At 46.9% G+C, this 72089-nt stretch overlaps 1 protein-coding gene across 1 annotated transcript; it reads right to left on the bottom strand.

Annotated features, from left to right (window-relative positions):
- Window positions 1–27377: 27377 nt before the first annotated feature.
- On the bottom strand, window positions 27378–49778 carry LOC137367034 (sialic acid-binding Ig-like lectin 15). The gene is made up of 4 exons (XM_068028529.1): window positions 49418–49778; window positions 47755–48105; window positions 35490–35589; window positions 27378–32523 (listed from the first exon to the last, which is right to left on the bottom strand). The coding sequence occupies exons 1-4, from the start codon at window positions 49776–49778 to the stop codon at window positions 32508–32510; spliced, it is 828 nt and encodes a 275-aa protein (XP_067884630.1). The 3' UTR covers window positions 27378–32507.
- Window positions 49779–72089: the final 22311 nt, after the last annotated feature.

The following is a 72089-nucleotide window of genomic DNA, read 5'->3' as shown; positions in this document are numbered from 1 at the left end:
TCGGTTCCGGAGGCTGTGGTTTTCACAGCCTCTGGCGGGGAGGGGAGCGTCCGACCGAGCGGAAGGAAGACGCGGGGAAAAAAAGAAACATCGTGAGGCGCGTCCCCTGGCCACTTTGACTCAACCCGAGCCTGAGCTCAGCCCAAAGCCCATTCCCATGGAATCCACCTGTCCCAGGGCTGGGCTCAGGCCCAGGGTGACTAAAAAGGGAAAAAAGGGTGCGGAGGCGGAGGCCTCTGATGACATGGAGGTCTCTGAGTCTCCGCGCCCAAATGCGAAAAAGAGGAGAAGGCACCCCTCCACAGAAATAACACAGGGCCCTGAGGTGCAGGGCCCATCTGTTGGAGGGGAGCTGCCTCCTGTTTCTGGTCCTCAGGTTCCCCCTACCGCCACCACCAAGGCTGCAAAGTCCGGGCAGGTGCTCCCTATTCCTCAGGATGGAGGGGAGGGGATGGCCCCGGTACCTGAGGCCCCTCCTGAAGGAGTAAGTGGGGCCCTGCTTGTGGTGGGGGAGCCTGGGGAAACCGCCCATTCCGCCACTGCTACTGGGTCGGGTGCCCTGAATGAAGGGGAGGGCGAGGCCCCAGAGGGTCGGGCCTCCCAGCCGGAGTCCACCACCAACCAGGAGACACCCGACCCAGTTATAACTGAGAATGCTGCCCCATCTGCTGGGCCTGTGGGTGCTGGCGGAGCGGGAGATGGCCTCCTCTCGCCGCCTCCAGTCTTGGCTCCGGCTGGTTTCCCGGAGTCCGGAACTTCTGTCTCCCCTGGACCACTCATTGGCCTGGGTGATGGAGGTGGAGGGGGGTCCTGAACCGCTGGTGCCTACAGGCTCCAGTTTCACAATAGAACCCAGAGAGGACTCCTCCGCCATTGATCCTGGGGGTGGGATCGTGACGGAGGCGGGACCAGCTGGCGCGGCCGGGACGTCTGCCCCACAGTGTGTGGTGGATGTGTCGGCCGCTGGCGGTGACGACCCGGAGGAGGATGGGGATTCGGTGCGGGGCACGGAGGATGATCTTGATTCCATCGCCAGTGAGGTGGTGGAGTCCCTCGTGCCTCCCACCGAATCTCCTCTCATCCCCACGGCGGAACTCCGGGATTTCCTCGCGGCTTGCAGAGGTTGCCGCAATAAAGTTCAGCTGGCCCTCGACCGTTGGTCGAATCTGGCGCTGATCATCCAGTCCGTCCGTGCCGCCCTTAAGATAGCGGGCAAGCGCGCGGACGTGAAACTGGTTGAGAGGCGCCGTTTTAATGTGTTCCTCAATGGGTTGCTGGGGGAGTGGAGGGCCAGGTGCACTTCCACTCCCTCCTCACAGTGAGGTGTTGGTGACGGGTTTTAAGTACCTTTGACATGAAGATAACCATAGCCAGCCTCAACATCAACGGCAGCAGAGGGGCTCACCGCAGATTTCACAATCTCTCAGTCCTTAGGGAAGGGAGATACGCGGTGAGCTTTCTGCAGGAAACCCACACCGTTCCGGGAGACGAAGCCACCTGGCTCCTGGAGTGGCAGGGTGGGGTCTACATGAGTCACCTCACCCCTATTTCTAGTGGGGTGGCTATCTTGTTGGCCCCGACTTTTCAGCCGGAGATCTTGGGGGTCAAGGAGCTAGTGCCGGGCCACTTGCTCCACCTCGCCGTTCACCTGGGTAGCGTGCCGCTCCACTTTGTGAACGTGTACGCGCCCAGGCCCAGCGCGTTGCAAGCGCGCTTCTTTGAAGAAGTGTCCGCTCTCTTGAGCTCCATCGATAGCGGCGAGTGCATCATCCTCGGGGGGGATTTTAACTGCACCCTCGAGGTGGGGGATCGCTCCGGTCCCCAGCGCGGCCAAGCGTCGGTGGAGAAGTTGAGGGGACTGATCAGCTCCCTTAACTTGGTGGACGTCTGGCGGAATCTCCATCCTGACTCCAGCGCCTTCACGTGGAGGTCTGGAGGAGGGGGGTCGCGAATCGACCACCTCTACATTTCGCAGGCGTACGTCTCCCGCGTTTCGGCGGCCTCCATGCGGCTGGTGCCGTGCTCGGACCACCGCCTGGTGTGGGCGGAGTTCACTCCACTCCACACGCGGGCGGGGTCCGCGTACTGGCACTTTAACAACCGGCTGCTGGAGGACGTGCGATTTCGGGACTCGTTCTGTCGATTCTGGGCCGACTGGAGAAGGAAGCAGGGGGGCTTCCCCTCCTTGAGGCTATGGTGGGATGTGGGCAAGACTCACATCCGCGTCTTCTGTCAGGAGTACGCGAGGGGGTCGACCAAGAGGCGGGAAGCCGAGATCGGGCGCCTTGAGAGGGAGGTGCTCGACTTGGAATCCCGCCTCGGTCATGCCGTCGCGGACCCGGCCCTGTGGCAGGCGTACAAAAAGAAGGGCGCGCTGAGGAACCTGCAGCTCATAGGGTCCCGAGGCGCGTACGTGAGGTCGCGGATCCAGATCCTGGAAGATTTGGACCGCGCCTCACCCTTCTTCTACTCGCTGGAAAAATGGCGGGGGGTCCGTAAGCAGCTCGTCGAGCTGCTGGCCGACGACGGATCCTCCATCACGGATCCGGAGGGAATGGGCCTCCTGGTCCGGACGTATTACAGTGCGTTGTTCTCTCCGGATCCGTCCAGCGAGGATGCGCGCAGAGTTTTGTGGGAGGACCTGCCGCAGGTCAGCCCGGAGCCGCCGAAGGATTGGAGGCTCCGCTCACGTTGGCGGAGCTGACCGGCGCCCTCCACCAGCTCTCGAGGGGCAAATCCCCAGGGCTGGATGGGTTGACCGTGGAGTTCCTCAGGGCGTTCTGGGACGTCCTGGGGGACGATTACGCGCGGGTCCTGGGGGAAAGCCTGGCGACCGGGGAGATGCCCCTCTCGTGGCGCAGGGCGGTCATCGTCCTGCTGCCAAAGAGGGGCGATCTCCGCCTGCTTAAAAACTGGCGTCCGGTCTCCCTCCTCAGCACGGATTATAAGATCTTTGCCCGGGCTATGTCTACCCGCCTGGGCTCCGAGCTGGCCCACATGATCCACCCCGACCAGTCCTACACGGTCCCGGGCCGGTCCATCCAGGACAACATCCACCTGGTCCGGGACCTGATCCATCTTTCCCAGAGGACTGGTCAGTCGGTCGCCTTTCTCTCCCTCGATCAGGAGAAGGCGTTCGACAGGGTGGATCACGATTACCTTTTCGGGACTCTGCGCGCTTTCGGACTCGGGCCGCATTTCGTGGCCCGGGTCCGACTTTTATACGCCGCCGCAGAGTGTCCAGTCAAAGTTAACGGGTCCTTGACGGCGCCCCTTCGATTTGGGAGAGGAGTGCGTCAGGGGTGCCCCATGTCCGGCCAATTGTATACCATCTGCGTGGAGCCCTTCCTGTGCCTGCTTCGCAGGAGGTTGACGGGATTGGCTCTGCGCGAGCCGGCCATGCGGGTCGTCCTCTCGGCTTACGCCGACGACGTGCTCCTCGCAATCACAGATCCCGTTGACTTGCGGAGGATGCGCGACTGCCAGCAGACCTTTTCTGCCGCGTCCTCCGCGAGGATCAATTGGGAGAAATGTTCCGGACTCCTGGTTGGTCAGTGGCGGGTGGACTCCCTGCCGGAGGAGATGACACCTTTTGCGTGGAGCACCACGCACCTCCTCTATCTGGGAGTCCACCTTAGCCCCGCTGAGGAAGCCTGGCCGGCAAACTGGCAGGAGTTGGAGGCGAAAGTCACTGCTCGGCTGGGGCGCTGGACAGGACTGCTCCGAGTGCTTTCCTACAGGGGCCGAGCGTTGGTCATAAACCAACTGATGGCCTCCATGCTGTGGTACCGGTTGGTCACTTTGGCCCCGCCCCCTGTATTTGCCACCAAGATCCAGTAGAAACTCGTCGATTTCTTCTGGGGCAAGAGGAAACACTGGGTCTCTGCCGCGGTCCTGAGTCTCCCGATCGAGGAGGGCGGTCAGTCGCTGGTGTGCGTCCGCACCCAGGCTGCGACTCTCCGCCTTCGGACCCTGCAGAGATACCTGTACGTCGAGCGTCCTCCCAGATGGTGTGCGCTGGCGACGTATTTTTTCCGCCAGTGTCACTGCCTTCAAGACGACACGCAGCTCCCGGTGGAGTCTGTTAGCCGCGCCTCTCTGAGGGAGTTGCCTGTCTTTTACCGGGATCTTTTCCGAGTCTGGAACATGGTCGCCTCCAGTCAGGGCGCTCCCCCGCCGGCGGAGGAGAGCGCCTCGGCTGTCCGGGCGGCCGACTCCGGGGACGGTCCGGCGGGCGGAGGAGTAGCCGAAACCCCCGGGACGCCCCTCACTGCGGATGGCGAGGGGGCTCGGGAGTGCGGAGCGATCCCGGCCGAGCTGACCCCCGCTCGGCCGGAACTGCTCATCGGACCCAGGCCCCGAAACCCTCCTCGGGAGCCGGTCCCGCACAACCCGAGCCGCCTCTAGGAAATGCCCTCCGTGCCATTCCAATCGGCGCGGAGGGGTTTCCTGTACGGGCTGCTCCTGCACACTCTCCACTTCCTCGCCCTCGTCAGCCGGCCGGACACGCCCTGGCGGTCCGCGTTGCCATCTGGCGGCGAGGGGAAACCCCGATGGAGGTCTCTCGACGCGGGAGTCTTCCCCCTTTACATCGGGGACCTGGGGTGGAGGGTGCTGCACAGAGCAGTCCCGTGCAATAGGCTTTTAAGTAGGTTCACGGACTCCCAGGCCAGCTGTACTTTCTGCGGCCTGGACGAGTCCGTGTTCCACATTTATATGGAGTGTGCGAGGTTGCAGCCCCTATTTGAGTATCTGAAGGGGCTGCTCCTCAAATTCTGGCTGCACTTCAGTCCCACGCTCCTGATCTTTGGGCACCCGGTGCGGAGGGGCTTGGGCCGGGAGGAGGATCTCCTCGTCGGTCTGCTCCTGGGCCTGGCCAAGGTGGCAATTCACAGGTCCAGGTTGCGGGCCGTCGGGGGGTCCGTCCTCCCCGTTTGCCTGCCCCTCTTCCACGGTTACGTTCGCGCCTGGGTGTCCCTGGAAAAGGAGCATGCGGTGTCCGCCGGTACGCTTGAGGCCTTCCGCGACCGGTGGGCACCGCAGGGACTGGAGTGCATCGTCGACGCCGAGAATGGCATTTTAATTTGAGTTTTTTTGTTTATTTATCTGGTTTTAATAAAGTTATTTTAAAAATATAAGTGTGTATATAAAGGGGGCCTGAGGAATAAAGGCCCCCTCGACATAAAATATAAAAAAAAAAGAAAAAAAAAAAAAACGGGGGTTAGATACAGAGTCAAGCTCCCTCCACACTGTCCACATCAAACACTCCCCAGGACAGGTACAGCACGGGGGTTAGATACAGAGTAAAGCTCCCTGGATTCTCTATCATACAGCCCGGGACAGCACCAGGTCTGCATTTCCCAGACTGAAGCCGCCCCTCAGCCCAGGCTGTGGGTTTTTAAAAATCCAGGCCTCAAACTGCAGCGCCGCCAGTGGCCGTAAGCTGGAACTGCAGCGTGACCTGTTTACATAGGGAATCCGCATGGAAAAAAAATGGGGGAAAAGGAGGGCGGCAGAAAGAGTTGGGGGGCATTAATCCCCTTCCCCCCGCCCCCTGTGACTCCCTACCCCGGATCCCGGGCCGCCCGACCCATCCCGACCCCTCCGGGCAGCGTCTCTCACCCTCCACCTCCTCCAGCGACTCCTCCGTCTTGCAGCTAAAAAAAAAAGAAAAAAAAAAACGGGGTTAGCTGCTAACCAGTTGGAGGTGCTGAGTGCATCAACGAGGTGCAGCTGATAGTGCTGCAGTCAGTTGCTGGAGGTGCTGTTGTAGAGGGAGAGCTGAGGACTGAACTGCAAAATTTTGAACAACTTTTGCTGCAGAGGAGGAAAGACTTTGGCAATAAGGCTGTATTTCGAGGTGGGTGTCGAGCACCAGGCTTTAATTCATTTGGACTGTTGTGGGAGGTGGAAGAGGCCGGAACAACAAGGGGTGGGGGCTGTACAATTCTGCAGGGATCTGTGCCATTGCACTGAATACACAAGGAAGCTCCCTCCCCACCCTAATTGCCCAGCCTGAGTCAGCTGAAGCTGCCTGGCTATAGAGACAGAAGGATCTAACTAGTGCCTGGGCAGCTTTCGGCTGACCCAGGAAAAGACCCCTCCCACAACCAGAAAACCGGAAGACCAGGAGTGTTTACAGTGCTCTGAGTACCACCCTTCAAGGAGAAAAAAAAAGCAAAGTCATCGCTTGCAACCTGTCTTTCCCCTTTCCTGTATTCCCTCAGCCTCTCCCCAAACCTACTAGTTGGTTTCTTTGTTTTTGCTTGTTTGCCTGCAATTTGGGGATGGGTTTGGCTCTTGAACCATGGCAAGCCCATCATCACTGGTGGCGGGGCCTTCTCATACCTATGCGGCTGTAGCCTCTGTGGCCGCCCGTGTGACCCCGTCACCTTTTAAATTCATTACTTCGAGCCATGGGGTAAAGAGCTATCCCCACCCCAATGTCTATAGAGGCCTGCGTAAAGGCAATGGCCGAGGTTGTCGGCCCCTCAGCCATTGTGGCAGCCTCAAAAATGTACGGGCAGGCTGTGTTCTTCCTGAAGACCGAGCGGGCCGTGCCCCTGGCCCTGAATAAAGGGCTCACTGTGGGTTGGACTTTCCTGCCGGTGAACCCTCTAGGGGCCACTGCGCAGCGGATAATGTTATCAAATGTGCCGCCCTTTATTCCCAGTGAGCTCCTCCTTCCCCACCTGCACCATCTGGGGGAGGTGAGGTCGGGGATCACCCCAGTCCGGCTTAGTCTTCGGGAGCACAGCCTCCGACATGTCTACTCCTTCCGCCGCCAGCTATTTATGCAGCTGGCGTGGGAGGAGGTCTTGGAGGACCACTTCAGTGTGGAGTTCCAGGGACGGTCTACCACGTCTTTTGGACCTTAGACGGGGTGTGGTGCCACGTCTGCAAGGGGGTGGGGCATGTTCATAAGAACTGCCCCAACCTCCCGGCCGCCAGTTCCACTTCGGCGGCCCAGGGTGGCGACACTGCACCTCCTCCCACTCACCCCACACATCCAACAGACACCGCTTAGTCGGTTCCGGAGGCTGTGGTTTTCACAGCCTCCGGCGGGGAGGGGAGTGCCCGTCCGAGTGGAAGGAAGGCGTGGAGGAAAAGTAAACACTGAGAGGCTCATTCCCTGGACGCCGTGACACAATCTGAGTCTGGGCTCAGCCCAAGGCCCGCTCCCAGGGAATCCACCTGTCCCAAGGCTGGGCTCAGGCCCAGAGTAACTAAAAAAAAAAGGGTGCGGAGGCGGAGGCCTCTGATGACATGGAGGTCTCTGAGCCTCTGTGCCCCAGTGGGAAAAAGAGGAGAAGGCACCCCTCCACAGAGGTAACACAGGGCCCTGAGGTGCAGGGCCCATCTGTTGGAGGGGAGCTGTCTCCTGTTTCGGGTCCCCAGGTTCCCCCTACCACCACCAACATCAAGACTGCAAAGTCTGGGTAGGAGCTCCCTATTCTTCAGGATGGAGGGGAGGGGGAGGCCCCGCTACATGCAGCCCCTCCTGTGGGAGCAATTGAAGCCCTACTTGTGGTGGGGGAGTCTGGGGACGCTTCTGGAGAAGCCTCCCGTTCTGCCACTGGGTCCGGTGGCCTGCGTGGAGGGGAGGGCGAGTCCCCAAAGGGTCGGCCCTCCCAGCCAGAATCCACTGACAACCAGGAGACACCAGACCTGGTTATAACTGAAAATGCTGCCCCATCTGCTGGGCCTGTGGGTGCTGGCGGAGCGGGAGATGGCCTCCTCTCTTCACCTCCGGTCTCAGCACCGGCTGGATTTCCGGAGTCGGGAACTTCCGTCTCCCCTGGACTGCTCATTGGCCTGGGGACGGAGGTGGAGCAGGGTCCTGAACCGCTGGTGCCCACAGGCTCCAGTTCCATCTTAGAACCCAGAGGGGACTCCTCCGCCATCGATCCTGTGGGTGGGATCGTGACGGAGGCGGGACCAGCTGGCGCGGCCGGGACGTCCGCCCACAGTGTGTGGTGGGTGTGTCGACCGCTGGCAGTGACAACCAGGAGGAGGATGGGGACTCGGTTTGGGGCATGGAGGACAACCTTGATTCCATTGCCAGTGAGGTGGTAGAGTCCCTCGTGCCTCCCACCGAGTCTCCTCTCATCCCCACGGCGGAACTCCGGGATTTCCTCGCGGCTTGCAGGGGTTGCCGCGATAAAGTTCAGCTGGCCCTCGGCCGTTGGTCGAGTCTGGAGCTGATCATCCAGTCTGTCCATGCCGCCCTCAAGAAAGCGGGCAAGGGTGAGGGCACGAAACTGGTTGAGAGGTGCCGTTTTAATGCATTCCTCGATGGGTTGCTGGGGGAGTGGAGGGCCAGGTGAACTTCCGTTCCCTCCTCACAGTGAGGTGTTGGTGACGGGTTTTAAGTACCTTTGACATGAAGATAACCATAGCCAGCCTCAACATCAAGGGCAGCAGGGGGTCTCACCGCAGATTTCACAATCTCTCAGTCCTCAGGGAAGGGAGATATGCGGTGAATTTTCTGCAGGAAACCCACACGCTTCTTTGAAGAAGTGTCCGCTCTCTTGAGCTCCATCGATAGCGGCAAGTGCATCATCCTTGGGGGGGATTTTAACTGCACCCTCGAGGTGGAGGATCGCTGCGGTCCCCAGCGCGGCGAAGCGTCGGTGGAGAAGTTGAGGGAACTGATCAGCTCCCTTAACTTGGTGGACGTCTGGCGGAATCTCCATCCCAACTCCAGCGCCTTCACCTGGAGGTCTGGAGGAGGAGGGTCCCGAATCGGCTGCCTCTACTTTTTGCAGGCGCTCGTCTCCCGCGTCTCGGCAGCCTCCATGCGGCTGGTGCAGTGCTTGGACCACCACCTGGTGTGGGCAGAGTTCATTCCGCTCCTCACACGGGGTCCGCGTACTGGCACTTTAACAACCGGCTGCTGGAAGATGAGCGATTCCGGGACTCATTCCGTCGATTCTGGGCTGACTGGAGAAGGAAGCAGGGGGGCTTCCCCTCCTTGAGGCTATGGTGGGATGTGGGCAAGACTCACATCCGCGTCTTCAGTCAGGAGTACGCGAAGGGGTCGACCAAGAGGCGGGAAGCCGAGATCAGGCACCTAGAGAGGGAGGTGCTCGACTTGGAGTCCCGCCTCGGTCATGCCGTCGCGGACCTGGCCCTGTGGTAGGCGTACAAAGAGAAGGGCGCGCTGAGGACCTGCAGCACATAGGGTCCCGAGGCGCATACGTGAGGTCGAGGATCCAGATCCTGGAAGATTTGGACAACGCCTCACCCTTCTTCTACTCGCTGGAAAAATGGCGGGATGTCCGTAAGCAGCTCGCTGAGCTGCTGGCTGACAACGGATCCTCCGTCACAGATCCAGAGGGAATGGACCTCCTGGTCCGTACTTATTACAGTGCGTTGTTCTCTCCGGATCCGTCCAGCGAGGACGCGCGCAGAGTTTTGTGGGAGGACCAGCCGCAGGTCAGCCCGGAGGGCGCCAAAGGATTGGAGGCTCCGCTCACGTTGGCGGAGCTGACTGGCGCCCTCCACCAGCTCTCGAGGGGCAAATTCCCAGGGCTGGACGGGCTGACCGTGGAGTTCCTCAGGGCATTCTGGGACGTCCTGAGGGACGATTACGCGCGGGTCCTGGGGGAAAGCCTGGCGACCGGGGAGATGCCCGTCTCGTGGCGCAGGGTGGTCATCGTCCTGCTGCCGAAGAGGGGCGATCTCCGCCTGCTTAAAAACTGGCTGTCTGGTGGGCCGGCCCCAGGGATGGACCGACGGCCGAATAAGTAGCTGAAGCCCCCAGGACGCCCCTCACTGCGGGTGACGAGGGGGCTTGGCCGGAACTGCTCATCGGAAATGCCCTCCGGGTCATTCCAATTGGGGGGGAGGGGTTTCCTGTGCGGGCTGCTCCTGCTCACTCTCCACTTCCTCGCCCTCATCAGCTGGTCAGACACGCCCTGGCAGTCCGTGTTGCCATCTGGCAGCAAGGGGAAACCCCGATGGAGGTCTCTCTATGCGGGAATCCTCCTTTACATTGGGGGCCTCGGGTGGAGGGTGTTGCACAGGGCAGTCCCGTGCTATAGACTTTTAAGTAGGTTCACGGACTCCCAGGCCGCCTGTAAATTCTGCGGTCCGGATGAGTCCGTTTTCCACGTGTATATGGAGTGTGCGAGGTTGCAGCCCCTGTTTGAGTATTTGAAGGGGCTGCTCCTCAGGTTTTGGTTGCACTTCAGCCCCACGCTCCTGATCTTTGGGCACCCGATGCGGAGGGGCGTGGGCCGGGAGGAGGATCTCCTCATTGGTCTGCTCCTGGGCCTGGCCAAGGTGGCAATTCACATTTCCAGGCTGCGGGTCATCGGGGGGTCCGTCCTCCCTGATTGCCTGCCCCTCTTCCGCAGTTACGTTCGTGCCCAGTTGTCCCCGGAGAAGGAGCATGCGGCGTCCGCCGGTACGCTTGAGGCCTTCCACGACCGGTGAGCACTGTCGGGGCTGGAGTGCATAATTGATGCCGAGAATGGCATTTTAATTTGAGTTTTGTTTTATTTATCTTTTTTTAATAAAGTTATTTTTATAAAATGTATATAAAGGGGGCCAGAAAAATAAAGGCCACCTCGACATAAAATATATAAAAGGGTCCTGGGGCATAAAGGCCATATTATAAAAATAGAGATGAAAAAAACGGGCAAGATACAGAGTAATAAGATCATAAGATCATCAGAACTAGGAGCAGGAGTAGGCCGTCCGGCCACTTAAGCCTGCTCTGCGATTCAATAAGATCATGGCTGATCTTTTCGTGGACTCAGATCCACTTACCCGCGCTCCCACCGTATCCCTTAATTCCTTTATTGTTCAAAAAGATATTTACCTTAGCTTTAAAAACGTTTACTGGAGAAGCGTCAACTACTTCACTGGGCAAGGAATTCCACAGATTAGCAACCCTCTGGGTGAAGAAGTTCCTTCTTAATTCAGTCCTAAATCTGCTCCCTCTAATCTTGAGGCTATGCCCTCTTGTCCTAGCTTCACCTGCCAGTGGAAACATCCTCTCTACTTGTATCTTATCTATTCCCTTCATGATTTTATATGTTTCTGTAAGATCCCCCCTCATTCTTCTGAATTCCAATGAATATAATCCCAATCTACTCAGTCTCTCCTCATAAGCCAACCCCCTCAACTCTGGAATCAACCTAGTGAACCTCCTCTGCACCCTCTCCAGTGCCAGTATATCCTTTCTCAAGTAAGGAGACCAAAACTGCACACAGTACTCCAGGTGCGGCCTCACCAGTACCTTATACAGCTGCAACATAACCTCTCTGCTTTTAAACTCAATCCCTTTAGCAATGAAGGACAAAATTCCATTTGCCTTCCTAATTACTTGCTGTACCTGCAGACCAACCTTCTGCGATTCATGCACAAGGACACCCAGGTCCCTCTGCATAGTAGCATGCTGCAACTTTTTACCATTCAAGTAATAATCGTTTTTACTGTTACTCCTACCGAAATGAATGACTTCACATTTATTAACATTGTATTCCGTCTGCCAGACCTTTGCCCACTCACTCAATGTATCTATGTTCCTCTGCAAAGTTTCACAGTCATCTGCATACTTTGCTCTGCCACTCATCTTAGTGTCATCTGCAAACTTTGACACCCTACACGTGGTCCCCAACTCCAAATCATCTATATAAATTGTAAATAATTGCGGTCCCAACACCGATCCCTGAGGCACACCACTAGTGACTGATTGCCAACCAGAATAGCACTCATTTATCCCCACTCTCTGCTTCCTGTTAGTCAACCAATCCTCTATCCATGCTAATACTTTACCCCTGACGCCATGCATCATTATCTTATGCAGCAGCCTCTTGTGCGGCACCTTGTCTAAGGCCTTTTGGAAATCTAGGTACACCACATCCACTGGGTCCCCATTGTCCACCTTGCTCGTAATGTCATCATAGAATTCCAAAAGATTTGTCAAGCATGACCTGCCCTTCATGAACCCATGCTGCGTCTGCCCAACGGGACAATTTCTATCGAGATGCCCTGCTATTTCTTCCTTGATAATAGACTCAAGCATCTTCCCCACTGCAGAGGTTAAGCTAACCGGTCTATAATTCCCCATCTTTTGTCTACCTCCCTTTTTAAACAGTGGCGTCACATCTGCTGTTTTCCAATCAGCTGGGACATTCCATTAGGGCCAGGAGACTTATCAATCCTTAGCTCCATTAGCTGGCCCAACACTACCTCTTCCGTAATAATGATTGTTTCCAGGTCCTCACCTACGTTCGTCTCTTTGTCAATTACTGGCATGTTATTAATGTCCTCCACTGTGAAGACCGATACAAAATACCTGTTTAATGCCTCGGCCATTTCATCATATCCCATAACTAAATTCCCCTTCTCATCCTCTAAAGGACCAACGTTTACTTTAGCCACTCTTTTTCGTTTTATATATTTATAGAAACTTTTGCTATCTGTCTTTATATTCTGTGCTAGTTTTTTCTCATGTTCTATCTTACTTTTCTTTATAGCTCTTTTTGTGGCTTTCTGTTGACCTTTAAAGTTTTCCCAATCTTCTAGTTTCAAGCTGCTTTTGGCCACTTTGTATGCCTTCTCTTTCAATTTGATAGCCTCCCTTATTTCCTTAGACACCCATGGCATATTACCCCTTTTCTTCCAGTCCTTCCTTTTCACTGGAATATACTTTAGCTGAGCACTTTGAAAAATTGCTTTGAAAGTCCTCCACTGCTCGTCAACTGTCCCACCATAAAATCTTTGTTTCCAGTCTACTTTAGCCAAGTCCTCCCTCATTCTATTGTAGTCCCCCTTGTTCAAGCGCAGGACCCTGGTATTGGATTTTATCTTCACACTCTCCATTTGTATTCTAAATTCAACCATACTGTGATCACTCCTTCCAAGAGGATCCCTAACTATGAGGTCATTAATTATTCCTGTCTCATCACACAGGACTAGATCTAGGATAGCTTGCTCCCTCGTCGGTTCCATTACATACTGTTCAAGAAAACTATCACGGATACACTCAACGAATTCCTCCTCAAGGCTACCCTGACTGAGCTGGTTCGACCAATCTACATGTAGATTAAAATCCCCCATGATAATTGCCGTACCATTTTTACAGGCATTAGTTATTTCTTTGTTTATTGCCCGCCCCAATGTGATATTATTTGGTGGCCTATAGACTACGCCTATCAATGACTTTTTCTTCTTAGAGTTTCTAATTTCCACCCAAATTGATTCAACCTCATTCTCCATAGAACCTATATCATCTCTCAGCACTGCCCTGATGTCGTCCTTGAATATCAGAGCTACACCACCTCCCTTACCTTCCTGTCTGTCCTTCCGAATAGTCTGGTACGCCTGGATATTTAACTCCCAGTCGTGACCAACCTGTAACCATGTCTCCGTAATGGCTACCAAATCATATTTATTCGTGATGATTTGTGCCGTTAACTCATCAACCTTGTTACGAATGCTACGAGCATTCAGGTAAAGTGCCTTTATGCTAGCTTTCTTACCCTCATGATTTCCAACATCTCTAATAATAACTCCTGAGTTATCCTTCCTTTCTGCTTCTTTCATAGTCTGCCTTGAACTTAAACCCTCCTGCACACGTTAACCTGCTGCTTACCTTTTTATTTACCATCATACTCCCTGTCGTTTTCCCTTTCCCTGCCCCCTGAGTCACTAGTTTAAAGTCCTAGAGACCACCCTATTTATCCGTTTCACTAGAACACTGGTTCCAGATCAGTTCAAGTGGAGACCGTCCCATCGGTACAGATCCCCCCCGGTTCCAAAACTGATGCCAATGCCCCATGAAATGGAACCCCTCTTTCCCACACCACTCCCTTAGCCACCTGTTTACTTCCCTAGTATTCTTATCCCTAAGCCAATTTGCACGTGGCTCGGGCAGTAATCCGGAAATTATGACCCTCGAGGACCTGTTCCTTAATTTCGCTCCCAGTGCTTTATAATCCCCAAACAGGTCCTCCATCCTAGCCTTGCCTATGTTGTTAGTCCCAATGTGGACCACAACAACTGGATCCTCCCCCTCCCGCTCCAATATCCTTTCAAGCCGGTCAGAGATGTCCTGCACCCTGGCACCGGGCAGGCAACACACCATGCGGGACTCCCGATCCGGCTTGCAAAGGATACTATCTATCCCCCTAATTATAGAATCTCCAAAAACTACCACTTGTCTTTTTGCTCCCCCCTCTTGAATGGCCTTCTGCACCATGGTGCCATGGTCAGTTGGCTCATCCTCCCCGCAGCCCTTTTCCTCATCCAGACAGGGAGCAAGTATCTCGTACCTGTTGGATAAGGTCAAAGGCTGAGGCTCCTCCACTCCTGAACTCAGGATCCCCCTACCTGCCTCACTTGCAATCACACCCTGTTGTCCCTGATCACTAACTGAATTTGAATTACTTAATCTACCAGGTGTGACTGCCTCCTGAAACAAAACGTCCAGGTAACTCTCCCCCTCCCGGATGTGCCGTAGTGTTTGAAGCTCAGATTCCAGATCATCAACTCTGAGCCGGAGTTCTTCCAGCAACCAACACTTGCTGCAGATGTGGTCCCTGCCGTTCACAATGGGGACAGCCAGCTCCCACATCATACAGCTACAGCACATCACCTGCCCAGCCATTTCTACTTAGTTAATTACTTTATTACTTTATATAAATTTATGAGTTAAATACTTTCTGATACTTCTCTGCTATGGTCTTTTTCAAATAACCAATTAATAGATAAATCAAAAAAAGAAAGTAGATTTTTAACCAATCACACAATACAGAAGAAATAAAAAAGCTTACCTTATCAACACACCAGAGTCCTTTTTTTTTGGTTAGAGGAGGAGGGCGGGTGGGAGACACTACATGTGTAGTGTCTCGGGTTCAGCCACTGCCCAAATATATAATGCTCCCACTCTGGGGAGAGTGAGTGTCTGGGAGCGAGTTACAAAAAACCTAAAGCAACATCAGCATAAGAGAATAAGCTGATCAGTGAGTAGCTGGTGACTATTTCTTTTGGTCTTATATTTATTTCTGATAAGTTAGTTAATAGTACAATAAAGAAAGACATGGTAGTGCACCTCAGTCCCATGAAATGCTCATCCTGTTCCATGTGGGAACTGCAGGACTCTTCTCCTGTCCTGGACAATCACATGTGCAGCAAGGGTCATCAGCTGGAGGAGCTCGAGCTCTGAATTTCAGAGCTGGAAAAGCAGCTCCCGTCAGCGTGCTGTTTTGCTAGACTGTGAGTTTTGAGGAAAGCACGTTTCTGGATGCAGTCGCCCCACAGCTTAGGAGAGAGAAGGTAGCAACGATTGGGCAACAGCCAGATGGACAAGGAGGATGCAGCAGGTATTGCACGAATCTGCTGAGAGCATCTTGATCTCCAACCAGTGTCCAGTTCCGAATACTGGTGAGGCCAATGGTCCATCGGGGAAGTACAGCCAGTACCAAGACCATGGCCCAAAGGGTGGCTCATCTGTACAGGGGTGGGGAGGAAGATCAGAAAAGCAATAGCAACTGGGGATTCTATAGTTAGGGGAACAAACAGGCGTTTCTGTAGTCGCAGACGTGATTCCAGGATGGTACGCTGCCCCCTGCACTTGATTCACCAGCAATAGTTTAAAATCAATGTTCATGTGGCAGAATTAATTTTCCTCATTCTTGCAGGTGGGTGGGGAGGATGGGGTGGGGGTGGGGGGGGGGGGGGTGGGGGAGGTGGTGGGTGGGCTTGCCTGACACCTCCACATCCAGGGGAATGAAGTGTGATTTGAACAAAAATGGCAGGGTTTGAGAGAAATATAAGATACAGAAAGAAAAACCATGCATTTCTCTCATTCATATCCCTTCTTAAAGCCTATAGTTAATAGGATAGTCAATTAGGATAGTTAATTAGGCTATTAGGATAGCTAATGTTGTGCCTTTATTTAAGAAGGGCAGCAGGGATAAACCAGGGAACTACAGGCCGGTGAGCCTTACATCAGTGGTGGGAAAGTTATTGGAAGGGATTCTGAGAGACAGGATTTATATGCATCTGGAAAGGCATGGTCTGATTAGGGATAGTCAGCATGGCTTTGTGTGTGGGAAATCATGTCTCACGAATTTGATTGAGTTTTTCAAGGAGGTGACCAAGAGGATTGACGAGGGCAGGGCGATGGACGTTATCCACATGGACTTTAGCAAGGCCTTTGACAAGGTCCCGCATGGGATCCAGGGTGAGCTAGCAAATTGGATACAAAATTGGCTTAGTGATAGGAGGCAGAGGGTGGTAGTGGAGGGTTGTTTTTCAGATTGGAGGCCGATGACCAGTGGTGTGCCGCAAGGATCGGTGCGGGGCCCTCTGTTGTTTGTCATATATATTAATGATTTGGATGTGAATGTAGGGGGCATGATTAGTAAGTTTGCAGATGACACCAAAATTGGTGAGTAGTGGACAGTGAAGAAGGTTGTCTAAGGTTACAACAGGATATAGACCAACTGGGAAAGAGGGCAAGGGAGTGGCAAATGGAATTTAATGCAGACAAGTGTGAAGTGATGTATTTTGGGAAGTTAAACCAGGGCAGGACATATACAGTGAATGGCAGGGCCCTGAGGAGTGTTGTTGAGCAGAGAGACCTTGGGGTGCAAGTACATAGTTCCCTGAAAGTGGCAACACAGGTAGACAGGGTGGTGAAGAAGGCGTATGGCATGCTTGCCTTCATCGGCCGAGGCATTGAGTACAAGAGTTGGGACGTCATGTTACAGTTGTACATAACGTTGGTTAGGCCGCATTTGGAGTACTGTGTGCAGTTCTGGTCGCCGCACTACAGGAAAGATGTGATTCAGCTAGAGAGGGTGCAGAAAAGATTCACAAAGATGTTGCCAAGTTTGGAGGGCTTGAATTATAAAGAGAGATTGGACAGGCTGTGTCTGTTTTCCCTGGAGCGAAGGAGGCTGAGAGGGAACATGATAGAGGTATATAAAATTATGAGAGGCATAGATAGGGTAGATAGCCAGAGTCTGTTTCCCATGGTAGGGGTGACTGACAACTGGAGGGCATAGATTTAAGGTGAGAGGGAGGAGGTTTAAAGGGGATCAAAGGGGTAAATATTTCACACAAAGAATAGTGGGTATCTGGAATGAGCTGCCTGAGGAGGTGGTGGAGGCAGGAACAGTAGCGACATTTAAGAGGCATCTGGACAGGTACTTGAATGAGCGAGGCATAGAGTGATATGGAATTAATGCAGGCAGGTGGGATTAGTATAGATAGGCATTATGGTCGGCATGGACGCGGTGGGCCTAAGAGCCTGTTTCTATGCTGTAAGACTCTATGACTAATAAAAATGGTCTTTACTGGATGCCAGGGCTGTTTTAATTTCCCCCTTTTTTTCTCAGGAGAGTTAGTTGTGGGCGGGTCAATCCTGAATTATCTGAGTCTTGCAAAGACTTTTGACTTCAGGGGATGGGTGGTTCCCTTTTCCTCTGACTGTGGGGGAGGAGCCTTTGTTACTCTCTCCTTTGTTCTCTGGGGACACTCCTACCTGCAGGTATTTCTGCAGACTTAACTGCACTCGCCTGTGTCACTTCGACGAGATGAGGCATCACCCTCACGGTTTCTGTGCCCCCTAGAGGTCTTTTGGTCTCTACAGGTTCCTGTAAATGCTGTTAGCAGTGCTGGTGGGGTGCTTCTGGAATCTACATTTACATAGGAGGTTGTGGGGTCTAGTCATTCACATTTATCGGGGTTGGTTGACCAGACAGCAGAGGTTTTCATCCAGGATTCTTCCTGGACTTCCTTTAACCTGCCCTGTTGGTCACTTTTTCCCTTTCTCTTTCTAAACTTTTGCCAGCCGTGTGCCTTCCTGCCTCCTTTTGTTCTCATTTGGGGTCCCTTACAGTTCACCAGCCCTCTGCTGGTGGGTCCTCCTAACACCAGTACAGGATTTAGGGCTGCAGGTTTCACTGTAGCTTGGGGTTTCCCCTCAACCTGGAACATGTGGCAATTCTTGCAGTACTCCACCACCTCTTTGTGGAGTTTTGGCCAGTCAAACTGCTGTCTTATGCGGGGGTTGGTCTTTCGTAAAAGCCACAGCTTGTTCTGCTGTGCTTTGCATCAGGTCATTGAGTGGATGTGCCCTGATTAACCCTCCCGGTTTCCCCTTTAGTTTCCAGCAGTCAGCGTTTAAATGCCCTGCTTTATTACAATGGAAGCACACAGATCTTCGGGTCTCACTCTTGCTCACTGCACCTTCCTTTTTTGCTGGAGGAGGGCCCCCTGTGTCTCCTGCTTTCCTTTCTCTCCCAGGACTGTCTGGGCTTCTATCACCTTCCCACCCTTTGTCCTTTTCGGATTTGTGGGGGTGATTAAGAAAGGTTCTCCCTGGGAAACCGACTTATAAATTAAAGCAAACTCATCGGTCAGAACGGCCGCTTGCCGGGCTCTCTGAACCCACTGCTCCTCTACATGGGTCTTTATTGAGAATGGGAGAGAGTTTTTAAATTCCTCTAACTGGATTACTTCTCTGAGAGTCTCATAGCTGAGCTGGATTTTTAAAGAACTCAGCCATTGGTCAAAAGCCAGCTGCTTGCTTCTTTCAAACTCCAGATAAGTTTGATTGGCTTGCTTTTTGAGGGTTCTAAACTTTTGGCGAAAGGCTTCGGGTACTAATTCATATGACCAGAGGATAGCATTTTTGGTCACTTCATAATTTAATGAACTCTCATCTGGCAACAAGGAATAAACCTCATGGGCTTTTCCAGTTAGTTTGCTTTGCGATAAGAGAGACCAGGTCTCAGATGGCCATTTTAGTTCACTTGCCAGTTTCTCAAACGACACAAAAAATACTTCCACATCTTCCTCATTGAATTGTGGAATTAACTGAATGCGTTTTAGCAATCCTGTACCCAGCCCTGAAATATGCTCCTCCATATTGGCCATTCTTTCACTGGGGTTACTCCATCACTCAAGCCGCTTCAACTCTCTTTCTTCGGATTCTTTCCGGAATATTCTTTCTCTCTCGCTCTCTCTCTCTCTCTTCCTCATTTCTTCTCCTGTCTTTCTTTCTCTCTTGCCTCTCTCTCTATTTCTTCACATTCCTTCTGAAAGGCTCTCTCTTTCTTTCTCTCCCTTTCCTCAAATTCAAGTCTCCTCTGGTCCAAGGGCGGCACAGTGGCGCAGTGGTTAGTGGTGCAGTGGTTAGCACCGCAGCCTCACAGCTCCAGTGACCCGGGTTCAATTCTGGGTACTGCCTGTGTGGAGTTTGCAAGTTCTCCCTGTGTCTGCGTGGGTTTCCTCCGGGTGCTCCGGTTTCCTCCCACATGCCAAAGACTTGCAGGTTGATAGGTAAATTGGCCATTATAAATTGCTTGCCAGTTTGCTACCCAGTATAGGTAGGTGGTAGGGAAGCATAGGGACAGGTGAGGATGTGGTAGGAATAGGATTAGTTTAAATGGGTCGTTGATGGTCGGCACAGACTCGGTGGGCCGAAGGGCCTGTTTCAGTGCTGTATCTCTAAACTAAACTAAACAATTGTATCTTTGCAAACAATACCCTGTCAGATTCTGTTTCTAACACTGCTTCTGCATCTCCTAATTCGAGAGAAAAATGGTGGGCCACTAGCCTTAGGAGTTCAGGCTTCCTATCCTTGCCACCTACTGTGATTCCACACTGCTCGGCCATTTTCCTCAACTCCTTCATAGACAGTGCTTTTAACCTATCGCAAATTACTTTACCCTGGCTTGGAGAGCTACTCACTTCAGTTGCAGACATGTTAATATTCAATAGCACACAATCACAAGAAAACCTGTATTGATCTTTGCTCGTTTTGATTGGGAAAAATTTGGCTTCTCACTTCCAATTTCACTCGTTCGTCTGTGGGTAAAATTCCTGATGCTAGCACCCAATTTCTGTTACGACCAGGTGAGAAAGATGTCTAGAGGTCTGTTACTATCTTCACCTGGTCTTATTGTAACAGGGTTGAATTTTAAACACACTCTGTTTTGAGCTCCCCTTTTGTGAATCCTTGTTCACAACTTTCCAATTATAAGGCAAAGAAATGAGCACAAACAGGCTTTCTTTGGCTTAAAGAAGAAAAGTGAAATTTATTAAACTTACTTAATCTCTAATAAAGTTCACGCCTATGGATATACGATGCGCCCAGGCTAGCATGCACATGCGACATACACATGCAGATAGGGGCAGAAAAGAGAAGAAAAGTTTGTGGTTCACATGTTTTCACAAGATTCAGTTCCATGGGAAGGAGATGGACAGGCAGACATGTCTTTTTAGTCCAGGAGCTAACAGCCTTCAGAGTTCAAATCCTTTGTTGGAAGTTCAAATTTCAACAGCCAGCTAATCATGTGACTAAAACTGGTCTGACCACTTCTGCATTTGTGGATTCTGCTATCTTAGCACCTGGAATGCGAGCTCCCCTCACCATCAACATCTGGTAATCAAAAGTCCATTGTTGGTTGAATGGGTCAGGGCATGGTCCTTTGTCTCTTGTTCCAACACTATCTGTTATCGTGCAAATGTCTTTCCAGTCAGGAGCTTGCAATTTTAAGTTTTAATGTTCATGTGGCAGAATAATGTGTGCCTCAGTCTTGGCAGGTGAGGGTGGAGGGGCAGGTGGGGTTTGCCTGACAGTATTCTCGTGCATGAATCACAAAACGTTAGTACACAGGTACAGCAAGTAATAAAGAAGGCTAATGAAATGCTATCCTTTATTACGAGAGAAATTGAAAATAAAAGTAAGGATGTTACGCTTCAGTTACACAGGGCATTGGTGAGACCATATCGAGAAAACTGTATGCAGTTTTGGTCTCCTTATTTAAGGAAGGATGTGAATGCGTTGGAGGTGGTTCAGAGGAGATTTACAAAATAGATATCTGGAATGAGTAGGTTGTCTTATGAGGAAAGGTTGGACAGACTGGGCTTGTTTTCAATGGAGTTTAGAAGAGTGAGGGGAGACGTGATTGAAGTATATAAGATCCAGAATGATCTTGACAAGGTGGGTGTAGAAAGGATGTTTCCTCTTGTGTCCAGAACTAGGGGGGAACTGTTTTAAATTTAGGAGTCACCCTTTTAGGACAGAGATGAGGAGAAATATTTTCTCTGAGGGTTGTGCGACTTTGGAACTCTCTGCCTCAGAAGGTGGTAGAGGCAGGGTCATTGAATAAGTTTAAGGCGGGGGTAGATAGATTCTTGTTAGGCAAGGGAATCGAAGATTATCGGGGTTAGATGGTAGGTGTAGTATTCTTGTATTTCCAAAAGGCATTCAATAAGTTGCCACACAAAGAGCTAATACATGAGATAAAGCTGCATGGAGTTGGGGGTAATATTAGCATGGCAGATGATTGGTTAACAGACAGAAAGCAGAGAGCAGGGATCAACAGGGCAGTTTCAAGTTGGCAGACTGTAACTAGTGGAGTGCCAAAAGGATCAGTGCTAGGGCCTCAGCTATTTACAATTTATATTAATGACTTAGATTACGAGACTGAGAGCAATGTATCTAAGTTTGGTGATGGTACAAAGCTAGCTGGCAATGCAAGCTGTGAGGATGAGGCCGCAAAGAGATATGGACAGGTAAAGTGAGTGGGCAACAAGGTGGCAGATGGAGTACAAAGTGGGGAAGGGTGAGGTTATTCACTTTGGTAGTAAGAACTGAAATGCAGAATATTTTGTAAAAGGTGAGAAATTTTGAAATGTTGATGTTCAGAGAGACTTGGATGTACTTGCACAAGGAATGCAGAAAGTTAGCATGCACATATAGCAAGTTCAAAGTAGAGTGGAGAGCCAGGCATACCTCAAAATGAGGTGTCAACCTGGTGAAGCTACAACACAGGACTACAGGACTACGTGTGCCAAACAGTGTAAGCAGCATGTGATAGACAGAGCTAGGCAATCCCACAACCAACAGAACAGATCTAAGCTCTGCAGTCCTGCCACATCAAGTCGTGAATAATGGTGGCAGACAATTAAACAACTAAGTGGAGGAGGTAGCTCCACAAATATCCCATCCTCAATGATGGGGGAGCCCAACACATCAGTGCAAAAGATAAGTCTAAAGACATCTCAGCCTTTTCCTGAGGTCCCCAGCATCATAGGTGCCAGTCTTCAGCCAATTTGATTCACTCCAGGTGATATCAAGTAACAACTGAAGGCACTGGATACTGCAAAGGCTACGGGACCTGACAACATTCTGGCAAAAGTACTGAAGACTTGTTCTCCAGAACTTGCCGTGCCCCGAGCCAAACTGTTCCAGTACAGCTTCAACACTGGCATCGACCCTGCAATGTGGAAAATTTCCCAGATATGTCCTGTACAGGAAAATCAGGACAAATCCAACCCGGCTAATTACCACCCTATCAGTCTACTCTTAATCATCAGTAAAGTAATGGAAGGTGTCGTCGACAGTGTTATCAATTGGCACTTGTTTCGCAATAACCTGCTCACTGATGCTCAGTTTAGGTTCTGCCAGAGTCACTCAGTTCCTGACCTTTTGGTTCAAAAATGGGCAAAAGAGCTGAACTACAGAGGTGAGGTGAGAGTGACTGCTCTTGACATCAAGGCAGCATTTGACCAGGTATGGCATCAAGGAGCCCTAGCAAAACTGAGGTCAACGGGAATCAGAGGGAGAACTCTCCACTAGCTGGAGTCCTACCGAGCACAAAGGAAGATGGTTGCGGTTGTTGGAGGTCAAGCATCTCAGTCCCAGGACAGCACTGCATGTGTTCTGCAGGGTAATGTCCTAGGCCCAACCACCTTCAGCAGCTTCATCAATGACCTTCCTTCAGTCATAAGGTCAGAAGTTGGGATGCTTGCTGATGAATGCACAATGTTCAGCACCATTCGCGATTCCTCGGATACTGAAGCAGTCTGTGTAGAAATGCAGCAAAACCTGGACAATATCCAAGCTTGGGCTGATAAGTGGCAAGTAACATTCCCACCACACAAACGCCAGGCAATTACAATCTCCAAAAACAGAGACCTCCAACATCTCCCGTTGACATTCAATGGCATTACGATTGCTGAATCCCGCACTATCAACAATCTGGGGTTATCATTGACCAGAAACTGAACTGGAGTGGCCATATAACTACCATGGCTAAAAGAGCAGGTCAGAGGCTCGGAATCCTCCTGACTCCCCAAAGCTTGTCCACCAACGACAAGGCACAAGTCAGGAGTGTGATGGAATACTCTCCATTTGCCTGGATGAGTGCAGCTCCAACAACACTCAAGAAGCTTGACACCACATCCAATGAATGAACTAAAAAAAGAGAAGATATGGAAAGATGTCCTTTGTTTTGGAGTCCCAAATGCATCCAGACAGCTGTCACTGGGATCTTCCCAGAACAGTTCTTTCTAGACGATGTTGAAGATCAGTTTGGGTAGGCTTTCCAAGAAACGCAGCAACAGAGGTTCCAGATAGGCCTCACAGCAGAGGTGTGGCATTGATATAACTGTTGGCAAACAAGAGGCGCAAACCACAGCATCACGTGAGAATGAAAGATGCTGCATTAGCTTTCAGTATTGTTATCAGAATGTCCAGCAAACTTTAAATTAATTCATGGGGAGATTGGGTGTGGGGATGACGATTAACCCACATCCGTCGATAGCACTGCACGGAACAGCTAGCTTCCTGTACTCTGTCCCATCAAACATCACAGCAGGTACTGCACGGGTTCGATAGAGAGTAGCGCTCCTTCTACACAGTCCTATCAAATACTGACCTGATGGGATATAAATTTATCTCAATTACATTCGTTAAACATTCACTCCCTCCATCACTGGCAAATTGTAGCTACAACGTGTAATATCGAATGGACAACTCACCAAAGCTTCTTCAGCAGCACCTCCCAAAGCCACGAGCTAGAAGAACAAGGGCAGGAGGTACATGGAAACACCATCACTTCCACGTTCTCCTCTAAGTCACACTCCATCCAAATGTTGTTCCTTCATTGTCTCTGGGTCAAACTCCTCAAACTCCTACCCTGACAGCATTGTGGGAGGACCATCACCACACAGCCTGCAGTGATTCAACAAGAGAACCCACATGACCCACCACCACCTTCTCAAGGGTACAAAGAGCGGCGGCACAGTGGCGCAGTGGTTAGCACCGCAGCCTCACAGCTCCAGCGACCTGGGTTCAATTCTGGGTACTGCCTGTGTGGAGTTTGCAAGTTCTCCCTGTGTCTGCGTGGGTTTTCTCCGGGTGCTCCGGTTTCCTCCCACAGCCAAAAGACTTGCAGGTTGGTAGGTAAATTGGCCATTATAAATTGCCCCTAGTATAGGTAGGTGGTAGGGAAATATAGGGACAGGTGGGGATGTGGTAGGAATATGGGATTAGTGTAGCATTAGTATAAAATGGGTGGTTGATGGTCGGCACAGACTCGGTGGGCCGAAGGGCCTGTTTCAGTGCTGTATCTCTAAAAAAAAAGAACAGTACAGCACAGGAACAGGCCATTCGGCCCTCCAAGCCTGCGCCGATCTTGATGCCTGCCGAAACTAACACCTTCTGCACTTCCGGGGCCCATAAACCTCTATTCCCTTCCTATTCATATTAGAATGGGCAATAAATGCTGGCCTTACCAGGGCTACCACATCCCAAAATTGGTTCTCAAGTGTTCAGTGACCAAAGGACACAGAGCTAAGAAAGAACCAGAAGCAGAAGTGAGATGAGGAGACAGTTATTTTACACAGCGAGTTGTTGTGATCTGGAATGCACTGCCTGAAAGGGCAGTGGAAGCGGATTCAATAGTAATGTTAACTCTGTTTCTCACTCCACAGATGCTGCCTGATCTGTGACAAGAGGAGACATTTTTTACACAGTGAGTTCTGATCTGGAATGTTCTGCCTGATTCAATAGTAACTTTCAAAAGGGAATTGGATAAATATTTGAAAGGGAAGACTTTGCAGGGTTATGGGGAAAGAGCAGTTGAGTCGAACTAATTGGAACTCTCTTTCAAGGAGGTAGTACAGGCACAATTGGCCGAATGGCCTCCTTCTGTGCTGTATGATTCTATGAAATGTAGTAAAAGGCGATGCTAAGGAGGAGCCAAAGTACATACACAAAGAATTATTTATTGCACTGTTCACAATCATTGCAGCTCCATCATGTAACTTTGATCGACTGACAGTAAAAGCACAGATTCACTCTGAGATCAGTTATTGAAAGCTGACTGACCTCCAGCAGAATCTCCCGTCACACCCGTAAACGCTAGTAACGCGAAGGAAAAACATCAAGGCCGGAATTTTATGTTGGACGGGAGGCCCCACCCACCGGCCGAAAAGTTGGGGGTGGCTGCCCGGGGGGAGCAAAGCCAGGATTTTTCACTTCCCAAGCCCTTAATTGGCCCCGGGCAGGACTTCGACCTGCTTTAGGCAGGAAGTCCCGCCTAATGGAGCTGCCAGCCAATCGGCTGTAGTCCCAGCAGCGTCACTGGGAGTGGTGGCCACAGCTGAGACTACACCCAGCCAGCGGAAGCACGAGGAAGTCTGTGCCCGGAATTAAAGTCAGTTTTTGGGGACTCATCAGGGACAATCAGCCAGGCCCCGACGAGGCAGTTGGGTAGGGGGCGGTGAGGGGGAAGTGTTGTGGAGTTGGGTCGTGGGGGGGGCCCTCTGTGGGGCACAAGGTGCCCAATCAGGAGAACTCCCTTTCCAGCCCATAATAACGCAGCCAGCTTTTGGCTGGCAGTGTGCTTGGGGCCTTTGCTGTAAAATAATAGTGGCGGTGGGAGGAGGCCCTTAAGTGGCAGTTAATTGGCCTGGATGGGTGGGCTGTTTCTCACCACCACCCCACATAAAATTGCAGGGGGGCAGGAAGGTGTCAGGAGCGGCCCTGCCACCACCCTGCTCGATGGTGGGGGTGACCTAAAATTACAGCCCAGGAATGTAAGGGGAAAACACCAGGAATGTGAGTTAAATGTCAAGAATGTGAGCGAGAAAAGGATTGAACATGGGTTGGTTCCCTCTGGTACCTCTGGTAGAGAGAAAAGGTTGAGCAGTAACACCTCCCCCCCCCCAAAGAAAACTCAGGAATTGGGTTACCCAGTTAGCGTTTGATTTATAAATTCTGCTTTAATTCTTGGCCCTAAAATTGTTGCATTCTACAAAACAAAAACTGAAATATTGAAATATTTTACTTGGCCTTTCCTAACCAACAACACTTGACTAAAGTGGATGCGCAACTGGCCAAATGTCACAAATCGCCAGTGTTATGATCCTGTAGTTTGTTTTCTTTTCTGGGAAGTTTGCGGTGTGCCTTTAAGGCTGTAAAAGGATCAGGCCAACTTTAAGGCAACAGGTTCCGGGGACTGTGAGTCAAAAGATGCATTTTAGTTGCCGTTGGATACAACCCTACAGAGTGGAACAGCTAGCTTCAAATGTGCATCATGGTTGCCCCAGATACAGCCACTCAGAAACTGAGGCTAAATATACATTGTTGTGATTAACTGTTTGAACTGGCTTTTTATTTTGAAATAGACTGTTCTAAGACAGACAGCTGGACCAGCATGATTGGAACAGAGATCTCTGGTAATTTAAACTGAAGGAAGGTGAATTTTAGACTGATCACTTTTTCACCCCTCAAAATTCTAAAATAAATTGATTAATTGAAGTGCTTGCGAGTTGTTGATTGGCTGAGGCCATCACCGGATGAAAGATGAGTTGATGTTTTGGATGTTGGACATTTTTTCTATCCCCATTGGACGACTGTGAGGACTTCAACCAACCTCGGTCAGTTCCACATTGGAAGATTCCACTTTGGCAGGAGGGTAAATCTGCAAGGAGAATACTTTTTTCTATTTTAAATGTTGTTTATATCTTAGTGTTTTAAGAATTTATTTTTTCTAATGAAACAGTTAATTTGTTGATCTAAAGACACCTGGTTTGGTTAGCCTCATTCGGCAGTTAATAGATGGTCAGTTTGGCTCTGGTTTTCTTTAATTTGGAAAGTTTAAAGTGATATGTTAGGCGATCTGTAGAGGGACGGAAGTATGTTTCTCCCACTGCAATCAGAATCATATATTTTGATTGGGGGCTTTGTCTTGAGCTTGAGGTTGTAACAGCAGGAATAGGTCCAACCAGAGATTATTACTGGGTCACTATTGGATACGTGGGCTGTGGTCACTATTGGATACGTGGGCTGTGGTCACCATTGGATACGTGGACTGAGGTCACTATTGGATACGTGGATTGTGGTCACTATTGGATACATGGCTGTGGTCACCATTGGATACATGGACTGAGGTCACTACTGGATACGCGGGCCGCGGTCACTCCCTCAGGTTCCTCAGTACAGCTGCTGTTTGTACCTCACCTGCTCCATTATAGAGAACCTTAAGGCTGAATATTGGGAGAGTCTCAGGACTCAGCATTAACACAGGGCAGTAGCTTGAGGTCCCCGCTTTCCCGAAATGGCTGCACCAGAATTTATAACCACCTGCATTTATACAGACTTAGGTTGGGAAAGATCATTTTCAGATTCCATTTGAAATGAGTGTGTGATCAGAGACGAGCTGAAGAGTTGTTTAACATGAAGAACTTTGTACTCTGTATCAGGATCACACAGTGAATGCTAAACACCCGAAGAGAAAATATTTACAAAGCTACGGGAACGGGACAAGGGAGTGGGACTAGCTGAGTTGCTCATGCAGCGAGCCAGCACAGACACGGTGGGCTGAACTGCCTCCTTCTGTGCTGTAACCATTCAATGACTTTAACAACAAAATGAATTTGAACAGTTATTATTCGAAAGCACCTTCTGTAACTCCGTACCGAGACCGACAATAAGACAGCGGAAAGCCAAACGTAGAGAGAACCCATCGCCAACTCTTCAGTATTTCGTCCTTCTCACTCTGCTTCTTGTCTCATGAAACTGAAATACAGAAGTTGCTCAAAGCGTTCCTTCACCTCCTGCGAAACCTGCCCACAATCAGTTTATAAATCTTCCTGAATTTACTAGCTAACTGGAAGTCTCTTCATGTTGATTTGAAAAAGAGAGCAAAGTGTTGCTGACTAACAGACTAGGGATATTTATATAACTGTTGGAAAAAAGAGGGACAAACCACAGCATCAAGTGAGAAGGACAGATGCTGCATCAGCTTCCAGTATTGTCAGAATGTCCATCAACCTCTATGGGGGATAAATTGATTAGCGGGGAGGAGGAGGAGTGTTGGGATGGCGTTCGACAAATAACCCACATCCGTAGATTGTGCTGCACAAATACACATTCTTGTGTTCCAGAAAGCTGGGTCCTGAAGGATAGAACTGGAGCCCAAACCTTACGCAATTGTAAGCTTTTATTTACCAAGATACGTTTTACAAGCATGCACCTCCTGATCCCCATTACCACAGTTTCAGTCTGCTCCTATGTAAAGACAAGTGAATCCCCAGTTAATGCCCATCACCTGAACACAATTCAATATTCAATTACTATACCAGTAACCCACACCATTTAAAGATAGTCAGTACCTCTTAAAGAGGAGGTGGATTGGTCTTCTGGATGTGGTGTGAGGAAGTGGAATGAAACCTATCACAAATGTCTGAGCCTGGGAGAGTGCGGACATAAAGTTTCCCTGATGCTGCACTGGAGGCCTTGGTGTCGGAAATGGAGAGGAGGAGGGACATCCTCTATCCCTGAGAGGAAGTGGGTGGTCTGGAGGTGGAGGAGGGACATCCTCTATCCCTGAGAGGAAGTGGGTGGTCTGGAGGTGGAGGAGGGACATCCTCTATCCCTGAGAGGAAGTGGGTGGTCTGGAGGTGGAGGAGGGACATCCTCTATCCCTGAGAGGAAGTGGGTGGTCTGGAGGTGGAGGAAGGACATCCTCTATCCCTGAGAGGAAGTGGGTGGGCTGGAGGTGGAGGTGGAGGAGGGACATTCTCCATCCCTGAGGAGAAATGGGTGGTCTGGAGGTGGAGGAGGGATATCCTCAGGAGAAGGAATGGGGCATCCTCTATCCCTGAGGAGAAGGGAAACTTCATAGCACATGCTGAGGAAGCAAGGGGAGGAGATTACAGAGGAGCTAAACACAAGGAATGTGGAGCCATGTACCTGGATACAGTGTCGATGAAGTTCAATTATCTGACAAGAGTTGTTGAGTTAAGATCAAACTTCAAATGACAGCTGCACTTCTAGCCACATCAGTGGCTGAATTAACATCATCCCTATCCCCCACTTACCCACAATTTCTATTACTCAGTACTGAACACTTCAATGAACAGGCTTGACATCACACTCTCACACTCAGCATTGTAGAAAAGGTTACACCCATAACTCACACCACACACAGACGCATACACAGATATACAAACAGATACACACACATACATACACAGACACACACAGAGATACACACCCACACAGACGCACAAACAGATACACACACACACACAGATATACAAACAGATACACACACACAGATACACACATACACAGATACACACACACACCACACACACAGATATACAAACAGATACACACAAACACGCACAGATACACACACCACACACAGATATACAAACAGATACACACACACCACACACACACCACACACACACATATACAAACACACCACACAGACAGATACACACACACACAACACAGATACACACACACAAACACACACAGACACACAATCTACACACAGACACACAATCTACACACACAGATACACACACACAGACACACACAGATATACAAACAGATACACACACACAGACACACACACAACACAGATACACACACACCACACACACAGATATACAAACAGAGAAACACACACACCACACATACAGATATACAAACAGATACACACACATACATACACAGACACACACAGAGATACACACCCACACAGACGCACAAACAGATACACACACACACACACACAGATATACAAACAGATACACACACACAGATACACACATACACAGATACACACACACACCACACACACAGATATACAAACAGATACACACACACACACACACACACAAACACGCACAGATACACACACCACACACAGATATACAAACAGATACACACACACCACACACACAGATATACAAACAGATACACACACATATACAAACACACCACACAGACAGATACACACAACACAGATACACACACACACACACAAACACACACAGACACACAATCTACACACAGATATACAAACAGATACACACACACAGACACACACACCACACACACAGATATACAGACACAGATACACACAGATACACACACACACAGACACACAATCTACACACACAGATATACAAACAGATACACACACACAGACACACACACAACACAGATACACACACACCACACATACAGATATACAAACAGACACAGATACACACAGATACACACACACACAGACACACAATCTACACACACAGATATACAAACAGATACACACACACAGACACACACACAACACAGATACACACACACCACACACACAGATATACAAACAGAGACACACACACACCACACATACAGATACACACACACAGATACACACACAGATACACACACACAGATACACACACACACACACACACACACACACAGCCACATCACTGAGACATATTGCTGAACACTCATTAACGAACTTTCTCTTCCTTGTGGGAGAAGGTGCGGGATAACAGGAGGCAGCACCAGGAAACTGGAACAGACAATTCTTGCAATACTGGGAATGGGAAGGGGCATCACTAAAGCTGTGGTGATTGGTGAAGCTGGAGAGATCAATGATCAGGGTTTCTGTAAACCTAATCTTCCTTCTCGGTCCTCACTTCTTCCCCATCCCACTCAGACTGAATGAAACATTGCAGCTGGTGTCAGCGCACTCTCACTCCTCTCACCAAATCACAACCTTAACCCTTTCGCCTTTTCATTTCAGCTCCCACAAAGAAGAATCTGTTCAGCCAGTGGAGGAAGAAGAGATGGATGATGATGAAGTACTGTTGCTTGATTTCACTCTCGCAGCTCAGAGACTGACTCTCTGTGGACTTCAGACGCTAGTATAGATGAGGGAACACGGGCACAAGGAGCTGTGGAGTTGGGGGAGCGGTGGGAGGATCCCATATGTGCCAGCTCGCCGGAGGGAAGGTTGCAGACAGTTCTGCTGCACACAACTCAGGTGAGGAGTTTGGATGAGCCAGGCTACAGATGAAGGCTGATGGGCGTGCTCAACAAAGTACTCGGTAAACTGGAAATCCTGCCCAAAAGCCTGGGCACAATATCAAGGAGCGTGGAGGAGTCAGTCCCCAACCTTGGCACAGGGCTTTGCACAGATCTTGGAGCTCATTCATTCCAGGCGGAACCCAACCTGTTGGAGCGTCTGATTACCAATCTGAGCTTCCAACACAGCACAGACTGCTGCCTTGGAGTCTCAGTCTGCTGCCATTATATACCTCTGGGTGCCACTGTTGAAATGGGATTCCAGATCAGTGCAGCAGTTCAGCAACAGTTCTCCAGCAGATGGTGAGGGTTCCTGAGGCACTGGGAGACCGGCAGTGGCTCCATAGAAGAGGAGCCTGCTGTTCCCTGTCATGATGACAGCATTCCTGCATCCAACCCAAACACTCTGCCAGTGCCCTTGCTGCCCAGAATGCTGCAGCCCAGGCCGAATGGTGCAATCTCCAGCCCAGCCCTCGAGGCCCAGAGTGCCATCCGCAGTGTCCGTCTGAATTGAAGCTCAGCAGACTTCCTCCGCCCAAGCTCCCAGCCACTAAGAGCACCTCGTAGAAGCAACAACGATAACTGGCATTTATATAACACCTTTAATGTAGCGAATTGTCCCAAAGGAACTTCACAAGAGCACATGAAAGTTACATGATGGAGCTACCAGGATTGTGTACAGTGTTCACAATCATTGCAGCTCCATCATGTAACTTTGATCGACTGACAGTAAAAGCACAGATTCACTCTGAGATCAGTTATTGAAAGCTGACTGACCTCCAGCAGAATCTCCCGTCACAGCCGAGGAGCTAGAAACAGCAGCCAGTTCCCTGAGCAAAGCAGCTGGAATAATTGGGGTTTCAAACCTGTCCTACTCACAGTCACCTCTGCCCCATGAGCTCTCCCACTGTTTACACCATAAATAAAGCCTGGCCATTTAGACAGACTGATATTGAGAATGTTCACATTCAGATTCCATTCAGAGTAACGGGGTCATCTGGACTTTGTGTGATAGTGTAAAACGGCCAATCAGCAGCCTGTTTTATATCTCTCCCCATTTTTATTTCCATTCCAGCCAATGTCAGGGATTTAAATCGGGCTGTTGATTCGCTATCACCCATGTTACACTGTCCCACTAAGTCTAAATGATCATCACAGTGTGATGCAGAACCTTGCTGAATAGCTGATTAACAGGAAGAATTTTGTACTCAGTACCCAGGATCACACAGTGAATGATGACCAAAGCAAGTCCAGTTTAAATTGCTGGATGAGATTCAGTGCAGGGCGAGTGGAACAGGTTTATATTGCGGTTTGAACATTCAGTTTCTCAGCCTCCTGCGATGGATCAGTCCTGCTCCTTTCTGGGGACAAAACAAGATTAAATAAAATGAGCCATATTAACAGTAAAATAAGAGCATTTTCAGAACCGCCATATACAACCTGCAGCTGTTTACATAGGATTCCCCATGTATTTAAAAACAGATTAGATTATCAGTGTTAAACACTGACACAATGGGTCTGATTGTTGTTCCTGTTTTCAGCAAGAACAACAACTTGCATTTATAAAGGGCGGCGTTTGCTGACAACGCAACCATCAGGTGGCGCAGTACTAGCACATGCGAAAATGCAGCCTGTTCCACTGTAACATCAGTGTCTGCGACGTTCAGGCAGCTGCCAGGATTAATGATGGTTTATCTGTTTATCACAGATAAACAACTTCAACCCAAAGATCCACTCAAATATTGTCATGCTGCCACCGCCATCCCACCCCCAACAGTCTCCCCTCCCTCCTGCGCATGCGCCAGTTATTTAGTAGCTAGTCATCTTAATTCACCTAAAGTGAATTACTTTAGGAGCAGTGACTGTCATTTCATAAGCAAACATGACAGCAGACAATGGACATGTTTTGGTTGATACTCGGAGAACGTTGCACTGTTTAAACTTTCTCAGAAGGACAGCACCTCTGACAGTGCTGCACACCCTCCGTAATTCAGTGAGGTTTCAGTGCCATCCCGCTGTCCGCTCACTCACTTCCCGCTTCACCCCCCATCCTGCTCTCCGGCCGCTCACTCCCCGCTCCCCCCCCCCCATCCCACTCTCCGGCTGCACACTCCCCACTTCCCCGCCCCCCCCCCCATCCTGCTCTCCGGCTGCTCACTCCCTGCTTCCCCCCCACACCGGATCAAGCTCTCCGGCCGCTCAATCCCTGCTTCGCCCCCACACCCGATCAAGCTCTCCGGCTGCTCACTCCCCGCTTCCCCCAAATCCTACTCTCCGGCCCCTCACTCCCCGCTTCCCCCCCATCCCACTCTCCAGCCGCTCACTTCCCGTTTCTACCCCCATCCCACTCTCCGGCCGCTCACTCCCCCTTCCCCCCCCCATTCCACTCTCCGGCCGCTGACTCCCCGCTTTCCCGCCCATCTCACTCTCTGGCCGCTCACTCCCCCTTTCCCCCCCCCCCCATCTCACTCTCTGGCCGCTCACTCCCCGTATCCCCCCCGCCATCTTACTCTCCGGCCGCTCACTCCCCGCTTCCCCCCCCATCCCACTCTCCGGCCGCTCACTCCCCACTTTCCCCCCCCCCATCCCACTCTCCGGCCGCTCACTCCCCGCTTCCACCCCCATCCCACTTTCCAGCCGCTCACTCCCCACTTCCCCCCCATCCCACTCTCCGTCTGCTCACTCCCCGCTTCCCCCGGTTCCTACTCTCCGGTTGCTCACTTCCCGCTTACCCCACCATCCCTCCAGACACTAGCTCCAGGCCGCGCCGCTTCCATCCTCTCGGCCACTCACTCCAATATCGTTCCATCACCCCTCCAGGCCCACCTGGCTTCTCTGGGCAGTGCGGTGAGGAACGATCGAATGTGGGATCGAGTAGCCGAGAGGAAGGAAGCAGCGGGCCTTGGAGCTAGCATCTGGAGGGATGGGGGGGGTGGGGAAAGTGGGGGGGTGAGTGGCCAGAGAGCGGGATGGTGAGGGGAAAGCGGGGAGTGAGCGGCGGAGAGCGGGATGGGCCGGGGAAAGCGGGGAGTGAGCGGCCGGAGAGTGGGATGGTGGGCGGAAGAGGGGAATGAGCAGCTGGAGAGCAGGATGGTGGGCGGAAGAGGGGAGTGAGCAGCTGGAGAGCAGGATGGTGGGCGGAAGAGGGGAGTGAGCAGCTGGAGAGCAGGATGGTGGGCGGAAGAGGGGAGTGAGCAGCTGGAGAGCAGGATGGTGGGCGGAAGAGGGGAGTGAGCAGCTGGAGAGCAGGATGGTGGGCGGAAGAGGGGAGTGAGCAGCTGGAGAGCAGGATGGTGGGCGGAAGAGGGGAGTGAGCAGCTGGAGAGCAGGATGGTGGGCGGAAGAGGGGAGTGAGCAGCTGGAGAGCAGGGTGGCTGGAAGCGAGGAGTGGGGAGTGAGTGGGCGAGGGGGGAGAATGTTTTCCTTCGCATGCACCAGTTAGTCCTGGCAAGACGTAGGCTGAGTATGTGCAGCATCTCAGCGCAGGCGACCGTTTGCACATGTTCACAGCTTGGAGCGCTCTGATTATGTCAGCAGACCGCTGCGATGTCAGGAGTCACTTTGTTTATATAGCAAGAACAAAAACTTGCATTTATATAGCACTTTTAACATGTGCTTCACAGGAACACAATCAGGCAAAATGGAACACCGAGTCACATGAGGAGATATGAGGACAGGTGACCAAAAACTGAGTCAAAGGGAACTGCGAATCATTTTCAACACTGTGATAACCATCATTCTCATCATCTGAACAGCAGCCAATCCCCAGAGTGTTTTATTCTTTTTCCGGGTCTTGAGGTGAGTGGTTGGTGTTTTCCAGAAAGCCTTGGGGAAAGACTGAGGTTGGAAAGTGAACAGGAATCTGACTGTCAATAACCCAGCACTGCAATCAAATTCAACTCAATCAGTTTTGAACCATAATATGCCCTGAGGGCTTAACCTTGCAGATTAAAATAGACAATAGTGAATACAGGTGGTCTGGGAGATTTAATCAGGTCCCCGATAGCTCAGCAAGTTCCTGCTGTGAGGAGCTGAATCATACAGACCAGGAAGGGGCCAGTTTCCATCCCATGTCTGGGCTGAGTTAGCCAATCCCAGCTGGGCTGCAGTCGGGGCTCTCCAATTGGTCCAAGAGCTACTGGGATAGGGAAAGGAAACATTGCCCAGAGTTCCTGATCCTGCTGGGATCCAGCGACCTCTGCTGGACATGCACTGTGTGGTTGTTCATCGACCAGAATGGCTCAAGTGTTTGAATCACCACCAAAGCTCACCCATGAATCAAGCTTCAGGCATTTAAAGACAAGAGTCTCCCAGCAATATTACATACCTGGATTTATCCCTCAACAAAATAATCCACATCACTATAAGGGCGAGGAGTTTCACTCCAAGTGGAATGCACAATATCGCAATGGGGAAAGTCTCTGCAGCTGAACAGAAAGAGAAAGAAATCAAATTAGAGACAAGCAAAGGTGAGAGACCAACAATGCAGAGACAATTAATCAAAGTCTGTGGATAATTGTGAATCTCGATTGCAGGACAGAAATATCGTGATGGACCTCAATTAAGCGAAGAGTATGGACTGTGAATGAAAATGGCAATTGGAGTGTATGAATAATATAGTTCCTTACACTGACAGGGATTAATCCTGTAGAAATTCAATTCTGGGTACTGCCTGTGCGGAGTTTGCAAGTTCTCCCTGTGACCGTGTGGGCTTCCTCCGGGTGCTCCGGTTTCCTCCCACAGCCAAAGACTTGAGGGTTGATAGGTAAATTGGCCATTGTAAAATTGCCTCCAGTGTAGGTAGATGTTAGGAGAATTGAGGGAAGGTAGGGATGTGAGAGGGAATATGGGGTTAATGTAGGATAAGTATAAATGGGTGGTTGATGGTCGGTGCTGACTCGGTGGGCCGAAGGGCCTGTTTCGGTGCTGTATCTTTCTATGACTCTAATAAAAAAACTTACAGTGACAGGGATTAATACAGTAGTATTTACAGTGACAAGTTAATACTGTTGTATTTACAATGAAAAGGTTTAATACTGTCACCCTTCGAGCATAAAAAGATAGCATGCAGGTACAGCAAGCAGTTAGGAAGGCAAATGGCATGTTGGCCTTTATTGCAAGGGGATTGGAGTACAGGAATAAAGAAGTCTTGCTATAATTGTACAGGGATTTGGTGAGACCACATCTGGAACACTGTGTGCATTTTTGGTCTCCACATTTAAAAAAGGATATACTTGCATTGGAGAGGTTGCAGCGAAGGTTCACTAAATTGGTCCCTGGGATGAGGGGGTTGTCCTATGATGAAAGGCTGTGTAAATTGGGACTACATTCTCTGGAATTTCGAAAAATGTGAGGCATCTCATTGAAATGTACATGATTCTGAAAGTTCTGGATCGGGTAGACACTGAGAGATTGTTTCCGCCATGCGGGGAATCTAAAACAAGATGTTATAACCGAGGCAGGAGGAGTGCACTGTTAATTCAGTCCCACTTCTCCACAGGTCACAACATGTATTTAAATTTTCCCACTTACTGAAACAGCCAATCTATTTTACTCCAGAATAAAGCACACCAACCAGATATTTTTTAATAAACAACAAAATTATCCATTTATTATAAACTAAGTCTTAACCAATAATGAAGTAAACATATGCACGAATTGAAATATTAAAACCCTTTATTTTTATCCTCGCCCTCACACACTCACATAAACAACCGGTTAACCGGGAGAAAAAATGATTTTTGTTTACAACTGTTACAGTTGGAAGGAATAAAAAACTGAGACTGAAGAGAAGGTATGGAAGTCCTCTGTGTTGGCGAGGTGTCCCAAAGGCGAATAGGTGGCTGCCACTGGGAATCGTCCTAGAACAGTTCTTTCCAACAATGTTGATGAACAGTCTAGGTAGGTTTTCAAGAGATGCAGCTACGGAAGGCATTGCATAAGTCTTACATCAGATGTGCAGTAACAAAGGTTTCAATTCTTGCACATTCTATGCAAAGTTCTTTCAAAGATGCAAGGTTTCTGAAAATATTCAGGATTTCTTCAAATACAGGGAGGCAACAATACAACTTGATGCAGGAATTCTTTAAAGAGAGAGCTGTTTTCTTCTGGCAGGTCAGGAAGCAAATTTCTTTCTGTTCTTGGCCAAACAACCACTGGCCTTTCTTAAGAGTTCAAAATGAAACAAAAGCTTTTCCAGAGGCAGGCTGTATGACAACCTGAAATCTTGGTTTGTCATTTCCTTGTAAACATCCTTTTCAGAGTCACAGCACAAACACCCTGCTGGGTTATTTGCAAACCGATGTTTTTCAGTAAAATTTGTTTAATGGTCAACCTTCTGTTGACCTTCCCATAAAAAAACATCCAAAGTTCAGCTTCTTGAAGATTCCAGCATCCATGGAATCCTTTTCAGTTTTTAAAATATAGATTCTCAAGTTATAACAAAAAATGGAAACCCTCGTAACAACAGGGGCACAGTCTCAGGATAAGGACTGTGTTACGATCAGGTGAGAAAGAGGTCTAGGATTCCCTTTCGGCCTTCACCTGGTATTACTGTAACAGGGTTTTATTTCAAATACACTGTGTTTTTAGCTCTCCCTTGGTGAACTCTTGTTCACAGCTTTCCAATTATAAGGCAATGAAACCAGCACAAACAGATTTTCTTAGGTTTAAAGAAGAAAAGTGAAATTTTATTAAACTTAAACTCTAATTCAGTTAATGCCTATGGATGCACGACGCGCTCATGCTAGCATGCATACGTGGTATACACATGCAGATAGGGACAGAAAAGAGCAGAAGAAATAAAGCGTAAAAGCTTACAGCAATATCTGAAGAGTTTTTGTTACAGGTCTTCGAACTCACTGCAGAGTCCTTGCTTGTAAGCAGATCTTGCTTTTCATTGGGGCCCAGTATTCTTCTTAAACCTTGTTCACTGTAGGAGACTTTTCTCTCTTGGGGTTCATGTGTCTTCAATGGATTCAGAAGCTGGTGAGAAAGCGATGGGAGCAGGCAGACAGACAGACAGGAGGTCTTCTTCAGTCTGGGAGTAAACAGTTTTCTGCAGATTCTCAGTTCAAAACTGTACAAATCAGAAATAAATCGAGATGCCAACCAAGCAGGTTAGTCATGTGACTAACTGGTCTGACCACATCTGTTTGTGGATTGTATTGGAGCAGGGGATAGCTCCTTTGTTCCAAAAATATCTTTCCAGCCAGGGGCCTGGTAACCCATTGTCACAGGCCTTCTCTTCTTCCCAACAACAATTTGAAATTTAATGTCCGTGTGGTGAAATTAATGTGCCTCATTCTTGGCAGGTGGGGGGCCCAGTATGACAACTGAGATGAGAAATTACTTCACTCAAGGGGTTGTGAATCTTTGGAATTCTCTACCCCAGAGGGTTGCGGATGCTCCATCACTGAATATATTTAAGGCTGAGACTGAGGCTGGGCGGGAAAGTGGAATTGAAGCCCAAGATCAGCCATGATCATATTGAATGGCGGAGCAGGCTTGACGGGTCACATGGTCTATTCCTGCTGCTATTTCTTTTGTTCTTGTGAGCCTGCTCCGCCTTTCGATAAGATTATTCCTGATCTGGTTGTGATCCTAACTCCACTTTCCTGTCTGCCCCCCCCCATAACCCTTGACTCCCTTGTCTATCAAAAATCCATCTAACTCAGCTTTGAATAAACTCATTGACCCTGCCTCCACTGCTTTCTGGGGAACAGAATTCCACAGACTAATGACCGTTCGAGAAAAAGAAATTCTCCTCATCGCCATCTTAAAAGGGAGAGCTCTTATTCTTAAACTGTGTCCCCTAGTTCTCGTCTCCCCCACAAGAGAAAACACCCTCCCAGTATACACTCTATCACGTCCCCTCAGGAACCTATATGTTTCAGTAAGATCACCTCTCATTGTTCTAACCTCCAACAAGTCTCGGCCCAACCTGTTCAACCTTTCTTCATAAGATAAGCTCTCCATCCCCAGAATTAGTCGAGTGATCCGTCTCTGAACTGCTTCTAACACAATTATATCCTTTTCAAATAAGGAGACCAAAACTGCACACAGTTCTCCAGATGTGGTCTCACAAGGCCCTGTCCAGCTGCAGTAAAACTTACCCACTTTGACACACAATTTCCCTTGCAATAAACATCAATGTTCCATTTACCTTCCTAATCACTTGCTGTACCTGCATATTAACCTTTTGTGACTCATGTACCAGGACACCCAGATCCCTCTGTACCACCGGGTTCTGCAATCTCTCTCCATTTAAATAGTATACCGCTTTTCTAAGCTTCCTGTCAAAGTGGACAAGTTCACATTTTCCCACATTATACTCCATCTGCTAAATTTTTACCCACTCACTTAATCTATTTATATCCTTTTGTAAACTCTTTATGTCCTCTTGACAGCTTACTTCCTATCTTGGTGTCCTGGGCAAATTTAGCAACCATACATTTGGTCTCTTTTTATTTATATTTTATTTAGCGATACAGCACTGAAACAGGCCCTTTGGCCCACTGAGTCTGTCCCGACTAACCCTACAGTAATCCCATATTCCCTACCACCTGCCTACACTAGGAGCAATTTACAATGGCCAATTTACCTATCACCTGTGGGAGGAAACCGGAGCACCCGGCGAAAACCCACGCGGTCACAGGGAGAACTTGCAAACTCCACACAGGCAGTACCCAGAATCGAACCCGGGTCCCTGGAGCTGTGAAGTTGCGGTGCTAACCACTGTGCCGCCCCAATTCATTGACATAAATTTAAAATAGTTGAGGCACCCGCACTGAACCCTGTGGCACTCCACTTGTTACATCTTGTCAACCTGAAAAAGACCCATTTATCCCTACTCTCTGCTTCATGTTAACTAACTAGTCTTTTATTCATGCTAATATGTTACTTCCTACACCATGTGCTCTTATCTTGTGTAGTAACCTTTTATGTGACACCTTATCAAATACCTTTTGGAAGTCCAAGTACACCACAACTACAGATTCCCCTTTATCCACCTTGCTTGTGAATTCCTCAAAGAACTTTAATAAATTAGTTAAACATGATTTCCCTTTTACAAAACCATGTTGAGTCTGTCAGATCCCATTATGATTTTCGAAGTATCCTTCTATAAACTCCTTAATAATGGATTCTAGCAATTTCCCTATGATATATGTTAGACGAACTGGCCTATAGTTTCCTGCTTCCTGTCTCCCTCCTTTCTTGAATGAAGATTTTACATTTGCTATTTTGCAATCCGCTCAGACCCTTCCAGAATCTATGAATTTTGGAAGATTATAAACAAAGCCTCTACTCTGTCTGCAGCCACTTCTTTTAAGACCCTAGGATGCAGACCATCTGATCCTGGGGAGTTGTCAACCTTTGGGCCTAATAGTTTTCCCAGCAGCTTTTCCCTGGTGATGGTGATTGTTTTAAATTTCTCCCTCCCTTTCACCTCCTGATTTTCAAGTATCTTTGGCAGGTTTTCTCAGTCTTCTGCAGTGAAAACAGATACAAAATACCTGTTCAACACCTCCGCTATTTCCTTGTTTACCATGATCAATTACCCAGACTCACACTCTAGAGAACCAATTCTAGCTTTAGTTACTCTTTTCTTATTTAAATACATGTAGAAACCCTTACAATCTGTTTTTATATCACCAGCTAGTTCTCTCTCAGACTGTCCAAGCTTCTGACACAGCACTAACCTTTGCAGATTTATACAGTGTTTCTTTCATTTGATACTATCCTCAACTTGCTTATTTAACCACGGATGATGCATGTTTCTCAAAGAATCATTCTTTCCACTCAAATAAATCTTTGCTGAGAGTTATTAAATATCTCCCTAAAAGTCTGCCACTGCATCTCTACTGTCCTACCTTTTAACCTAGTTTCCCAGTTCACTTTAGATAACTCTGCCTTCATAGGAACATAGGAGCAGGAGTAGGCCATTCAGCCCATCCAGCCTGCCCTGCCATTCAAGATGATCATGGCTGATCATCCACTTCAATGCATTTTTCCCACATTATCCCCATATCCCCTTATGTCATTGGTATTTAGAAATCTGTCAATCTCTGCTTTAAACACACTCAATGACTGAGCTTCCACAGCCCTCTGGGGTAGAGAATTCCAACGATTCACAACCCTCTGAGTAAAGAAATCTCTCCTCATTTCTGTCCTAAGTGGCTTCCCGCTTATTTTGAAATTGTGTCCCCTGGTTCGAGACTCCTCACCCAGGGGAAACATCATGGCTGCATCTACTCTGTCTATCCCTTTAAGTATTTTGTAGGTTTCAATTAGTTTTTTTCACACTTTTTGGGATTTTCTTCTCCCTGCTGCTTTCACATGCGTTCAAATCCTCTGAAGAAGGAATTTTCCTCCACACAAGATCAGGGGGCAGGTTGTTCAACCTTGCCCGTCTAAGAGCCAAGTCCAAAGTACGGAAAGTCCTCATCAGAGAACTCCTCTTTGCTGACGATGCTGCTTTAACATCTCACACTGAAGAATGCCTGCAGAGTCTCATCGACAGGTTTGCGTCTGCCTGCAATGAATTTGGCCTAACCATCAGCCTCAAGAAAACGAACATCATGGGGCAGGATGTCAGAAATGCTCCATCCATCAATATTGGCGACCACGCTCTGGAAGTGGTTCAAGAGTTCACCTACCTAGGCTCAACTATCACCAGTAACCTGTCTCTAGATGCAGAAATCAACAAGCGCATGGGTAAGGCTTCCACTGCTATGTCCAGACTGGCCAAGAGAGTGTGGGAAAATGGCGCACTGACACGGAACACAAAAGTCCGAGTGTATCAGGCCTGTGTCCTCAGTACCTTGCTCTACGGCAGCGAGGCCTGGACAACGTATGCCAGACAAGAGCGACGTCTCAATTCATTCCATCTTCGCTGCCTTCGGAGAATACTTGGCATCAGGTGGCAGGACTATATCTCCAACACAGAAGTCCTTGAAGCGGCCAACACCCCCAGCTTATACACACTACTGAGTCAGCGGCGCTTGAGATGGCTTGGCCATGTGAGCCGCATGGAAGATGGCAGGATCCCCAAAGACACATTGTACAGCGAGCTCGCCACTGGTATCAGACCCACCGGCCGTCCATGTCTCCGTTATAAAGACGTCTGCAAACGCGACATGAAATCGTGTGACATTGATCACAAGTCGTGGGAGTCAGTTGCCAGCATTCGCCAGAGCTGGCGGGCAGCCATAAAGACAGGGCTAAATTGTGGCGAGTCGAAGAGACTTAGTAGTTGGCAGGAAAAAAGACAGAGGCGCAAGGGGAGAGCCAACTGTGCAACAGCCCCAACAAACAAATTTCTCTGCAGCACCTGTGGAAGAGCCTGTCACTCCAGAATTGGCCTTTATAGCCACTCCAGGCGCTGCTTCACAAACCACTGACCACCTCCAGGCGCGTATCCATTGTCTCTCGAGATAAGGAGGCCCAAAAGAAAAAGAAAAAGAAAGAAATCCATGCCAGTAGATTACCTCCTATCCCATGTGCTTTAATTTTGCTAAACAACCTCCTGTGGGGGACTTTATCAAAAGCCTTCTGAAAATCCAGGTATACCACTCTGCTTTATCAATTCTGTTAGTAACATCCTCAAAAAACTTCAACAGGTTCATCAAACATGATTTCCCATTCATAAATCCATGTTGACTATGCCCAATCAGATCATTATTATCCAAGTGTCCATTTATCACATCCTTTAGAATAGATTCTAGCATTTTCCCAATGACCGATGTAAGGCTAACAGGTCTGTAATTCCCTGTTTTCTCTCCCTCCCTTCTTAAATAGTGGGATGACATTTGCAACCTTCCAATCTGCAGGAATTGCTCCAGAATCTATAGAATTTTGGAAGATGATCACCAATGCATCCACTATCTCCATAGCTACCTTTTTAAACACTCTGGGATGTAGAATATCAGGTCCCGGGGACTTATCAACCTTCAGCCCCATTAATTTCTCCAATACAATCTTCTTACTAATACTAATTTCCTTCAATTCCTCATTCCCCCTAACCCCTTGGATCTCTAATTCTGGGAAATTTCTTATATCTTCCTCAGGGAAGACAGACACAAAATAATTATTTAGCTTCTCTGCCATTTCTCTATTCCCATTATAAATTGTCCTTACTCTGCCTGTAATGGACCCACATTTGTCTTTTTCCTTTTTACGTACCTGTAGAAGCTTTTACAGTCTGATTTTATATTTTTTGCTGGCATACTCTTGTATTTACCTTTATTTAGGTTTAAACACTCGTCTTAGGCCCACACATCTCCCCTTCAAACTGAATGTGAAATTCTCTCATGTTATAATCACTGTCACCTAGAGGCTCCTTTACCATGAGGTTAATGACCAATCCTGTCTCATTGCACATTACCAGGTCTAGAATAGCATGCTCCCTAGTTGGTTCCAGAACGTACTGCTCTGTGAAATTGTCCGAAATACACTCTGTGAACTCATTTTTCAAGCAACATTTGCCAATCTGATTCGTCCAATCTATATAGATTAAAATCACCCATGTGATTGCAGTACCTTTCTTACAGGCCCCATTTATTTCTTCCTGTATACTCTGTCATACAGTGTAGCAACTGTTCATTACGAATGCTGTGTGCATTCAGATACAGCGCCTTTAACTCTCTCTTTATACCATTTCTGCCATCTCTGGTCTTCTCTGCTGGTACACTCTTAAGCTTGCCGCACTCTGGTTATCACTACTTAATTCGCCACTCTGCTCGATTACCTTATCGTTTTCATTTGATTTACCACATCTCCTCTCACATGATCTCTTCCCCCCACTCTTTGGCCTACTTGTCTCGAGAGACAATGGGTAAGCGCCTGGAGGTGGTCAGTGGTTTGTGGAGCAGCGCCTGGAGTGGCTGTAAAGGCCAATTCTAGAGTGACAGACTCTTCCACAGGCGCTGCAGATAAAATTGGTTGTCAGGGCTGTTACACAGTTGGCTCTCCCCTTGCGCTTCTGTTCTTTTTCCGGCCAACTGCTCAGTATCTTCGACTCGCCACGCTTTACCCCGCCTTTATGGCTGCCCGCCAGCTCTGGCGATCACTGGCAACTGACTCCCACGACTTGTGAATAATGTCACAGGACGTCATGTCGCGTTTGCAGACGTCTTTAAAGCGGAGACATGGACAGCTGGTGGGTCTGATACCAGTGACGAGCTCGCTGTACAATGTGTCCTTTGGGATCCTGCCATCTTCCATGCGGCTCACATGGCCAAGCCATCTCAAGTACCGCTGACTCAGTAGTGTGTACAAGCTGGGGATGTTGGCCGCCTCGAACACTTCTGTGTTGGAGATACGGTCCTGCCACCTGATGCCAAGGATTCTCCGGAGGCAGTGAAGATGGAATGAATTGAGACGTCGCTCTTGGCTGACATACTTTGTCCAGGCCTCGCTGCTGTAGAGCAAGGTACTGAGGATACAGGCTTGATACACTCGGACTTTTGTGTTCCGTGTCAGTGCGCCATTTTCCCACACTCTCTTGGCCAGTCTGGACATAGCAGTGGAAGCCTTTCCCATGCGCTTGTTGATTTCTGCATCCAGAGACAGGTTACTGGTGATAGTTGAGCCCAGCTAGGTGAACTCTTGAACCACTTCCAGAGCATGGTCACTGATATTGATGGATGGAGCATTTCTGACGTCCTGTCCCATGATGTTCGTTTTCTTGAGGCTGATGGTTAGGCCAAATTCATTGCAGGCAGCCGCAAACCTGTCAATGAAACTCTGCAGGCACTCTTCCGTGTGAGATGTTAAAGCAGCATCGTCAGCAAAGAGGAGTTCCCTGATGAGGACTTTCTGTACTTTGGTCTTCGCTCTTAGACGGGCAAGGTTGAACAACCTGCCATCTGATCTTGCGTGGAGGAAAATTCCTTCTTCTGAAGACTTGAACACATGAGAGAGCAGCAGGGAGAAGAAGATCTCAAACAGTGTGGGTGCGAGAACACAGCCCTGTTTCACGCCACTCAGGATAGGAAAGGGGTCTGATGAGGCGCCGCTATGCTGAATTGTGCCTTTCATATTGTCATGGAATGAGGTGATGATATTTAGTAGCTTTGGTGGACATCCGATCTTTTCTAGTAGTCTGAAGAGACCACGTCTGCTGATGAGGTCAAAGGCTTTGGTGAGATCAATGACAGCAACGTAGAGGGGCATCTGTTGTTCACGGCATTTCTCCTGTATCTGACGAAGGGAGAACAGCATGTCAGTGGTGGATCTCTCTGCTCGAAAACCACACTGTGCCTCAGGGTAGACACGCTCAGCCAGCTTCTGGAGCCTGTTTAAAGCAACTCGAGCGAAGACTTTACCCACTATGCTGAGCAGGGAGATTTCACAGTAGTTGTTGCATTCACCGCGGTCACCTTTGTTCTTACAGAGGTTGATGATATTGGCATCGCGCATGTCATGTGGTACTGCTCCCTCATCCCAGCACAGGCAAAGCAGTTTGTACAGTGCTGAAAGTATAGCAGTCTTGGCACTCTTGATTATTTCAGGGGTAATGCCGTCCTTCCCAGGGGCTTTTCCGTTGGCTAAAGGATCAATGGCATCACTGAGTTCCGATTTTGATGGCTGTACATCCAGCTCATCCATGACTGGCAGAGACTGGGCTGCATTGAGGATGGTCTCAGTGACAACATTTTCCCTGGAGTACAGCTCTCGGTAGTGCTCAACCCAGCGGTCGATTTGCTTGCCTTGGTCAGTGATTGTGTCCCCTGATTTAGATTTGAGGGGGGGCGATCTTCTTGATGGTTGGCCCAAAAGCTCTCTTAATGCCATCAAACATTCCTCTGATGTTTCCGGTGTCAGAGGCCAGCTGAATATGACTGCATAGGTGTTGCCAGTAGTCATTTGTGCAGCGCCTGACTGTTCTTTGTGCAGTGCTTCTGGCTGCTTTAAGTGCTACGGATGTTAACTCGCTGGGGGCTTTCTTGTCGTTCAGCAGTGCAATGCACTTAGCGGCTATGACAGGTTCCAGCTCTTCAAAGTGAGATTGAAACCAGTCTGCATTCTGCTTCACACGTTTGCCATAGGTGGTCATTGCTGAGTCATAGATGGTGTCTCTGATGTGGGCCCACTTGGTCTCTGCATCCCCTGAGGGAGTGTTTTGAAGGGCTTTTTCAAGTGAATTTAGAAACTTATGTAACAGCTGTGGATAAGAAATTCTGCTCGTGTTGATGCGCGGGCGGCCCTACTGCTTGGAGTGATGCAGCTTTTTTGGTTTGAGTCTAACTTTGCTGCACACCAGGGAGTGGTCGGTGTCGCAGTCCGCACTGTGGAAGCTGCGTGTGATTTGAACGCTGTTTAGAGAGGCTCGCCTTGTGACGATGAGGTCCAGCTGGTGCCAACGACGTGATCTTGGGTGCCTCCAAGAAACCTGGTGACAGGGTTTAGTGTGAAAGAACAAGTTGGTGATGCAGAGGTTATGATAGGTACACAACTCAAGCAGTCTCTGTCCATTCTCATTCATCCTTCCTTTTAGTGTAAAAGCCCTCTCTACTGCCCTAGTTATATGACTCAACAGAACACTGGTCCCAACATGGTTCAGATGAAGACCGTGCCAACGGTACAGCTCCCACATTCCCCAGTACAGGTGCCAGTGCCCCATAAATCAAAACCCAGTTCTCCCTCATCACTCTTTGAGCGATGCATTTAACTATCTAATCTTATTTACCCTCCGCCAATATGCTCGTGGCTCAGGTAATACCCCAGAGGTTATTTCCTTTGTGGTCCTGCTTTTTAATTTAGCTTCTAGCTGCTCATACTCGCTTTGCAGAACCTTTTTCCTGGTTCTATAAATACGTTGTTGGTACCCATGGGGATGATGACAACTGGATCCTCCCCCTCCCACTGCAAGTTCCTCTCCAGCCCTGAGCCGATGTCCCGATCCCTGGCACCGGACAGATAGAGAGAAACTATTTCCTCTGGTGGGAGAGTCCAGAACAAGGGGCCATAACCTTCAAATTAGAGCTGGGCTGTTTGGGGTGATGTCAGGAAGGACTTCTTCACACAAAGGATAATGGAAATCTGAAACTCTCCCTGGAAAAGCTATTGATGCTGGGAATGTATTGAAAATTTCAACACTGAGATTGATAGATTTTGTTAGACAAGGGTAGGAAGGGTTCCAGAAACAAGTTCATTAAATGGAGTTAAGATGCAGGTCAGCCAGGAAGTCAGTGAATGACAGAACTTTGTTTTTGAAGTGTAGTCACTGTTTTAATGCAGGATACACAGCAGATAATTTGCACACAGCAAGATCCCATAAACAGCAATGAGATAATTATCAGACTATGGTTTGATGATGTTGGTTCAGAGATAAGTATTGACCAGGACATTAGGTCAACTCCCATACTCTTCCAGATAAGGCCTTACTTTAATATCTCTTCTCATACACAGTACCTTAAACAGTGTCACATTCCATCAGTATTGCATTGGAGTGTCTTGAACCCACAACCGACTGACTCAGAGGTGAGAGTGATAACCACTGAGCCACAGCTGATGAGTGTTTTATATTACACTGCTCACCCTCACTGTACAACCTCGATACACTGGAGAATGTGGGAATGGTTTCTTACCATGTACAACCTGCAGCTGTGTCTCAGTCTGGATCAGATGTTGATAATTGTCCAATGATGTGTATTCCACCAGACACAGGTAAGTGTGATTGTTATTCACACTCAGCTGGTTTATCCTGGTTGAGGCGTTTCCCTCCTTTGGATTCCCGATGAGCTCGTACCGATTTCCACCATTTGCAGTTGTCCAAGATCCATTTGATTGGGCTCTAAATGTGACTATGTGTTGGTAGGGCTCCTTCCTCATCCATGTAACAGTGGACAGGGTGCGGTAACTCCTGGGTGTGAACATACAGGGCAATGTAACTGAAGCTCCCTCGGTCCCAGTCACCACTGAGACATTTCCACTAGCAGCTGAGGAAAGGACAGACATTAGAATGGATCAGTGTCTTCACAGATCACAGAATTGTTACACTGCAGAAGGAGACCATTCAGCCCAACATGTCTGCACCGGCTCACCGAAAGAGCAATTCACTTCCTGCTATTCCCCCCGCCTTCTCCCCAAAACCCTGCACATTCTTCCTTTATTTCAATCTAATTCCCTTTTAAATGTTTCAATTGAACCTCCCTCCACCACACAGTGAGGCAGCAAAATCCAGGTCTTGATGAGAACTTTAATTTATTTCAGTTCTGAGCTCTCCCTGTGGTCCAGTAGGTAGAGGCATTGCCCAGTGTAGTACTCAGCCAGTGGAGATCCCAGGGATTGTGGGCTCAGGAGGCCGGGTAGCAGAACAGATTGAAAGATGGTGACAAAACAGGAAACAGAGGGTAAGAGGTCAGGGACGTTTCTCAGACTAGCAGAAAGTGGGAAGTGGTTTGACTTGTACTGAATGGTTTTGTTAATACAACCCAATGCCCTGTTTGTTTTGTCAATGGCTTCACTGCATTGGTTGTGAATTTTGAGTGATGTGTGTACATTAACAGTCTCGATCCTTTTCTCTCTCAGCCACTTTCTGTATTATTCCCTGTAAATGTTCAGTGAATTCCGTGTTGATCCTACCTACCCGCATCACACTGCATTTGTCTCGGTTAAATATCATTTCCCATTGGTCCCAGAAATGCCCAGAAGATTCAATCGACGTGCGGGGCAACATCGGAGGAAGGTTAAAGTGCAGCTAATGGCACCTCAGCCAGTGCAGCACTCCCTCGGTACTGCCCTGAAGTGTGAGCTGAGCAGCAATGACCCAATTGACATCGTCTCCCTGTGATCCACCCGCCAATTCTCCACTGAGAATATATGAAGTGGTGGAACAGGTCCAATCAGCTTTGAGCTGGACACTGCAGGCCTACAGCACTGAGACTGAGATGGACATGCTGCACTTACCCAATGTCCAAACTGAAATAGCTCATTATCCTAAAATATTATTACTGATCTCACCCAGATGGCCTTCCTTACAGCACAAGCCTGGTCAATGAGTGGCAATGGACTATTTGACTGTGGAGAGCATCACATGCTGGCCCATTGTCTTATTCAATGTCCAATAAGACACCTTCCAGCAGGAGTGTCTGGAGAGTGATCAGGAGCAGGAATCCCGGGCAATATTCCCCTTTCAAATCCCGGGATTGCTGAGAGTTTATTTACCCATGTGGTTCAGGACCAGACCAGGTGGAGTCTTTAGCCATTGAGCTATCGGGGCAGCTGCAGCCCCTGAACATTGTTCCTCACCTTCCACTCTCAGACTCGTTAGTTTCAGTACATTAATATTTCCAATATTGAGCTCCACACGACACTGATAAGGACCGCTGTCCGCCCGGATCAGCCGCTCCATCATTATTGAGACATCTTTGTTACTGAAGTTCCCCACGAATCTGAATCGATTCCCGCCGTCCTGCTGTATCACATTCTCACACAGCTCACTCTGTGAATGGCCCGGACCAGAATATGTACACTTAAAAATAACATTGTAACGGCCTTTGTACCATATCACAGAGCCGGTGACCGTCTGATCAGGGTGTGGGTGAGTGAAAGTACACGGCAAGACAGCGGACCCTCCTTCCTCAACACTCACATCATCCGCAGTGCTCATTGTCCAACCATTAGCAGAAACCTCTGTGGAGAGAGAGAGAGAGCGAGAATATTAAAACAGCACAGGGACAGAGAATACTGTTTCAAAATCAAACTGTGAGATAATATACTGATTGTGATCTAGTGACAGCAGATATAACATCATATGGTCAGATTGGGATGGTTTATACACAGACATCAGACACGAGTGAGTTACAGGCTAGAATATAACAGAGGGGTTTGGGTAGTTTATACATAGAATAATGGATAAATAACAGTGAGTTACAGGCTGGAATATAACAGAGGGGTTTGGGTAATTTATAGAATAATGGATAAATAACGGTGAGTTACAGGCTGGAATATAACAGAGGGATTTGGGTAATTTATAGAATAATGGATAAATAACGGTGAGTTACAGGCCGGAATATAACAGAGGGATTTGGGTAATTTATAGAATAATGGATAAATAACGGTGAGTTACAGGCTGGAATATAACAGAGGGATTTGGGTAATTTATAGAATAATGGATAAATAACGGTGAGTTACAGGCTGGAATATAACAGAGGGATTTGGGTAATTTATAGAATAATGGATAAATAACAGTGAGTTACAGGCCGGAATATAACAGAGGGATTTGGGTAATTTATAGAATAATGGATAAATAACGGTGAGTTACAGGCTGGAATATAACAGAGGGATTTGGGTAATTTATAGAATAATGGATAAATAACAGTGAGTTACAGGCCGGAATATAACAGAGGGATTTGGGTAATTTATAGAATAATGGATAAATAACGGTGAGTTACAGGCTGGAATATAACAGAGGGATTTGGGTAATTTATAGAATAATGGATAAATAACAGTGAGTTACAGGCCGGAATATAACAGAGGGATTTGGGTAATTTATAGAATAATGGATAAATAACGGTGAGTTACAGGCTGGAATATAACAGAGGGGTTTGGGTAATTTATAGAATAATGGATAAATAACAGTGAGTTACAGGCTGGAATATAACAGAGGGGTTTGGGTAGTTTATACATAGAATAATGGATAAATAACAGTGAGTTACAGGCTGGAATATAACAGAGGGGTTTGGGTAGTTTATACATAGAATAATGGATAAATAACAGTGAGTTACAGGCTGGAATATAACAGAGGGGTTTGGGTAGTTTATACATAGAATAATGGATAAATAACAGTGAGTTACAGGCTGGAATATAACAGAGGGATTTGGGTAGTTTATACATAGAATAATGGATAAATAACGGTGAGTTACAGGCTGGAATATAACAGAGGGATTTGGGTAGTTTATACATAGAATAATGGATAAATAACAGTGAGTTACAGGCTGGAATATAACAGAGGGGTTTGGGTAGTTTATACATAGAATAATGGATAAATAATGGTGAGTTACAGGCTGGAATATAACAGAGGGGTTTGGGTAGTTTATACATAGAATAATGGATAAATAACAGTGAGTTACAGGCTGGAATATAACAGAGGGGTTTGGGTAGTTTATACATAGAATAATGGATAAATAACAGTGAGTTACAGGCCGGAATATAACAGAGGGATTTGGGTAATTTATAGAATAATGGATAAATAACGGTGAGTTACAGGCTGGAATATAACAGAGGGATTTGGGTAGTTTATACATAGAATAATGGATAAATAACAGTGAGTTACAGGCTGGAATATAACAGAGGGATTTGGGTAATTTATAGAATAATGGATAAATAACGGTGAGTTACAGGCCGGAATATAACAGAGGGATTTGGGTAATTTATAGAATAATGGATAAATAACGGTGAGTTACAGGCTGGAATATAACAGAGGGGTTTGGGTAGTTTATACATTAAATAATGGATAAATAACAGTGAGTTACAGGCTGGAATATAACAGAGGGGTTTGGGTAGTTTATACATAGAATAATGGATAAATAACAGTGAGTTACAGGCTGGAATATAACAGAGGGGTTTGGGTAGTTTATACATAGAATAATGGATAAATACCAGTGAGTTACAGGCCGGAATATAACAGAGGGATTTGGGTAATTTATAGAATAATGGATAAATAACGGTGAGTTACAGGCCGGAATATAACAGAGGGATTTGGGTAGTTTATACATAGAATAATGGATAAATAACAGTGAGTTACAGGCTGGAATATAACAGAGGGGTTTGGGTAGTTTATACATAGAATAATGGATAAATAACAGTGAGTTACAAGCTGGAATATAACAGAGGGATTTGGGTAGTTTATACATTAAATAATGGATAAATAACAGTGAGTTACAGGCTGGAATATAACAGAGGGGTTTGGGTAGTTTATACATTAAATAATGGATAAATAACAGTGAGTTACAGGCTGGAATATAACAGAGGGGTTTGGGTAGTTTATACATAGAATAATGGATAAATAACAGTGAGTTACAGGCTGGAATATAACAGAGGGGTTTGGGTAGTTTATACATAGAATAATGGATAAATAACAGTGAGTTACAAGCTGGAATATAACAGAGGGATTTGGGTAGTTTATACATAGAATAATGGATAAATAACAGTGAGTTACAGGCTGGAATATAACAGAGGGGTTTGGGTAGTTTATACATAGAATAATGGATAAATAACAGTGAGTTACAGGCTGGAATATAACAGAGGGATTTGGGTAGTTTATACATTAAATAATGGATAAATAACAGTGAGTTACAGGCTGGAATATAACAGAGGGGTTTGGGTAGTTTATACATTAAATAATGGATAAATAACAGTGAGTTACAGGCTGGAATATAACAGAGGGATTTGGGTAGTTTATACATAGAATAATGGATAAATAACAGTGAGTTACAGGCTGGAATATAACAGAGGGGTTTGGGTAGTTTATACATAGAATAATGGATAAATAACAGTGAGTTACAGGCTGGAATATAACAGAGGGATTTGGGTAATTTATAGAATAATGGATAAATAACAGTGAGTTACAGGCTGGAATATAACAGAGGGATTTGGGTAGTTTATACATAGAATAATGGATAAATAACAGTGAGTTACAGGCTGGAATATAACAGAGGGGTTTGGGTAGTTTATACATTAAATAATGGATAAATAACAGTGAGTTACAGGCTGGAATATAACAGAGGGATTTGGGTAGTTTATACATAGAATAATGGATAAATAACAGTGAGTTACAGGCTGGAATATAACAGAGGGGTTTGGGTAGTTTATACATTAAATAATGGATAAATAACAGTGAGTTACAGGCTGGAATATAACAGAGGGATTTGGGTAGTTTATACATAGAATAATGGATAAATAACAGTGAGTTACAGGCTGGAATATAACAGAGGGGTTTGGGTAGTTTATACATTAAATAATGGATAAATAACAGTGAGTTACAGGCTGGAATATGACAGAGGGGTTTGGGTAGTTTATACATAGAATAATGGATAAATAACAGTGAGTTACAGGCTGGAATATAACAGAGGGATTTGGGTAGTTTATACATAGAATAATGGATAAATAACAGTGAGTTACAGGCTGGAATATAACAGAGGGGTTTGGGTAGTTTATACATAGAATAATGGATAAATAACAGTGAGTTACAGGCTGGAATATAACAGAGGGATTTGGGTAGTTTATACATAGAATAATGGATAAATAACAGTGAGTTACAGGCCGGAATATAACAGAGGGATTTGGGTAATTTATAGAATAATGGATAAATAACGGTGAGTTACAGGCTGGAATATAACAGAGGGGTTTGGGTAGTTTATACATAGAATAATGGATAAATAACAGTGAGTTACAGGCTGGAATATAACAGAGGGATTTGGGTAGTTTATACATAGAATAATGGATAAATAACAGTGAGTTACAGGCCGGAATATAACAGAGGGATTTGGGTAATTTATAGAATAATGGATAAATAACGGTGAGTTACAGGCTGGAATATAACAGAGGGGTTTGGGTAGTTTATACATTAAATAATGGATAAATAACAGTGAGTTACAGGCTGGAATATAACAGAGGGATTTGGGTAGTTTATACATAGAATAATGGATAAATAACAGTGAGTTACAGGCTGGAATATAACAGAGGGGTTTGGGTAGTTTATACATTAAATAATGGATAAATAACAGTGAGTTACAGGCTGGAATATAACAGAGGGATTTGGGTAGTTTATACATAGAATAATGGATAAATAACAGTGAGTTACAGGCTGGAATATAACAGAGGGGTTTGGGTAGTTTATACATTAAATAATGGATAAATAACAGTGAGTTACAGGCTGGAATATAACAGAGGGGTTTGGGTAGTTTATACATTAAATAATGGATAAATAACAGTGAGTTACAGGCTGGAATATAACAGAGGGGTTTGGGTAGTTTATACATAGAATAATGGATAAATAACAGTGAGTTACAGGCTGGAATATAACAGAGGGGTTTGGGTAGTTTATACATAGAATAATGGATAAATAACAGTGAGTTACAAGCTGGAATATAACAGAGGGGTTTGGGTAGTTTATACATAGAATAATGGATAAATAACAGTGAGTTACAGGCTGGAATATAACAGAGGGGTTTGGGTAGTTTATACATAGAATAATGGATAAATAACAGTGAGTTACAAGCTGGAATATAACAGAGGGGTTTGGGTAGTTTATACATAGAATAATGGATAAATAACAGTGAGTTACAGGCTGGAATATAACAGAGGGGTTTGGGTAGTTTATACATAGAATAATGGATAAATAACAGTGAGTTACAAGCTGGAATATAACAGAGGGGTTTGGGTAGTTTATACATTAAATAATGGATAAATAACAGTGAGTTACAGGCTGGAATATAACAGAGGGGTTTGGGTAGTTTATACATAGAATAATGGATAAATAACAGTGAGTTACAGGCTGGAATATAACAGAGGGGTTTGGGTAGTTTATACATAGAATAATGGATAAATAACAGTGAGTTACAAGCTGGAATATAACAGAGGGGTTTGGGTAGTTTATACATTAAATAATGGATAAATAACAGTGAGTTACAGGCTGGAATATAACAGACGGGTTCAGATGGTTTATAGTTGATGGGTTCAAAACCAAGATAGACAGGTGAAACAGAATGTGAGCAATGGGGGCCTTTAATGAGGAGATATTTCAGGTACAGGCTAAAAACATTCCTAGGATGGCGAAAGGAAGAAGAACATCCAATACTACAGCTTCTTGGATGAATAAAGATATTGAGTTTAAAATGGGACAGGAAAAGAAGGTTTATGATCAATGTCTGATTCATTATACATAGAGAGTCAGTACTGAAAGTGTTTGGGAGACCTGAAAAAGGAAAGAAGACAAAGAGAATGTATGAGAAAATATAAGTGGGTAACATAAAGTTTTTTTTAAATTCCTGTGGGCATCACTGGCAAGGCCAGCATTTGTTCCCCATCCCTAATTGCCCCAGACAATTGAGTGACTTGCTGGGCTATTTCAGAGGGCAGTTCAGAGTCAACCACATTGCTGTGGGTTTGCAGTCACCTATAGGCCAGACAAGGACATTAGTGAACCAAATGTTTTTGTTAATGGCAAGTGATAATAGTTTTATGGCACCATTCTTGAAAGTGGCAATTATTTTGAGATTCTTTTCAATTATTTGAAATTAAATTCCACCAGCTGCTATGGTGGGATTTGAACACATGCCCCAGGGGAATTAGCCTGGGCTTCTAGATTATTACATCAGTGACAGCACCACTGAACCACTGTCACCCTCAATCTCTGATCTATTCTTGTAGCCATAGTATTTATATGGCTGGTCCAGTTAAGTTTCTTCTGAATCCCTCCAGGATGTTGATGGTGGAGTATTCAACGATGGTAATGCTGTAGAATGTCAAGGGCTGATGGTTAGATTCTCTCTTGTTGGAGATGGTCATTGCCTGGCAATTCTGTGGTGCGAATGTTACTTTCCACTTATCAGCCCAAGCCTGAATGTTGTCCATGTCTTGCTACATGCAGGCTTGAACTGCTTCAGATTCTGAGGAGTCACAAAAGGTGCTGAACATTGCACAATCATCAGGGATCATCCCCACTTCAGAGCTTATGATGGAGAGAAGGTCATTGATGAAGCAGCTGAAGATGGTTGGACCTGGTACACTACTCTGAGGATCTCCTGCATCTGGGCCTGAGATGATTGGCCTCCAACAAGCATAAACATCTGGAACACTAAAGTCCTTTCTAAACATAGTAGATGGATAGTCAGCGGAAAGGTTCTGGTGATTAGGGACCAGAAAATAAATGGTGTGGAGGCAGAGGGCATGGCTGAGGTACTGAATGAACATTTCTCCCCAAAATAGGAGGAAGCTGCCGGTGTCACAGTAATGGAGGAGGTAGTAGAGAAATTGACTCGGAGAAACGAGATAAAGAGGAAGTACTTGAAAGGTTAGCAGTGTCCAAAGTAGGAAAGTCACCCAGACCAGATGTGGGAAGCATCCTAGATTCCTGAGGGATAAGGATGGAAATAGCAGAAGCTGTGGCTACAATCGTCCAATCCTCTTTCAATATGGGAGTGATGCCAGAGGGCTGGCAGGTTGTAAATGTTACACCCCTGTTCAAAAAGGAGGAGAGGGATAAACCTAATAACTACAGGCCAGTCAGCCTAATGTCAGTGGGTAGATTGGGGGCTGTGGGGTGGGGGAGAAACTATTCCAGACAATAATCTAAGACAAAACTAGTTGTCACTTAGAAAAATATGGGTTAACAAATGTCAGCCAGCACAGATCTGTTAAAGGCAAATAATTTCTGACAACTTGATTGAGTTCTTTGATGAAGTAATAACCTGGACTTTGGTATACAAGGCATAATTTCAAAGTTTGCAGATGACACGAAACAAAGAAATGAGGGGAATGGTAAAGAATTCAGGAGGACATAAACAGACTGGTAAAATGGGTAGACACATGGCAGATGAAATTTAATTCCGAGAAGTGTGCAATAATGCATTTTGGAAGGAAGAATGAGGAGAGGCAATATAACAAAAAATACAATTTTAAAGAGGCTGTAGAGAGCGCTGTGTCTGAACAGCAATGTCCCACTGTCAGTGCAACAGGACAGGATTTTCAGTCCCCAAAACTCTCGATTAGATTCTAGGCTGTAATTCACTTCCAGCTCGGACAAGAGACTTGGGCATTTCTATATAAAAATCTGTCTTAGTGGCAGGAGAAGTGGATAATGGTCTTTAAAAATTATATGGGATCCTGGGCTTTATAAATAGTGACATAGATTACAAAAGCAGGGAAGTTATGCTAACCCTTTATAGTGAGAGCTGTGGCTTAGTGTGTAGCACTCTCACTTTGCAATCAGAAAGCTGTCTGTTCAATGCCCATTCCAGAGGCTTCAGCACAAAATCACTCCAGTCCAGTACTCAGGCAGTGCTACACTGTTGGAGGTCCTGTCTTTCGGGTGAGACGTTAACTCGAGGCCCTGTCTGCTCTCAGGTGGATGTAAAAGATCCCACTGCACTACTTGAAGCAGAGCAGGGGAGCTGCTGTAGAGTCCATCTTGCTTCTTTGCTCAGGAGTGGACAATTCAGCGTTACCAGGATCTGGGCTGTTCAAATTTGGAATCCTGACGTTACATCAGCCAGTTGTCTTCAGGATGGTGCCAATTCAACGTGTTCAGGCCCTGGCAGGGGATGCTGCTGCTTGCGCACATATCAATGAAGAACGGGGCATGGGGTCACACAGGTAGTGACCTGTGGGACTGCCTGTCTCCGGGAAGCAAGGGCAGCCTGCAGAGCACCACAAGAGGCAACACTACATGAATAAATTTCATGGCACAGACTTCAAACAGGCAGGTCTTATTAACAAATGTCTCAGCAAGTGTCGCAGGAAATGTCTCGTCACCCTTTGTGTGAAGTTCTTACTGACATAACCCTTGAACAGCCTAACTATAAATCTAAGGTTATGCTCCCTTGTTCTGTAATTCCCCCACCAGAGGAAATTGTTAAATACTTCCATCATCTAAAACACCTCCATTATATTATTTGTTGTTCCGTATGTAAATGAGCTGATCCTGTATTAAATCCTGAGGTCATCAGAGAGCGCTGTGTCTGATGAGCAATATCCCACTGTCAGTGTAACAGGACAGGATTTTCAATCCCCAGAACTCTCGATTAGATTCTAGGCTGTAATTCACTTCCAGCTATCCATTATTTTATAAATAAAATCAAACAGCACAGGAGGCCATTCCCCCATCATGCCTGTGCTGGTTCTTTGAGAGAGATATCTAATTCGTCCCACACCTTTACTCTTTCTCCATGGTTCTGCAATATTTACCCTTCAAGTATTTATCCAATTCCCTTTTGATGGTTGGTATTGAATCTGTTTCCACCAGCCTTTCAGTCACTGCATTCCAGATCATCTGAACTCACTCTGTAAGAAAATATCACCCTCCTGCCAATGGAAACAGTTTCTCATGATTTACGCTATCAAAACTCCTCAATGTTTTTAAACCCCTCGACTAAATCTCCCTCAACCTTCTCTGCTCTAAGGGGACAATGCCAGCTTCTTCAGTCTCTCCTCACATGCTTGGAAGGAGCTGTGTTGAAATAAACAATGAATTGGAGGAATTATGAAAATAAAAAGTCAACTTTTACACTGAACCACAAGAACAAGGACAATTATTGCACAGACAATATGGAGTAGTGATCACGTGAACCCCCTCTTGTGTTGACAATACACAGTTCCGTCTGTGGAGGGTTAAACTTGTTAACTTCATCTGAAATAGCTCTGGGAGAACCCATTGCATATTGATGACTCCTATCTACCTGCATGAACTAACAAAAGGTTCAGAAGACAGACTGACTCACAGCCCAAACCAAAATGAATGAGTTAAGTAGCATCATTATAACAGAATGATTCCCATTCAGACGTCAATAGATAGCCATGGTTTCTACATCCTGGTCCATTGTGTGCTCACACCAGGGAACAGGGCCATGCACCACCTAACAGAAAGTCAAATGTGATGGATTTTGACCTTAATTGGTAGCCCTCTGGAGAGAGAGGAAGATCCAGACAAGACCACCGAAAGCCAGTTTCCAGCCAGAGGCTGAGAGAGAGATCCAGCTAAGCAGAACCCTGCTGAGCAAGAACTGAACAACCATTACAGCAGAGAAATTACAAAGTGACTTTAAGACTCTCCATCTGTGAAGGTAAACCAAATTCACACCACCAACCTTGGGCTGAGTTTTAACCAATAGAACTGTACAACACCTCAGCAAGATGGAGAGAAAAAATGGAGAGATGGTGGCGTAGTGGTAATGTCACTGGACTAGCAATCCAGAGGTCCAGGCTAATGTCCTGGGGACATGGGTTCAAATCCCAACATGGCAGCTGGTGGAATTTAAATTCAATTAATTAATTAATTGAATTAAGTTCATTTAGGGTGGTGCAGTGGTTAGCACCGCAGCCTCACAGCTCCAGCGACCCAGGTTCAGTTCTGGGTACTGCCTGTGCGGAGTTTGCAAGTTCTCCCTGTGGGTTTCCGCCGGGTGCTCCGGTTTCCTCTCGCAGCCAAAGACTTGCAGGTTGATAGGTAAATTGCCCCTAGTGTAGGTAGGTGGTAGGAGAATGGTGGGGATGTGGTAGGGAATATGGGGATAATGTAGGATTAGTATAAAATGGGTGGTTGTCGGTCAGCACAGACTCGGTGGGTCGAAGGGCCTGTTTCAGTGCTGTATCTCTAAATAAATAAATAAAGAGCAAGCAGACAACCAGGCCTGTACCTTTAAAAGAAGACTTTTCTCCCCAGATGATTCAACAGCATTCTGTAATCCACAAAGTTTTATATTACCTTGGACTTTAAATGCATCCGACCTTTTTCTCTCTATCTATTCTTGTGTATGTGTGAATGTGCGAGTGGGTGAAGGTTGCGACCATTTCAGGAATTGTTCCAAAGAAAATAGGTGTTTTTTTAACCTACAAGAAAACTATCGTTTGTCAGTTTATTTGGCCCTAAAAATGCACCATTTTTAACAAAACACAATCGCAATCAGTTGGGAGGTGAAAATTGGAAGCCACCCACACAAGTTACCACCTGTCCATACCAAAATGGGGGCTCAAAGCTGGGATTCTGAACTGCTTAAATAAAATATTTGGAAATGGGAGGAAAATGGATCTCTAAAACTGTGAAAATTGAACAAACAGGTTTTCTCATATCATTCATTTCTTTTCTCGGGTGCGAGAAACAAAAGGACGCATTTCATGCAGAAGAGCAGGAGACATGTCACATGATAAGTTAAATTGATTAAGTATTGAAGATTTGAAAACCCTGTGATGGAAATCCCACATGCCAAATGGAAATATTAGTTTTATCGCATGGAACTTGGCCTGAGACTTGTACTGGACATTGTTACAAATAACTTTTAAAAACTGAACAGCTAGCAGCCCAGATGGCCAAGCACAATTTGCATATGAAATACCAAAGAATCAGTCTGGAGACAGATATGATTACTCAGCTAGTCAGAACAATGGGGTGCTCTCTGATTCACTTATCTGGGATGACCTTATCAATGAGGGGTCATCAAAAGCCATCGACACCCATTGACATTGAAAGAGTCAAATCTCCCCTGCCAAGTATGTCTGAACAGCTAGGAGGAGAGCCCTGAATTTCAAAGATCATTCCGGAAGATGCTGATTCAGACATAAAGTGGTGGTCACATCACATGACTGCTTGGCCCACTCAAGAGATTTGTGATTGGTGACTCAGAAGTCAGACAGTCACTGGGATCCAGCAAGGGAACAGCATCTCTGTCTCTGTCTCTCTCTCTCTCTCTCTCTAGTAGAGATCCTGAGAAGCCTCAATCTGCGTCTGGTGGAAGACAAGTCTACAGATCCTTACAGTCAGCAACCGGGGGACAAGGATAAAGTCTCTCTCCTGCCTTCCAGAACCTGAGTAACCAGCCTGACCCGTGCACATGGCCCAGCGAGATCTTCAGGACTGCAATTTCAACTAAAAACTCTGGGACTGAGACTCAGTATTTACATTCCATTTATAAAGGACTCGATTCCAACCTCCCAACTCTGCTTTTCCCTCTGTAATCTATGTGTGTGTGTGTGTGTGTGTGTGTGTGTGTGTGTGTATATGTATGTGTGTGTGTATGTGTATGTGTGTGTGTGTATGTGTATGTGTGTGTATGTGTGTGTGTGTGTGTTTGCGTGCGTGCGTGTGGCTCTTGTGTGAATGTGGGTATGGATGCATAGCGTATTTTAGTAATTTTAACCGGTTTAGAGTGATAAGGTTAATAAACTTACATCTTTCTTGTTTAAACTCAAGAAAGAAAACCTGTCTGATTGGTTCATTTGCAAATATATTAGAGGAACAGGAGTAAGCGCTCACTGAGGTGGTAAGTTAAATCTCTGTTAAAAAAGATAAACCCTGCTGTGGTCAACCCAGAGAAGGGGCAAAAGGGGAGTCTGAGACCCCTTCCTCACCTGGTCGTAACAGAAATTTGGGGGCTCTAGTCTGGCATTGTACACAGACAAACGAGAAATTGGAAGTGAGAAACCAAATTGATCCCAACAAAAAAAAAATCAATACAGGTTTTCTTGTGGTTTGTGTTGCTAGAATACTAACATCTCCGCATCCGAGGCCAGTACTTTCCCAAGCCAGGATGAAGTAACTTGGGATAAGATAAAGGCCCTATAAGTGGAAAAGTTGAAAAATGTGGCTGGGCAGTTTGGGATTACTTTCCGTGCAAGAGGTAAGAAATCCGACATCCTAAGACTTGTGGCCAACCATTTTTCACTCGAACCTGAAGATTCGGAGACAGGGTTGGAGTCAGACTCAGACAAGGTAATGTTAGCTAGGACACAATTCGAACAAAGGAAACATGAATTGGAAGACAGGAAGAAAGAGAGAGAATTTTCCAGAAGGAGCAGCAAGATAGGGAGTTACGGCGGCTTGAATTAGCTGGGGGTGGGGTGGGGTGGGGCAGTGTGGGGCCAGTGAAAGCATGGCCAATATGGAGACTGCACTTAACTCAGGACCATGTGCTGAGCTCATAAAGTTCTCCCAATTGATCCCAAGTTTCAATGAGGGGGATGTGGAAGCATTTTTGTAACTTTTGAAAAGCTTGCGAGACAGTTGAAATGGCCGGCAAAGAGCTGGATCCTCCAGCGACAAAGCAAGCTAACAGGAAAAGGTTTATTCACTGTTGCTGGTTCATTAAATTATGAATTGACTAAAAATGCTATCATTGGGGCATATGAGCTAGTACCAGAAGCGTACTGCCAGAAATTCCGAACCCTCCGGTAACAAGCTGATCAAACTTACCTCGAGTTTGAAAGCAGTAAGGAGCTGTTTTTTGGCCAGTGGTTAAGGGCCCTTAAAGTGCAGCCCACGTATGAAAACCTCAGAGAGTTGATTCTACTTGAGGAATTGAAAAACTCTCTCCCTCTTTCTATAAAGACCCATGTGGAGGAACAAAAAGTGCACAGAGCGAGTCCAGTTGCAGCTTAGGGGAAAGCCTATAAGGTTAATCAGGGCACACCTGCCCAGTGCTGGAAAAGGGACCCTGATGGAAAGCACAGCAGAGCAGGCTGTGGCTTTAATTGCAACAGCAGTAAGTCCCAGGAAACAGTCTGCTCTGGGTACAGGAAAATGTAACGAGATCCCTGAATGTTATCAGGATATTGTGTCCAAAGGGAGAGTAACCCCATACCCCAAAGAATGAGTGACCGCCAGGCAATCTAAGAGAACCAGGCAGGTAGTGCAGGAGTCCCCTGATATGATCTCACTCGCTAATCGGTTTTCCATTTTGGATACTAGTGAGGGTGATGATTCCTCAGAGGAGTGGCAGTCAGATCCAAGTTTGTGGCATCACAGGTGGCTCAGCTGCATAGAATGGGGGGACGAAGAGTGGAAGAGCAGTAGTGATAGGGGATTCATTAGTTAGGGGAACAGAGAGGCGTTTCTATGGCAGTAAACATGACTCCAGGGTGGTGTGTTGCCTCCCCTGGTGTTAGGGTCAAGGATGTCACGGAGCGGCTGCAGGACATTCTTCTGGGGGAGGGTGAACAGCCAGAGGCCGTGGTCCACATTGGTACCAATGACATAGTTAAGAAGGGGGATGAGGTCCTGAAAGCAGATTTTAGGGAGCTAGGAAGGAGACTAAAAAGCAGGACCTCAAAAGCAGTAATCTCAGGATTACTCCCAGTCCCATATGCAAGTGAGCAGAGGAATAGTAGAATTGAGCAATTGAACATGTGGCTGAAGAACTGGTGTAGAAGGGAACGCATCAGATTTCTGAGGCATTGGGACCTGTTCTGGGGCAGGTGGGACCTGTACAAGATGGACGGGTTGCATCTGAGCAAGACGGACGAATATCCTTGCAGGGAGATTTGCCAGTGCTGTTGGGGGAAGGTTTAAACTAAATTGTCAGGGGGTGGGAACCTGAGAGGGAGCTCAGATTGCAGGGAAGCAAAACTGGTAACTTGTCAGGGGTGTGTGAACCAGGAGCAAGTATCAGAGAGGAAAACCAAGGAGCACAGAATACTGGGGGAGATAGATAGAACAAGAGTGCAAAAAACAAAGAACAGTACAGCACAGGAACAGGCCATTCGGCCCTCCAAGCCTGCGCTGATCTTGATGCCTGCCTAAACTAAAACCTTCTGCTCTTCCGGGGACCGTATCCCTCTATTCCTATCCTATTTATGCATTTGTCAAGACGCCTCTTAAACGTCGCTATCGTATCTGCTTCCACCACCTCCCCTGGCAGCAAGTTCCAGGCACTCACCACCCTCTGTGTAAAGAACTTGCCTCGCACATTCCCTCTAAACTTTGCACCTCGCACCTTAAACCTATGTCCCCTAGTAACTGACTCTTCCACCCTGGGAAAATGCTTCTGACTATCCACTCTGTCCATGCCACTCATAACTTTGTAAACCTCTATCATGTCGCCCCTCCACCTCCGTCATTCCAGTGAAAACAATCCGTGTTTATCCAGCCTCTCCTCATAGCTAATGCCCTCCAGACCAGGCAACATCCTGGTAAACCTCTTCTGTACCATCTCCAAAGCCTCCACTTCCTTCTGGTAGTGTGGTGACCAGAATTGTACGCAATATTCCTAGTGTGGCCTAACTAAGGTTCTGTACAGCTGCAGCATGACTTGCCAATTTTTATACTCTATGCCCCGACCGATGAAAGCAAGCATGCCGTATGCCTTCTTGATTACCTTATCCACCTGCGTTGCTACTTTCAGTGATCTGTGGACCTGTACGCCCAGATCTCTCTGCCTGTCAATACTCCTGAGGGTTCTGCCATTTACTGTATACTTCCCACCTGTATCAGATCTTCCAAAATGCATTACCTCACATTTGTCCGGATTAAACTCCATCTGCCATTTCTCCGCCCAAGTCTCCAACCGATCTCTATCCTGCTGTATCCTCTGACAATCCTCATCACTATCCACGACTCGGAGTCGGGAATAGTAAATTATTAGGTGGGGTCAGCGTAAGGGAGAAAGTAATAAAGTCTGAATCAGGGTTAATGTGCATGTATGTGAATGCATGGACTGTGGGTAATAAGACCAGTGAGGTACAGGTGCAGATTGCCTTGTGGAAATGTGATGTTGAGGCTTGAACAGAGACCAGGCTCAAAGAAGGGCTGGACTGGGTGTTGAATATTCCTGGATACAAGGTGTTCAGGAAAGGTAAGAAAGGGAAAAAGGGGGAGGAGTGGCGGTATTGTTGAAGGAAACTGTTGCAGTGCTGGAGAAAAAGGATGTCCCAGAGGGGTCGAGGACAAAATCAATTTGGCTAGAGCTAAGGAAGAAAAAAGATACAGTTACATTGCTCAGTGTTATCTACAGGCCACCAGCTAGTGGGAAGGACGTGGAGGAACAAATTTGCAAGAAAATTCCAGTGAGCTGCAAAAATTATCGGGTAGTTATAATGGGGGTCTTTAATTATCCAAACATAGACTGGGATAATAGGAGTGTAAAGGTCAGTGACGGGCAAGAGTTCCTAGAGTGTGTTCACGAAAATGTTTTACAACAGTATGTTGCTAGTCCAACAAGAAAGGAGGCACTGCTAGACCTGGTTCTTGGGAATGAGGTGGGCCGATTGGATCAAGTATCAGTAGGAGAGCATTTAGGGGATAGTGATCATTGTATCATAAGGTTTAGGCTGACTATGGAAAAGGACAAAGAGCAATCCAGAGTAAGAATAATCAACTTCAATGGGAGAAGAATGGAGTTGGGCGAATAAATTAGAGTTAAAAGCTGGCAGGAAAACCGGTCGATGACAATGGGGAAAAGTAGGGCAAACAAATCCAGAGCTCCCTGGATGACAAAAGAGGTAAAGATTAATATAAAGAAGAAAAAGTGTGCTTGTGACAGATGCCAGGTAGAAAATACTATTGAGAACCAGGCTAAATATAAAATGTCCAGAGGGGAAGTGAAAAATCAAATAAGAGAAGCAAAGAGAGAGCATGAAAAGAGACTGGCAACTAGCATTAAAGGGAATCCCAAAGTTTTCTATAGGAATATAAATAGTAAAAGGGTGGTAAAAGGAGGAGTGGGGACTATTAGGGACCAGAAAGGGGATTTACACATGGAGTTAAAGGGCATAGCTGAGGTATTAAATTTGCATCTGTCATTACCAAGGACGAAGATGCAACCTAAGCATTGTTGAAAGAGGAGGCAAGTCAGACATTAGAGGGTTTAAAATTGACAATGAGGAAGTATTAGATAGGCTGTCTGTACTTAAAGAGGATAAAGCACCAGGACCAGATGAGATGCATCCAAGGATATTGAGGGAAGTGACAGTGGAAATCGCAGAGGCACTGGCCATAATTTTTCAGTCTTCCTTATACTCGAGGGTGGTGCCAGAGGTCTGGAGAATTGCAAACATTACTCCCTTGTTCAAAAAAGGGTGTAAAGATAAGCCCAGCAACTACAGGCCAGCCAGTTTGACTTCAGCGGTGGGAAAACTTCTAGGAAAAATAATTTGGGACAAAATCAATAGTCACATGGACAAATACGAGTTAATTAAGGAAAACCAGCATGGATTTCTTAATGGAAAATCATGTTTAACTAATTTGCTAGAGTTTTTTGAGGAGGTAACAGAGAGGGTTGATGAGGGCAATGCTGTTGATGTAGTGTACATGGACTTTCAAAATGCGTTTGATACAGTGCCACATAACAGACTTGTGAACAAACCTGTAGCTCATGGAATAAGCAGGACAGTAACAACATGGATACGGAATTGGCTGAGTGACAGGAAACAAAGAGCAGTGGTTAATGGATGTTTTTCGGACTGCAGGAATGTTTGTAGTGGAGTTCCCCAGGGATCAGTGTTGGGACCCTTGCTTTTCCTGATATATATTAATGACCTAGACCTTGGTGTACAGGGCACAATTTCAAAGTTTGCAGATGATACAAAACATTGTGAACTGTGAGGAGGATAGTGTAGAACTACAAAAGGACATAGACAAGTTGGTGGAAGGGGAAGACAGGTGGCAGATGAAGTTCAATGCTGAGAAATGTGAAGTGATTCATTTTGGTAGGAAGAACATGGAGAGGCAATATAGAATAAAGAGTACAATTCTAAAGGGGGTGCAAGAGCAGAGGGACCTAGGTATATACGTGCATAAGTCATTGAGAGTCTGGGGCTTTATTAATAAGGGCATAGAGTACAAGAGCAAGAAAGTTTTGTTGAACTTGTATAAGACACTAGATTGTCCTCAGCTGGAGTATTGCGTTGAATTCTGGGCACCGCACTTGAGGAAAGATGTGAGGGCATTGGAGAGAGTACAGAAAAGATTCACCAGAATGGTTCCAGGGATGAGGAATTTCAGTTATGAAGATAGATTGGAGAAGTTAGGACTGTTTTCCTTGGAGAAGAGAAGGCTGAGAGGTGATTTGATAGAGGTATTCATAATCATGAAGGGTCTGGAAAGAGTAGCTAGAGAAAAACTGTTCCCACTCATGAAAGGATTGAGAATGAGAAGGCACAGATTTAAAGTATTTGGTAAGAGAAGCAAAAGTGACATGAGGAAAAACTTTTTCCTGCAGCAAGTGGTTAAGGTCTGGAATGCACTGCCTGAGAATGTGGTGGAGGCAGGTTCAATTGAAGCATTCAAAAGGGAATTAGACAGTTATATGAAAAGGAAGAATGTGCAAGGTTATGGAGAGAAGGCAGGGGAATGGAACTGAGGAAATTGCTCTTTCAGAGAGCCAGTGCGGAGACAATGGCCTCCTTCTGCACTGTAACGATTCTGTGATTCTGTGAAATCAACACTGCTGCTTCAGAGGGAAAAAGGACAAGCTGCAACAATATTAAGATTTCTGAGTGGATGACAGAGTGGATGAGAGTGAATGAAAAAATGCATGTGTGTTTTCCAGTGTTTTCTCTTTTTTTTAACTCCTATAATGAAATGCATCCATTGTCACATTTCATTTGGCGTGGTCCAGAGGTGTGACGGAAGCCCCACATGCCAAATGGAAATATTAATTTCATCATATGGAACTTTGCCTGAGACTTGTACTGGACATTGTTACAAATAACTTTTGAAAACGCAACAGCTGGCAGCCAAGCTGGCCACGCACAATTTGCATATGAAAACACCAAAGAATCGGGCCGGAGACAGATGTGATTACTCAGTCGAGCCAGGTCAATGGGATGCTCTCCGATTCATTTATCTGGGATAACCTTATCAATGGGGGTCGTCAAAAGCCATCGACATCCATTGACATTGAAAGAGCCAAACCTCCCACTATCAAGTATGTCTGAACAGCTCGGGGGAAAATTTCAAAGATCATTCCGGAAGATGCTGATTCAAACACAAAGAGGTGGTCACATCACATGACTGCTTGGCCCACTCAGGAGATTTGTGAGTGGTGACTCAGAAGCCAGACAGTAACTGGGATCTAGCTAGGGAACAGCATCTCTCTCTCTCTCTCTCCAGTACAGATCCTGAGAAGCCTCAAGCTGACGCTGGTGGAAGACAAGTTTACAGATCCTTACAGTCAGCAACCAGGGGACAAGGATAAAGTCCCTCTCCTGCCTTCCAGAACCTGAGAAGCCAGCCCGACCCGTGCATATGGCCCAGCGAAGACTTCAGGACTACAATTTCAACTAAAGACTCTGGGACTGAGATTCAGTATTTAAACTGCATTTATTAAGGATTCTACTCCAACCTCCCAAAATTTGCTTTTCCCTCTGTAATTTATTTGTGTGTGTGTGTGTGTGTGTGTGTGGCTCTTGTGTGAATATGGGCATGGAGGCGCAGTGTATTTTAGTAATATTAACCGGTTTAGAGTGATAAGGTTAATAAACTTACATCTTTCTTGTTTACACTCAAAAATACCTGTCTTGTTGGTTCATTTGCAATTATATTAGGAAAACTGGAGCAATTGTTCACTGAGGTGGTCAGTTAAATCACTGTGTTAAAAAAAGATAAACCCTGTTGTGGTCAACCCAGAGAAGAGGCGAAAGAGGAGCCTGAGATCCCTTCCTCGCCTGGTCGTAACAACCTGAGCTGCCCAGGTGGGAGTCACTTTCAAACAAAAAACAAAGAAACCTAAAATGTTGAAGAATCTAGTGAGCCATTTTAATTTTAACCCAGAACCAGGAGAAGCAACCATGGGATCTGATACTGAAAACAGGGCCCTAGCTAGAATTCAGAAAGAGAGGGAGGAGTTGCACTTGAGAAAAGAGGAAAGGGTTTCAACTTCAAAAGGAAAAAGAGGAAGAAGAGTTTCAACTTCAAAAGGAAAGGCAGGAAGCGGTGAGAAAGTTTGAGTTAGAAAGGCTGCAAGTACAAGGTGAGAATGCAACCAGCCACTCAAACTAGATCCACAATTCGCAAAGTAACTTTGCTGTTTTAAGATACTCACAATTTGTGCCAAAATGTAATAAGGAAGAGGTCGAGCTCCATTTTATCTCCTTTGAAAAAATAGATACAGACTAGGATGGCCAAAAGAATATTGGACCCTCCTCGTACAAGATGAATTGGTGGGTAGAGCTTGTGAAGTTCATTCCATGTTATCAGAAGAAAGCTCCTCTGATTAAGAACAGACTAAAACTGCGATCTTAAATGCATACGTGCCTATCAGCCGCAGGTTTGAAATGCTAGGAAAAAACCTGCCCAAACCTTTATTGAATTTGAAAGAATTAAACTCATGGCTTTCGTTCACAGGATCCGATCTCTCAAGTTAGAATCTCAAATGGAAATTTGAGAGAAATAATTGTACGAGAAGGATTTAAAAATAGCATCCCCCTCAACATAAAGACTCATATGGAGGAGCAAAGAATTACAAGGGTAAGAGAAGCTGCTGAAATGGCAGATGATTATGTGCTTACTCAAAAATCCTTTTTCATGGAAAACCCATCTATAATAATCGCAAGAGTTCTGGGAAGGACAGAAAGTGGATTAATAATAATAAAAGATGGGGTGCTGGTGAAAAGGGAACCAAAAGTGAGAATGCAAGAAGACCTGCACCAGTAAGGAAATAAAGTGCAAAGGGCAGGAATGTTTTCCACAGACCTGTGTGTTTCCATTGCAGTAAAACGTGGCATGTGAAAGCTGGAATTTAAAGGGGAGACAGTAAATTTTGTAGGAGTTCACAGAGCTGAGTTGGAAAAGGAGCCCAAGTAGGCAACAAGGCAGACAAGCCTGTGACCCGAACCACTGTAATACACTCCTCAAAGAATACTGTCCCAGATGTAGCAGAAGTAGAAAAGATTCCTGAAGGTTATCAGGATTTTGTTTGAAAGGGAAAGGTGTCCCATATCCCTCTAATGAGACAGGAAAATCCATTGTTCTGCTCTGAGATTCATTGGCCACTCACTCCTTAATGCTGGGTAAAAGGATGACCGTTCCACCAGACAGCTCAATCAAGGCAAAGGTTCTGGTAAGAGGCACTGAAGATGGATACATGTCAGTGCTCTTGTATTGGATCCACCTACACTAGTATCTGGACCAGTTACAATAGGGATTATTCATTGTCTGCCTGTGGCCGGAATAGATTTGCAGCTCGGCGATGATTTGGCTGGAGGTAAAGTGATAGCAGCCCCAGTGGTCTTAAACCAGCCAAATGAGGCCAAAGAGAAAGAACAAATACAGAAAGAACATAGGAACTTGGAAACATAGGATCATAAGAACTAGGAGCAGGAGTCGGCCATTCAGCCCCTTGAGCCTGTTCCACTAATCAACTTGATCATGGCTGATCTTCCACTTCAACACCATTTTCCTGCACTATCCCCATATCCCTTGACATCTTTAATGTCTAGAAATCTATCAGTCTTTTCCTTGGACATACTCAATGACTGAGCCTCAATAGCCCTCTGTGGTAGAGAATTCAACAGATACACCAGACTCTGCATGAAGAAATTCCTTCTCATCTCAGTCCTAAATGGCCTATCTCTTATTCTGAGTCTGTGTCCCCTGGTTCTAGACGCCTCAAGCCAGGGGAAACATCTTACCTGCAAGAACCCTGTCGAGCCCTGTAAGAATTTTGTATGCTTCAGTGAGATCACCACTCATTCTTCTAAATTCTAGAGAATATAGGCCCAGTCTCCTCAATCTCTCCTCGTAGTACAATCCGACCATCCCAAGGATCAGTCTGGCAAACCGCTATTACACTCCCTGTATGGAAAGTATATCCTTCCTTAGGTAAGGAGACCAAAACTATACACAATACTCCAGGTGCAGTCTCACCAAGGCTCTATACAATTGCAGCAAGACTCCTTTACTCCTCTACTCACATCCTCTTACAATAAAGTCCAACATAGCATTTGCCTTCCTAATTGCTTGCTGCACCTGCAGGTTAGCTTTCAGTGACTTATGAACAAGGACACCCAGGTCCCTTTGGACATCAACACTTCCCAATCTCTCACCATTTAAGAAATACTCTGCATTTCTGTTCTTCCCAGCAAAGTGAATAACTTCACAGCTGGAATTTTACACCTCCTACAGGAGTGGGCTAGTGGCATGGGTGGGGGGGAGTTGTAAAATTGAGTGGGAGGCACGCTGTGCCATTCCCGACGCCTTGCCGACTCCACTACAAATTTACCAGGGGCAGTGGCGGCGTGAAACGGCCAAGACAATTGTCCCTGGTGAAGCCTCACAAACCTTTATCCGGGACCCGCGTCCCTCTTGCTGCCGAATCTTGGTGGAGTTCCAGCAGTAGCGCTGCTGGTACTGAGAGCTGCTGGCCCACTGATTGGCAGAAGTCCCACCTAAGGCCAACTTAGGGCCTGGGGGACATATGATCTTGGTGTTGCTCCCAGGCCTGGCGAAGGCGGGCTTGCCCCTGACGTTATGGATGGTGGGTGGAGCCTCCCACCCAACCTCAAATTCCGGCCCACATTTTTCCACGTTATATTCCATCTGCCATGTTCCTGCCAACTCACTTGGCCTGTCTTTTCTTTAATTCATTCATGGGATGTGGGCGTCACTGGCCAGGCCAGCATTTATTGCCCATCCCTAATTGCCCTTGAGAAGGTGGTGGTGAGCTGCCTTCTTGAACCGCTGCAGTCCATGTGGGCTAGGTACACCCACAGTGCTGTTAGGAAGGGAGTTCCAGGATTTTGACCCAACGACAGTGAAGGAACGGCGACATAGTTCCAAGTCAGGATGGTGTGTGACTTGGAAACGAACTTGCAGGTGGTGGTGTTCCCATGCATTTGCTGCCCTTGTCCTTCTAGTTGGTAGAACTCATGGGTTTGGAAGGTGCTGTCTAAGGAGCCTTGGTGCGTTGCTGCAGTGCATCTTGTAGATGGTACACACAGCTGCCACTGTGCGTCGGTGGTGGAGGGAGTGAATGTTTGTAGATGGGGTGCCAATCAAGTGGGCTGCTTTGTCCTGTTGTCGAACTTCTTGAGTGTTGTTGGAGCTGCACCCATCCAGACAAGTGGAGAGTATCCCATCACACTCCTGACTTGTGCCTTGTAGATTGTGGACAGGCTTTGGGGAGTCAGGAGGTGAGTTACTCGCCTCAGAATTCCCTACCTCTGACCTGCTCTTGTAGCCACAGTATTTATATGGCTACTCCAGTTCAGTTTCTGGTCAATGGTAGCCCTAGGATGTTGATAGTGGGGGATTCAACGATGGTAATGCCATTGAATGTCAAGGGGAGATGGTTAGATTCTCTCTTGTTGGAGATGGTCGTTGCCTGGCACTTGTGTGGCGCAAATGTTACTTGCCACTTATCAGCCCAAGCCTGGATATTGTCCAGGTCTTGCTGCATTTCCACACAGACTGCTTCAGTATCTGATGAGTCACAAATGCTACTGAACATTGTGCAATCATCAGCGAACATCCCCAATTCTGACCTTATGATTGAAG

The sequence above is a fragment of the Heterodontus francisci genome, unplaced genomic scaffold (assembly GCF_036365525.1).
Source record: "Heterodontus francisci isolate sHetFra1 unplaced genomic scaffold, sHetFra1.hap1 HAP1_SCAFFOLD_736, whole genome shotgun sequence".
Lineage (NCBI taxonomy): Eukaryota > Metazoa > Chordata > Chondrichthyes > Heterodontiformes > Heterodontidae > Heterodontus > Heterodontus francisci.
Note: the sequence above shows the minus strand (reverse complement) of the source record. Positions and strands in the feature narration are given on the sequence as shown.

Bases quoted from the DNA above. Each gene is read 5' to 3' on its own strand.
- LOC137367034 (XM_068028529.1), bottom strand. From the start codon at position 49,778: ATGAGCACTGCGGATGATGTGAGTGTTGAGGAAGGAGGGTCCGCTGTC. The intron at 48,106-49,417 runs GTGAGGAACAAT...TCCTTTCCTCAG, and splicing joins AACGAGTCTGAGAGTGGAAG to CTGCTAGTGGAAATGTCTCA. The intron at 35,590-47,754 runs GTAAGAAACCAT...CTTTCTGTTCAG, and splicing joins ACAGCTGCAGGTTGTACATG to CTGCAGAGACTTTCCCCATT.